The 70,915-nt window shown below is 56.7% G+C and overlaps 1 protein-coding gene across 1 annotated transcript; it reads left to right on the forward strand.

The window, feature by feature from the left end:
- Positions 1-446: 446 nt before the first annotated feature.
- On the forward strand, positions 447-54,191 carry MUC2 (mucin 2, oligomeric mucus/gel-forming; the record flags this gene model as incomplete). The annotated part of the gene is made up of 65 exons (XM_079709450.1): positions 447-522; positions 1,536-1,806; positions 2,600-2,714; positions 3,047-3,137; positions 3,223-3,332; positions 3,489-3,699; positions 3,888-4,013; positions 4,502-4,619; positions 4,760-4,898; positions 4,987-5,097; positions 5,186-5,255; positions 5,399-5,536; positions 5,631-5,795; positions 6,264-6,358; positions 6,586-6,712; positions 7,100-7,355; positions 7,482-7,534; positions 7,653-7,753; positions 8,141-8,292; positions 8,585-8,723; positions 9,041-9,151; positions 9,237-9,416; positions 9,547-9,786; positions 10,213-10,369; positions 10,519-10,650; positions 11,127-11,274; positions 11,627-11,670; positions 12,049-12,234; positions 13,205-13,641; positions 13,755-18,325; positions 18,401-18,678; positions 18,857-19,639; positions 19,687-20,271; positions 20,351-20,689; positions 20,865-21,005; positions 21,549-21,722; positions 22,007-22,218; positions 22,588-22,762; positions 23,231-23,478; positions 24,051-24,234; positions 24,526-24,751; positions 25,419-25,597; positions 25,887-25,966; positions 26,087-26,177; positions 26,290-26,321; positions 26,796-27,024; positions 27,185-27,289; positions 27,518-27,558; positions 27,777-27,899; positions 27,995-28,099; positions 28,516-28,644; positions 28,849-28,888; positions 29,216-29,342; positions 29,444-29,662; positions 30,083-30,166; positions 30,355-30,410; positions 32,053-32,344; positions 32,457-32,556; positions 32,812-33,035; positions 33,263-33,347; positions 33,463-33,549; positions 33,624-33,748; positions 53,443-53,649; positions 53,896-53,963; positions 54,112-54,191. The coding sequence occupies 65 exons, from the start codon at positions 447-449 to the stop codon at positions 54,189-54,191; spliced, it is 15,123 nt and encodes a 5,040-aa protein (XP_079565576.1).
- Between the last annotated feature and the right edge of the window lie 16,724 nt (positions 54,192-70,915).

The following is a 70,915-nucleotide window of genomic DNA, read 5'->3' on the forward strand; positions in this document are numbered from 1 at the left end:
GAGTAGACCCCGCTCGCCGCAATTAGAGAAAGCCCGCATGTAGCAACAAAGACCCAACGTAGCCAAACAAACAAACAAAATTAGATCCCACATAAAAAAAATGGGGGACCAGGTCATGCCTGCCCCGGGCCTGGTACTGCTAGTGGCTGGGACGGACGGAGGTCCGCCTTGGGTGTGTGTTGGAATCGGGTAATTGGGGCTGCCGCATCCTGGGCAGAGCCAGCTCTACCCCGGGAGCAATAAAAAATAAACCTCAGATAACCTGAATCAATATTTCCCCACCAGGGCCCTCGGAGCCCCCGCAGCTGCTTTCCTGACAATCTGGCAGGTGCCCCACCCACCCCTCAACCCTCCCTTGCCCTCCCCACCCTCTGACGGCTCCGCGGGGCCATATAAGGCCTAGACCCCTGCCCCGGTCGCTCTCCCACACCACGCTTCTGGCCACCATGGGGCTGCCACTAGCCCTCCTGGTGGCCCTCTGCCTGACTCTGACCTGGGTCAGGGGCTCAGAGCTCCAGAGAGGTGAGAGGGTGCGGGCAGGAAGGCTGGGCGGCCCAGGGTACATGGTCCTGCCTGGGGTAGAGGTGTCTCCCTCAGCCGGGGCTTTGGGGTGGACAGCCTGGGCCAGGCCTCCTGCACCCCCACGCCTGCTGACTCTGGGTGGAGGGATGGAAGGAAGGAAGGGAGGCAGGGAGGGAGGGGGTCTTGGGTTCCCACATGCTTCTGAAGGTGATCGCTTGGCCAGAGTGTGTATCCAGAGGACAGTCCCAGGGGGAAGCACCGGTCTGGGTGGCTGTCTGGGCCTGGGGGAGGCAGGGGCCTGCCAGGAGGGGCCAGGCCAGGGGAGGCCCCCAGTCCCGGTATCAGGGATCCTGATACCGGGACTGGGGGTCAAGACCAAGCTGGGCCCTTCAGCAGAGCCAGCTGTTTGGGTCTCTGCTCAAGGGGTGGCTTCAGACAGAGAAGACCATGCAGACATAGGATGGGGACATCTCTGTCCCAGCAGGGCATTTGGGGACAGGGCGGTGGCGGGGCTGGGGGACAGGGGAGCTGGCCCCATATGGATGAACACGCCGCAGGCTCCCTCTGAGGGGTCTGGCACAGACCTTCTGCGGGGTGAGGGGCGGCTGGGGCGGGGCTGGGGTGCTGGCTGGGGCGTCGATGGACGGAGTGTGGTGGAGACCGGGGTGGGGAGTGGGCCAGGCTGACAGGGCTCCAGGGAGCCCGACAGCCCCTCTGACCCTGCTCCCCGCTCGGCACACGGCCGCATCCCCTGCAGGGTCAGGGTGGGAGGGCGCGGCAGCTGGAGACGCCCTTTCAGGGGGCTGAGACCGCGTGGGTGGGGTGGCCAGTGTCCAGCAGAGCCCCCCCGCAGGACGACCCTCCGTGGGGCCTGGGCCGAGACCCCGACGGGCTCTGAGCTGCTGCGGGGCGCCTCTGGAGGGTCCTCACAGGGCCGCTGCCAGGCCGGAGCCTCGGACGGACAGGCTTCCTGGCGACGTGGGCTGCTCACGCGCCCACCCGCTGCTCCCCAGAAGGCAGGACCCGGAACCACGGCCACAGTGTCTGCAGCACATGGGGCGACTCCCACTACAAGACCTTCGACGGAGACATCTTCCGCTTCCCCGGGCTGTGCGACTACAACTTCGCCTCTGACTGCCGGGACACCTACCAGGAGTTTGCTGTGCACCTGAAACGGGGCCCCGGCCGCAGTGGGGGCCACCCCCAGGTCGAGTACATCCTGCTGACCATCAAGGGTGACGCCATCTACCTCACCAGCCAGCTCGTTGTGGTGAATGGCGCCGTGTGAGTGGTCAGGCAGTGTCCCTTCCCACGTCCCGTGAGCAAGTGCGACCCGGCTGGTGCCCCCGTTTGCCCTCCCTTCCCCCACCACCTCCCCCCACTGCCCCGCCGGCTAAGAAGGAGAGTGTTGGGGAGGGAGCTTTATTAAACCAGTGAGTCTCCTCCAGCCCCGCTGCTGGCAGCCCACCAGGCTCTGGGCTGGACCGTGCTGGTCAGGGTGGCCTGGCAGCCCAGGCCAGGGTTACAGGAGCCCACGGGAGGCCCGTTCCTCCTCCCCCTCACGCTGTCCCGCATTGTCTCAGGAACGGTGGGGCTCTGAGCTCATTCCTGCCCCGGGTGGGCAGGGGGTGGGGTGCAGGGGGGTCCCCACCTGCAGGGTTTGCCCTTCCCCTGCTGCAAGGGATTTTGATTCCCTGAAACCCAGGTTCAGAGTAGGGGGTGGGAACAGGGCCCACAGGGGCAGTGTGGGGTGGGCACAGCGCCTGCCCTGGGCGATGGGGTGGGTGGGGCTTCTCCAGCCTGGTCCTCCCTCCTCCCAGGGCTTTTACGGGCTCCCTGGGGGTCCTGCCCAGAGCAGAGCCCAGGGAGGGGGTGTGGAGAGGGCGTTGGGCAGGCGGGTGTGGCTTGGCCCAGAGGACCTAGCCAGGCAGGTGGACAGGGGCTCGGCCACGGCTCGAGTGCCCCCAGAGGGTGGCTCCCGGACGGGAGCTGGCCACTCCACCCACGCCCACAGCCTCAGCCCCTCTGCCACGTGGGTGCTGCGTGGGCCGGCGTGACCCTGGTGCCCATCCCGCAGGGTCAGCAGCCCGCACTACAGCCCGGGGCTGCTCATCGAGAAGACTGACGCCTACACCAAGGTCTATTCCCGTGTGGGCCTCACGCTCATGTGGAACCGGGAAGACTCAGTCATGGTGTGTCACGGGCCTCGGGGACCCCGGGGGGGCCAAGAGGGGGTCCGGGCGGGCTGGGGCGCTGTGTGGCCTTTGGGCGGGCGGAGAGGTTGGAGGCGGAGCGGGGGATCAGGCGGTCCACCCCGTGAGGGGACCCTCTGGTCCAGGGTGGTGGGCTGGCCCCGCCCCTTCCCCAAAGCCCTCCTGGTCCTCGGCGCGGCCAGGGCTCCCCCCGCCCCCCCGCCCCCCCGCTAACCCCAGCTCTCCCACCACGGCTGAGACCCGTTCACACAGGTTCTGAGGCTGACCTGGCCGCCCCACGGCCTGCTCACTTGTCCCCCTTCCCCGGATAGCTGGAGCTGGACAGTAAGTTCCGGAACCACACGTGTGGCCTCTGCGGTGACTACAACGGTCTGCAGACCTACTCTGAGTTCCTCTCCGATGGTGAGGGCCTCCTCGGGCCTTGGTGGCTGGGCTATGGGCAGGCTCCCCGCCTGGTCCCGCTGAACGGCTGTGCCCCCCACCCCAGGCGTGCTCTTCAGTCCCATCGAGTTTGGGAACATGCAGAAGATCGACAAGCCTGAGGAGGTGTGCGATGGCCCCCAGGAGGTGCCGACCCCCGAGTCCTGCTCTGAGCATGTGAGTCGCTGGCCATTCGGTGGGGAGGGGGCTGTGGGAGCAGAGCCTGCACCTCCCCCCAGAGCTGCGCCCGCTGGCCTCTGTTGGGGACCCCGCCCCCACCCTGGTGGCGCGGAGGGGAGGAGACGGTGAGCAGCCCCACCCACTGCCCGCCAGCGCGCCGAGTGCGAGAGGCTGCTGACAGACGCGGCCTTCGAGGACTGCCGGGACCTGGTGCCTCTGGAGCTGCACGTGCAGGCCTGCATGCAGGACCGTTGCCAGTGCCCGCATGGCACCTCCTGCGTCTGCAGCACCATCGCCGAGTTCTCCCGCCAATGCTCCCACGCAGGTGGCAGGCCTCGGAACTGGAGGACCGCCTCGCTCTGCCGTAAGCACCGTGCGGCCAGGAGCCGGGGGCGCGTGGGGCATTATCCACGGGGAGCGCGGTGCCCTTTGTGCCCTGGATTGGGAGCCACGCTGTGCCCACCTCAGCCGGGGCGCGAGGTCGGCACGGACCCTTCGTGGCGCCGGCTGCGCTCTGCTCCTCGGCTCAGGGGCCTGCCTTTGCCTGTCTAGCTAAGAGCTGCCCTGGGACCATGGTTTACCTGGAGAGCGGCTCACCCTGCATGGACACCTGCTCACACCTGGAGGTCAGCAGCCTGTGTGAGGAACATCGCATGGACGGCTGTTTCTGCCCAGAAGGTGAGTGCTGAGGACGCAGGCAGGCAGCCAGGGTGGAGTGCGCTGCCCTGAAGCACCACCCCGCCGCCTGTGTGTGGCGGGACGGCCGCCTCGCTGCCTGGGCCTCGGCTCTCAGCCGAGCTGAGGGAGAGTGACAGCTCGGGGCCCTGCAGGGACATCAGGGGACAAGGTCCAGGTAGAAGGAATACAAGGGCTGAAGACCCCCCAACATACACACAGCGGTGTCACCTTCCTGCTCATCACCCCGTGGATAGACGTCCTCCTGCCTGGCCCGTGGCTCTGAGCCTGGAAGCAGGTCCCTCAGATACAGTGTGGGGACCACAGTTGTCCCCCAAAGGACCATAGGTGTCTGTGGCTGGGAGGCCTGGCTGGCAGCGCCCCTTCAGGGAGGCCAGCCCCTGGCTGTGGCCCTGGGAACGGCAGCCCCGCCGGGGGCACTCTGGCACTGTTCGGGCCGGCTGAACGGAACATGTCCCACGCTGTCCCAGGCACTGTGTACGATGACATCAAGGGTGGCGGCTGCATCCCTGTGAACCAGTGTCACTGCAAGCTGCACGGACACCTGTATGCGCCTGGCCAACAGATCACCAACAACTGCGAGCAGTGGTGGGTCCCGGGGCTGGGGTCCCAATGGGCTGGGGTCCAGGTGGGCTGAGGGTCCCAGCGGGAGGGGGGTCCAGGTGGGCTGAGGGTCCCAGCGGGTTGGGGTGGCAGTCGAACCTGACCCTGGCCCTGTTGCCCGATAGTGTTTGCAACGCCAGCCGCTGGGTGTGCCAGGACCTGCAGTGCCCCAAGACCTGTGCCCTGGAGGGCGGTGCCCATATCACCACCTTCGACGGGAGGAAGTACACGTTCCACGGGGACTGCTACTACGTGCTGACCAAGGTGGCCGGCACCCGGCTGGGCATGTGGGTGGAGCTGGACCCCCGCCCCACACGCTGTGTGGCTGCAACGCCCTCTGCCCTCCCTGCAGGGCACCCACAACGACTCCTATGCCATCCTGGGCGAGCTGACCCCCTGCGGCTCCACCGGCAAGCAGACCTGCCTGAAGACAGTGGTGCTGCTGGCTGACAACAAGAAGAACGTGGGTGCCCCTGCCCCCTGCCCTCCCAGCAACCCCGGGGGCCCCAAGGCCCTTCTCAGCCCCCGTGTACACTTGGCCTTGCCCACAGGTGGTGGCCTTCAAGTTGGACGGCAGCGTCCTGCTGAATGAGCTGCAGGTGAATCTGCCCCACGTGACGGGTGAGTCCAGCTCCAGGGCGCCCATGCCGGGGAGGGGGCAGGGCGGGGGGAGGAGGGGGGCGGGGGACGGGGGAGGGGGACGGGGAAGGAGGGCGGCCCTCCCCACGAGCCCTCCACGGCCCTCCCCCTCCCCTGCCTTGCAGCGAGCTTCTCCATCTTTCAACTGTCCTCCCACCACCTCGTCATGACCACCGCCTTCGGCCTCAGGCTGCAGGTCCAGCTGGTGCCAGTCATGCAGCTCTTCCTGACGCTGGAACATGCTGCCCAGGGGCAGGTGCAGGGTGAGCGGCCCCGCCCAGCTCTCCCCACGCGGGCCACCCTCGGGCCTGCGCACTCTGACCCCCGACCCTTCCCCACCCTGTCCTGGCCCCTCAGGCCTCTGCGGGAACTTCAACGGCCTTGAAGGTGACGACTTCAAGACGGCTGGTGGGCTGGTGGAGGCCACAGGCGCCGGCTTCGCCAACACCTGGAAGGCCCAGTTGAGCTGCCACGACAAGCTGGACTGGCTGGATGACCCCTGCTCCCTCAACATCGAGAGCGGTGAGGCTCGGCCGCTGGGGAGGTGGCCCTGCGCGGACAGGGCTCCTCGTGGGACGTGGCGGGCGGGGGTAGCGCGGAGACAACAGAGCCAGCCGTCCACCTGCTGCTGTCTGCCTTGCGGCTGGTTTATGGTGGCCCACGGTGGCAGCCTGCCCAGTGACATGGCAGAGGGGCCAGGGCTACTAATCGCAGGCTGGTGACCCTCGTCCGGGGGCTGGCCTGGTGCCTTGACAGGACACCCTAACACCTGCCAGGTCACCTGCCACGTCCACGAGGTGGAGAGAGGAGAGGGGTGGGAACCCTTGCCTTACAAAGGGGCACAGTCCTGTGCTGACCTGCCCTGAAGGGAGGGGCCTGGGTTCGGTCCACCGAGGGGAGAGTGTCTGCTCCAGCCGGGGCGGCTGGGCAGCCTGACCTGGGGGACTTGTTGGAGGGGCCATCCCCACTGAGGGGCTAAATGCTCTCCAGCCAACTACGCTGAGCACTGGTGCTCCCTGCTGAAGAAGACAGAGACCCCGTTCAGCAGGTGCCACTCTGCCGTGGACCCAGCCGAGTATTACAAGGTGGGTGGGCCCACCCAGGCACTCCCTCCCTGCTGCCTGCGAGGCTCCTGGGGGAAACTGCTGCGTGTGTGTGCACAGCACATGTGTATAGCTGGGTGTGTGTGCACAGCACGTGTATAGCCGGGTGTGTGTGTGCACGTGCGTAAGTGCCGCGTGTCTGAGTGCTCACACGGGCATGATGTCCCCCAGCCAGCTCTCCCCATTCACTACCCTGTTTGCCCCCACAGAGGTGCAAGTACGACACGTGCAACTGCCAGAGCACGGAGGACTGCATGTGCGCGGCCCTGTCCTCCTACGCCCGCGCCTGCGCCATCAAGGGCGTCATGCTGTGGGGCTGGCGGGAGCGCGTCTGCAGTGAGTGCCAGGTGTCCTGGGCCTGGGCCGGCCTTCAGGTCGCCGCTGTCCCAGGTGGCAGCTCGCCCTGGCCGTCGAGGGTCGAAGGTGCAGGGGGGCGACATCACTCCCAGCTTCCTTGGCCAGGAAGCAGCAGGAAACCAGCCCTGGGCCACTCTGCTTGCAGGGGCGGGGGGCCTGGAACTGTGGCCACGATGCCTTAGCTCAGAAGGGGAGGTGCGTGGGGCTGGGGCACCTGTGTGGCCAGGGTGGTCCCGGGGTGACTGCCCCCGTTGGTCCCTTGGCTGGGTGGGTGTCCTGGCCAGAGGTGGGGCTCGGGGCTGGCTTTCGGGGAAGGGAGTTGGGGGCCGTCCTCCCGCCCCTCAGGCCGGCCCCTCCCCTCTGCAGACAAGGACGTGGGCTCCTGCCCCAGGTCGCAGGTCTTCCTGTACAACCTGACCACCTGCCAGCCGACCTGCCGCTCGCTGTCCGAGTCTGACACCCACTGTATCAAGGGCTTCGCGCCCGTGGACGGCTGCGGCTGCCCCGACCACACCTTCCTGGACGAGAAGGGCCGCTGCGTGCCCCTGGCCAAGTGCTCCTGCTACCAGCGTGGCCTCTACCTGGAGGCGGGGCAGGTCATCCTGAAGCAGGAGGAGCGATGGTGTGTGACCTGGGGCCGGGGAGGGGGGGCCAGCTCTGCTGGGGGGCCCACACCGCGCCCAGGCCCACAGAGCCACTGGGCCCGCCCCCCGGAGGGCCCCATTCACCCCCCACCTCTCCCTCACAGCGTTTGCCGGAACGGGAGGCTGCACTGCCGGCACATCAAGCTGCTCGGCCAGCGTAAGTGGCTGCTGCCCTGTGCATGGCCTGCCGCCCCCCAACCTGCTCCCCCTCCATCGCCTGCACGAGCCCCCCACCCAACTTCACCGGAGCTGAGGCGGCCCCTTCCGTCCCGCAGGCTGTACGGCCCCGAAGATCCACGTCGACTGCAACAACCTGACGGCGCTGGCCATCTGGAACCCCAGGCCCGTCAGCTGCCAGACGCTGGCTGCCGGCTACGTGCGTGCTGGGTGGGGGCGCTGTGGACGGGGGTGCAGGCAGGCTCCCGTTCGGTCGGTCCTGTGGCTCTGGGCCCTAGGTCCTCTGGACACATGCGCTTCGCTGGCCCTCCCCGTTCCTCGGGGGAGGTGGCCGCCTGTGGGTCCCCACCCAGCCCGCTCAGGGCACAGGGACCAGTGTAGGGGCCCCTGGCAGGCTGCTCTCCCCCGTCTCCCAGCCCAGTGGTGAGCCCGAGGGCAGGGCTCCGGAGGCTGGACCAGGGAGAGACGTCAAGCGTCAGAGGGTGGGGGGTCGGGGCATGAGGGGTGTCTGCAACATCAGAAGAGGGGCCAGCTGCCCTGGGCCTGGCACCTGATCCCCGAACCCTGCTCTCCAACCGCCCGTCAGTACCAGACGGAGTGCCTCAGTGGTTGCGTGTGCCCCGAGGGGCTGATTGACGATGGCCGGGGTGGCTGCGTGGTGGAGGAGGCGTGCCCATGTGTGCACAACAAGGACCTGTACTCCCCCGGGGACAAGATCAGGGTGGACTGCAACACCTGGTAAGCACCCTGGCCTCCGACCCCCAAGCGCTCCGTGGGGAGCCGGCCCTGGACCACAGGCCTCCTCCATGGGGGTCTCCTCCACGGGGCCGGCCGGGGTCTGCAGGGCCACGTGGCCTCCCACCTGGCTGGCAGGGCCCTGGCCTGGGTGGGCGCTGGGATAGGAGGTCCTGGAGGTGTGCTCTCTGAGCTGCTGGGGGCCTTTCCGCACAGCGCCAGGGTACACGCTGAGCAGGGGTGGGGGACCTGGGCCCCTGTAGCCCCTCCAGGCCCCCCATCTCGCTCTCCTCAGCACCTGCCAGAAAGGGCGCTGGGCATGCACCCAGTCCGTGTGCTACGGTACCTGTGCCATCTACGGGAACAGCCACTACATCACCTTCGATGGGAAGTACTATGACTTCGATGGACACTGCTCCTACGTGGCCGTTCAGGTGAGGCCGAGGGCACGGCCAGAGTCTGCCTCTGCTTCGTGGTCCCTGCCCTGCCATCCCAGGGCTGCTCCCAGACCAGTTAGGAGGCTCTGAGTGGAGGGAGTCTGGGGTGGGAGGGGAGCCCTTCCTTGGCCCTCCCATTCCATGACCCTCCCGTGGGTTTCGGGGGTGTGGGGTGCACAGGGGCATGTGTGTTTGGGGGGTTAAGGCCCCTCTCAACAGATGAGGGGCTGAGGCTTGACCAGGCCCAGCTGGGGTGGGGTGCCCAGGGCCCTCACGGCCGGGCCGGCCTGGCTCACGTGCCCGTGGGCCCCCAGGACTACTGTGGCCAGAACTCCTCACTGGGCTCCTTCAGCATCCTCACCGAGAAGGTCCCCTGTGGCACCACGGGCGTCACCTGCTCCAAGGCCATCAAGATCTTCATGGGGGTGAGTGCTGCCTGCCCCTGGGCACACAAGGTCCCTTGGGGACCCTCAGACCCGGCCAGTGACGGAGCCTCTCCCCTGGGTACAGAGGACGGAGCTAAAGCTGGAGGACAAGCACCGCCTGGTGATACAGCGCGACGTGGGCCACGCTGTGGACTACACCACGAGGGAAGTGGGCCAGTACCTGGTGGTGGAGGCCAGCATCGGCATCATCGTCATCTGGGACAAGAGAACCACCATCTTCGTCAAGCTTGCCCCCTCCTACAAGGTGCGCAGCCGCCTTGCCTGTCAGCTAGTCCATGCCCGTGCACCCACCTGGGCCTCCCAGGCTCATGAGCGGCCAGCCCCTCCCTCCTGCGAGCCCTCCCGCAAAGCCCCTGGCCGGCTTGTCTCTGTAGGGCACTGTGTGTGGCCTGTGTGGGAACTTTGACCAGCGATCCAGCAACGACTTCACCACTCGGGACCACATGGTGGTGGACAGCGAGCTGGACTTCGGGAACAGCTGGAAGGAGGCCCCCAGCTGTCCGGACGTGAGCACCACCCCCGAGCCGTGCACCGAGAGGCCTCACCGCCGCTCCTGGGCCGAGAAGCAGTGCAGCATCATCAAGAGCCCGGTCTTCGCGGTCTGCCACAGCAAGGTGGGCGGGGAGTGGGCGCGGGCAGGGCCGAGGGCGGGGCAGTCTCCCGGCTGCGTCCCCTTGTGCCATCTGTTCTCCAGCTTCAGCTGCATCTTCTGTGTCCTTTGGACACGTGACCAGAGGTCCAGCCTTCCCTCTGAGACCACTGGGTGGACCCCCCGCCTCTGTACCTTCCAGGGAGGGAGAGAGGACACACCCCCTAAGGCCCAGATGGCCCTTAGCTCCCGGCAGCGGTGGCGGGGGGGCAGCCGTCGCGGGACCTCCCCTGCCAGCCCCACTGGAGCCCTGGGGGCCGAGGACTGGGTGACCACACCCTGTCCCGGGCGCAGAGTCGTCCTCGGGGTCCTGAGCTTCCTGGGCCACAGGGGAAGGCCTGTCCACATGAGGGCGGTGTGGACGGTGGGCTCATGGAGGCTCCTCCCCTAGGTGGACCCCAAACCCTTCTACGATGCCTGTGTCCACGACTCGTGCTCCTGCGACACGGGCGGGGACTGTGAGTGTTTCTGCTCTGCCGTGGCCTCCTACGCCCAGGAGTGCACCAAAGAGGGGGCCTGCGTGTTCTGGAGGACGCCTGAGCTGTGCCGTGAGTGCCCACCTGTCCTGGACCTGGGGTGCCAGCGTGGCGGGCTGGAGGCTGCTGCACCGGGGTCTGGGGTGCTTGTGGCCCCCTCCCTGCCTCCCCCGCCCGGCCCCGGCCCTCCCCGAGCCTGACCCCCATGCCCCCTCCCCCAGCCATATTCTGTGACTACTACAACCCCCCGAACGAGTGCCAGTGGCATTACGAACCCTGCGGGAACCGCAGCTTCGAGACGTGCAGGACCATCAGCGGCCTTCACTCCAACATCTCTGTGTCCTACCTGGAGGGTGAGGCGCCCCGTGGGGCCCGGGACCCTGCGCTCCAGGGTGGGCCAGGCTCGCTGCGCTGCAGCTTGTTCACTAGACAGGGGCCTTGGAACCTGAGCCGAGACCCCGCCCTAGAGGAGAGAGGCAGGAAAGGGGCAGCTTAACACGCCACGTCAGGACAGGAGACCATGTGCGGTCAGAAGCGAAGCGGCTGTGGGGAAGGAGCAGAAGAGGGCGAGGTGGGCGCTCTGCAGTGTCTGTGAGCCAAGGACACGCAAGAGACCCGAGGAGGGGGCAGTGGGCGGGGCCCCCAGGAGGCTGGGCGGGGCCTGGCTGTCCCTTTGGCCGCAGGGTCAAAGGAAGGAGGGGTGTCCACGCCCCCGCCTTCCCAGAGGACATCCGGAGAAGAGGACCTGCCAGGGTGGGGAGGATGGGTAGGGTCTGGTGGATGTGGGGTCCTCCGTGCCGGTCCAAGCCCAGCGCCCTGTGCCCACCAGGCTGCTACCCACGGTGCCCTAAGGAAAGTCCCATCTACAACGAGGACCTGAAGACGTGTGTCACACAGGACAAATGTGGTTGCTACGTCAAGGACACTCACTACCGACCTGGACAGTCTGTGCCCACGGACCAGATTTGCTACTCTTGGTATCTAAGCTCACATCGCAGGGGCCCGGGGGAGATCAGCACACACATACACACGCACCCACATCCACGCACACACACTGGCACACGGTGTTCACGTACACACATGTGGACACATGGCCGCACGCACACAGGACCCAGGGGGAGGGGAGAAGTGGGACCTCCTTCCTTCTGCTGCCCTCGCCTCGTCCCCTCTCTGCCCACAGTGGGAACCCAGGCGGGGGCTCCTGGGCCCAGCCTTCGGGGTAGCGCCCAGAGGCTTTGGGCGGGTAGCAGAGGCGCGGGCTGGAGGGCAGAGGCCGGCTGGGAGAGGCCAGCGTTTCCTTGGGCCTGCAGCCTTGCCCTTGCTTTTCAGTGTGTGTAACAACTCCTCGCAAGTTGTCTGCCAGCCAGAAGAAGGTAAGCTGCCCGCCCCTGACTGTCCTCCTGGGCTGTGGTGAGCTCCTTCTCCCCCTCCCCCTGCCTCCTCCCCCTTTTCTTCTGTGTGGCTTCCCTGGGGCCCTCCCAGCTCAGATGAGCCTCTGATTTGCAGCAGCCCCTAGGGCTCACCTGAAATCTTTGTATTTCTCCTGATGGGGAGCAGGCGCCCCGTCTGTGATGTAGCTTCTGTGTTCTGATGGGCACCCCTTAGGATTCTGGGAATGGGGTCCTGACGGGTGCTGGTTTGCCATTGGTTGGAGGTGGGGGAAACCAGTCTTCCCCTTATTGGGACAGGCTGAGGAGGGCCTTGTGAGTCTCTGTCTCGTTCCTGACCTGTTGACGTCGGCCTCCCCCCAGGGAAGATTGTCACCTCTAACCAGGACAGCTCCTTCTGCTACTGGGAGATCTGTGGCCCCAACGGGATGGTGGAGAAGCACTTCGACATCTGCCCGCACACCCCACCACCATCGTCCCCCTCAACACCCGCCACCACCACCTCTGTCACCCGCATCACCCCCTCCACCACCACGAGCACCAGTACAGGTAAGGTCTTCCCCTGATCCCAGCAGGGCGGCCTTTCTAGGTAGATGGGGGTGATGCTGACATGCCTCTCAACTCAGGGAGTGTCCCCTGCCTCCCAGCATCTTGACCACATCCCTGAGCCCAGATTGCAGTGATGGCGACTCGGGGCCATCTCCCCAGACCCGCAGGAAACTACGCCTAAGGGTTAGAGGAGGCAGAGAGACACCCTCAAGTCCCTGTGCGTCTGCTCGGGCTGAAATTGCAGCTACTGCTGAACGAGCCTCCAGGCGTATGACAGCAACCGGGAAAAGAAACTGGTAAAATTAAAAGGTTTGAAAAACGTGAAAGCTATAGAATGACATTCTCTTTTTTCCCCCATTTTACCGCAGTGCCATCTTCCTCTTCAAAAACTCCGAGTAAGTCACGTTGACGGCGTTCCCAATGATACAGGGCGGGGAGCTGCAGAAAGCTGCTGGGCGCCTCCCTCGAGACCCAGACAGGGGGCTGGGCTGGGAGGGCGGGACCACTGGCTCAGGGACCGAAGATGGTGTATTTTGGTGACTTGATTCCCGATTTGCTGAGCCCAGGGACTCGTGCAGGGGACTTGACCAGCTCAGGGTGAAAACATTGGTCAAGAGTCCAGACCAAGTCCCTGCCGGCGTGCTTCTTCACGGGACTGGGTGGCCCTTTCCTTATTTATTTGTTTGGCCTAAGGATTTGAAAGGATCTGAGGAAGGGTGCTAGGCTGGCGCTCCGAGGCCTAGGTCTGTCACTGGCATGGCATATGGGGGTCTTGGGTGTTTAGCTGCAGAAGGAGGGGAGAAGCGGAGGGTGGAAGTTAGGGCTCAGCTTAGAGTCTCAGAGCCAACACTGGGCCCTTTGGTGATGATGGGGACAGCAGCTCACAGGGATCTCAGTTCTCTGAGTCCCACTGATCTCCCGAAAGGCGCGCCCCAGCCTGGCTGACCACCGCTGGGTCTTGCTCGCCTAGGGCTATGCTGCTTCTGGTCCGAGTGGATCAACGATGACCATCCCAGAATCGGCAGTGATGGTGGAGACCGAGAGACATTCGACCGTGTCTGCAGGGCCCCCAAGGATATCGAGTGCAGGGTGGCCGTAGAGCCCCATCTCAGCTGGGAAAAGCTGGGCCAGGAGGCTCAGTGCAATGTCTCCTTCGGGTTCATCTGCAAGAACGAAGACCAGTTTCGAAACGGACCTTTTGGACTCTGCTATGATTACGAGATACGAGTCTATTGTTGCCTGCTGATGGATGAGTGTCCCACGACCCCGATAACGATCCCCACCACCACCCCATCAACCACCACCCCCACCCCGCCACCCCCAACTCCCCCCACTACCACCCCGTCAACCACCACCCCACCCACCCCCACCACCCCCACCCCCACTGCTCCCACCACCACGTCAACTGTGACTCCAACTCCGACCACCAGGACAACCACAAAAGAGACTCCCACCACTACAGAGACCCCAACCACAACACCCACCACCACTTCAACTGGGACTCCAACTCTGACTGCCAGCACCACCTCAACAGAGACTCCAACTCCCACCACCCCAGAGACCCCAACCACAACACCCGCCACCACTTCAACTGGAACTCCACCTCCGACCACCAGCACAACCACAACAGAGACTCCAACCACTACAGAGACCCCAACCACAACACCCACCACCACTTCAACTGGGACTCCAACTCTGACTCCCAGCACCACCTCAACAGAGACTCCTACTCCGACCACTGCAGAGACCCCAAGCACAACACCCACCACCATTTCAACTGGGACTCCAACTCCGACCCCCACCACAACTACAACAGAGACTCCAACTCCCACCACCCCAGAGACCCCAACCACAACACCCACCGCCACTTCAACTGGAACTCCACCTCCGACCACCAGCACACCCACAACAGAGACACCAACCACTACAGAGACCCCAACCACAACACCCACCACCACTTCAACTGGGACTCCAACTCTGACCCCCAGCACCACCTCAACAGAGACTCCTGCTCCGACCACTGCAGAGACCCCAACCACAACACCGAGCACCATTTCAACTGGGACTCCAACTCCGACCCCCACCACAACCGCAACAGAGACGCCAAATCCGACCACTACAGAGACCCCAACTCCGACCACTACAGAGACCCCAACCACAACAGCCACCACCACCACAACAGGGACTCCAACTCCAGCCACTACAGAGACCCTAACCACAACACCCACCACCATTTCAACTGGGACTCCAACTCCGACACCCACCACAACTACAAGGGAGACTCCAACCACTACAGAGACCCCAACCACAACAGCCACCACCACCGCAACAGAGACTCCAACTCTGACCACGACAGAGACCCCAAGCACAACACCCACCACCACTTCAACTGGGACTCCAACTCCAACCGCCAGCACAACCACAACAGAGACTCCAACCACTACGGAGACCCCAACCACAACACCCACCACCACTTTAACTGGGACTCCAACTCTGACTCCCAGCACCACCTCAACAGAGACTCCTACTCCGACCACTGCAGAGACCCCAAGCACAACACCCACCACCACTTCAACTGGGACTCCACCTCCGACCCCCACCACAACTACAACAGAGACTACAACTCCCACCACCCCAGAGACCCCAACAACAGCACCCACTACCACTTCAACTGGGACTCCACCTCCGACCACCAGCACAACCACAACAGAGACTCCAACCACTACAGAGACCCCAACCACAACCCCCACCACCACTTCAAGTGGGACTCCAACTCCGACCCCCACCACAACCGCAACAGAGACTCCAACTCCGACCACTACAGAGACCCCAACCACAACAGCCACCACCACCACAACAGGGACTCCAACTCCAGCCACTACAGAGACCCTAACCACAACACCTACCACCATTTCAACTGGGACTCCAACTCCGACACCCACCACAACTACAAGGGAGACTCCAACCACTACAGAGACCCCAACCACAACAGCCACCACCACCGCAACAGAGACTCCAACTCTGACCACGACAGAGACCCCAAGCACAACACCCACCACCACTTCAACTGGGACTCCAACTCCAACCGCCAGCACAACCACAACAGAGACTCCAACCACTACGGAGACCCCAACCACAACACCCACCACCACTTTAACTGGGACTCCAACTCTGACTCCCAGCACCACCTCAACAGAGACTCCTACTCCGACCACTGCAGAGACCCCAAGCACAACACCCACCACCACTTCAACTGGGACTCCACCTCCGACCCCCACCACAACTACAACAGAGACTACAACTCCCACCACCCCAGAGACCCCAACAACAGCACCCACTACCACTTCAACTGGGACTCCACCTCCGACCACCAGCACAACCACAACAGAGACTCCAACCACTACGGAGACCCCAACCACAACACCCACCACCACTTCAACTGGGACTCCAACTCTGACCCCCAGCACCCCCTCAACAGAGACTCCTACTCCGACCACTGCAGAGACCCCAACCACAACACCCACCACCATTTCAACTGGGACTCCAACTCCGACCCCCACCACAACTACAACAGAAACTCCAACTCCCACCACTCCAGAGACCGCAACCACAACACCCACCACCACTTCAACTGGAACTCCACCTTGGACCTCCAGCACAACCACAACAGAGACTCCAACCACTACGGAGACCCCAACCACAACACCCACCACCACTTCAAGTGGGACTCCATCTCTGACCCCCAGCACCACCTCAACAGAGACTCCTACTCCGACCACTGCAGAGACCCCAAGCACAACACCCAGCACCACTTCAACTGGGACTCCACCTCCCACCCCCACCACAACTACAACAGAGACTCCAACTCCCACCATCCCAGAGACCCCAACAACAGCACCCACCACCACTTCAACTGGGACTCCACCTCCGACCACCAGCACAACCACAACAGAGACTCCAACCACTACGGAGACCCCAACCACAACACCCACCACCACTTCAACTGGGACTCCAACTCTGACCCCCAGCACCACCTCAACAGAGACTCCTACTCCGACCATTGCAGAGACCCCAACCACAACACCCACCGCCATTTCAACTGGGACTCCAACTCCGACCCCCACCACAACTGCAACAGAGACTCCAACTCCCACCACCCCAGAGACCCCAACCACAACACCCACCGCCACTTCAAGTGGGACTCCAACTCCGACCCCCACCACAACCGCAACAGAGACTCCAACTCCGACCACTACAGAGACCCCAACCACAACAGCCACCACCACCACAACAGGGACTCCAACTCCAGCCACTACAGAGACCCTAACCACAACACCCACCACCATTTCAACTGGGACTCCAACTCCGACACCCACCACAACTACAAGGGAGACTCCAACCACAACAGCCACCACCACCGCAACAGAGACTCCAACTCTGACCACGACAGAGACCCCAAGCACAACACCCACCACCACTTCAACTGGGACTCCAACTCCAACCGCCAGCACAACCACAACAGAGACTCCTACTCCGACCACCGCAGAGACCCCAAGCACAACACCCAGCACCACTTCAACTGGGACTCCACTTCCGACCCCCACCACAACTACAACAGAGACTCCAACTCCCACCATCCCAGAGACCCCAACAACAGCACCCACCACCACTTCAACTGGGACTCCACCTCCGACCACCAGCACAACCACAACAGAGACTCCAACCACTACAGAGACCCCAACCACAACACCCACCACCACTTCAACTGGGACTCCAACTCTGACCCCCAGCACCACCTCAACAGAGACTCCTACTCCGACCATTGCAGAGACCCCAACCACAACACCCACCACCATTTCAACTGGGACTCCAACTCCGACCCCCACCACAACTACAACAGAGACTCCTACTCCCACCACCCCAGAGACCCCAACCACAACACCCACCGCCACTTCAACTGGAACTCCACCTCCGACCGCCAGCACAACCACAACAGAGACTGCAACCACTACAGAGACCCCAACCACAACCCCCACCACCACTTCAAGTGGGACTCCAACTCCGACCCCCACCACAACCGCAACAGAGGCTCCAACTCCGACCACTACAGAGACCCCAACCACAACAGCCACCACCACCACAACAGGGACTCCAACTCCAGCCACTACAGAGACCCTAACCACAACACCTACCACCATTTCAACTGGGACTCCAACTCCGACACCCACCACAACTACAAGGGAGACTCCAACCACTACAGAGACCCCAACCACAACAGCCACCACCACCGCAACAGAGACTCCAACTCTGACCACGACAGAGACCCCAAGCACAACACCCACCACCACTTCAACTGGGACTCCACCTCCGACCACCAGCACAACCACAACAGAAACTCCAACTACTACAGAGACCCCAACCACAACACCCACCACCATTTCAACTGGGACTCCAACTCCGACCCCCACCACAACTACAACAGAGACTCCAACTCCCACCACCCCAGAGACCCCAACCACAACACCCACCGCCACTTCAACTGGAACTCCACCTCCGACCGCCAGCACAACCACAACAGAGACTGCAACCACTACAGAGACCCCAACCACAACCCCCACCACCACTTCAAGTGGGACTCCAACTCCGACCCCCACCACAACCGCAACAGAGACTCCAACTCTGACCACGACAGAGACCCCAAGCACAACACCCACCACCACTTCAACTGGGACTCCAACTCCAACCGCCAGCACAACCACAACAGAGACTCCAACCACTACAGAAACCCCAACCACAACACCCACCACCACCACAACAGGGACTCCTACTCCAACCACTACAGAGACCCCAGGCACAACACTCACCACCACTTCAACTGGGACTCCAACTCTGACCCCCAGCACCACCTTAACAGAGACTCCTACTCTGACCACTACAGAGACTCCAACCACAACACCCACCACCACTTCAACTGGGACTCCAACTCCGAGTGCCACCACAACCACTACAGAGACCCCAACCACAACAGCCACCACCACCACAACAGGGCCTCCAACTCCAACCACTACAGAGACCCCAACCACAACACCCAGCACCATTTCAACTGGGACTCCAACTCTGACCCCCAGCACCACCTTAACAGAGACTGAAACTCCGACCACTACAGAGACCCCAACCACAACACCCACCACCACTTCAACTGGGACTCCAACTCCGACCCCTACCACAACTACAACAGAGACTCTGGCTCCGACCACTACAGAGACCCCAACCACAACACCCAGCACCACTTCAACTGGGACTGCAACTCCGACCCCCACCACAACCACAACAAGGACTCCAACTCTGACCACTACAGAGACCCCAACCACAACAGCCACCACCACCCCACCCACCACCCCACCCACCACCACCCTTCCCACCACCCCACTGACAACCTCCACAGTGCCAACATCCCCTGAGTGTTTGCCAGAGTGCCAATGGACTGGTTGGGTGGATTCTGGAAAACCAGACTTTTCCAGAGAAGGTGGAGATGTTGAATCCCTTGAGAACTTCTGTAATTTGGGCAGGGTAAGCAACATCTCCTGCAGAGCCACCATGTATCCCGACGTTCCCCTCCAAGAGCTTGGACAAAATGTGGTGTGTAACACCTCTGTTGGGCTCATGTGTAAAAACCAAGACCAGAAGCCAGGGGGAGCCATCCCCCAAAGTTACTGTCTCAACTATGAGATCAAAGTCTACTGCTGTGCGATTCCATTTAATTGTGTCCCCAGAACTTCGACCACCACCACAGAGATCCCAACAACGACCCATACTGCTACTTCAACAGAGACTCCAACCACAACCCCCACCACCACAGAGACCACAACCCGCACCACTACCACACCGACAACCACAGAGACCCCAATACCAACACACACCACCACAGTGACCCCAACTCCGCCACCGACCACGACCTCAACAGAGACTCCAACCACGACCCCTACCACCACTTCAGCAGAGTTCCAAACCCCAACACCCACCTCCATTTCAACTGGCACTCCAACTCTGACACCCACCACAACCACAACAGAGACTCCAACTCCGACCACTACAGAGACCCCAACCACAACACTCACCACCATTTCAACTGGAACTCCAACTCCGACCCCCACCTCAACTACAACAGAGACTCCAACTCCGACCACTCCAGAGACCCCAACCACAACACCCACCACCATTTCAACTGGAACTCCACCTCCGACCCCCACCTCAACTACAACAGAGACTCCAACTCCCACCACTCCAGAGACCCCAACCACAACACCCACCACCACTCCAACTGGGACTCCAACTCCGACCCCCACCAGGACCACAACAGAGACTCCAACCACTCCAGAGACCCCCATCACAACACCCACCACCAGTTCAACTGGGACTCCAACTCTGACCGCCAGCACAACCACAACAGAGATTCCAACTCCGACCACTACAGAGACCCCAGGCACAACACTCACCACCACTTCAACTGGGACTCCAACTCTGACCCCTGGCACCACCTCAACAGAGACTCCAACTCCAACCACTACAGAGACCCCAGGCACACCACCCACCACCACTTCAACTGGAACTCCAACTCCGACCCCCACCTCAACTACAACAGAGACTCCAACTCCCACCACTCCAGAGACCCCAACCACAGCACCCACCACCACTCCAACTGGGACTCCAACTCCGACCCCCACCACGACCACAACAGAGACTCCAACCACTCCAGAGACCCCAACCACAACACCCACCACCAGTTCAACTGGGACCCCAACTCCGACCGCCAGCACAACCACAACAGAGATTCCAACTCCGACCACTACAGAGACCCCAGGCACAGCACCCACCACCACTTCAACTGGAACTCCAACTCCGACCTCCACCACAACCACAACAGAGACTCCCACTCCGACCACTACAGAGACCCCAACCACAACACCCACCACCACAGAGACAATCCCCACCACTATCACAACCACAGAGACTCCAACACCAATAACCACCACCACAGTGACCCCAACACCACCACTGACCACCACCTCCACAGCGACTCCAACTCCGACCCTCACCATTAGCACCACCTCCACAGAGACTCCAACACCTACACCCACCATAACAGAGACCCCAACTCCAGCATCCACCACCACAGAAACCCCCTCCCCGACCACTGCCACATCCACAGAGACTCCAACCCCACCTCCCAATATTAGCACTACCAGCAGCACATCAGAATCTCTTCCTACGTCCTCCCCTCCAACCTCCCAGTCCACCTATCCCTCTTCCACGGAATCTACCACGCTTGTGACCACCGCCCCAACAATTGTGGAGACATACAGCACACCACAGACCCCAGCGTCGACAGAACCAGCCATCACTACAACAGGAGGAACCACGCCCTCTCCACCTACACCTGGCACCACCCCTCCAGGTACACAGAGACCATGGAACTTGCGTGGTTATTGGTGATGCGCTTACGGTTCCTTCTCACTCCAGGGGAGCTTTACAGCTCTTGGGACTTGAGACAGGTGCCCCCCGCCCTACCCAGTGAGACCGGTCCCCAAGAAGGCTCCAGGAGGGCTCGCCTACCTCTCCTGCCCCCCAAGTCCCGCTGCTGAGTGTTCAGGGAGCTGCTGACCCCACAGTACGTCTCTCCTTGGGCATGGCTGCCTGTGTCCCGCATCCCTCAGCCCATGGCTGTAAGATGGGCTACATGGGCAAAGCCATCCTGCTGGGAGACCACCGAGGCATGTGTGGCCTCATGGGGGAGTAGAGGCTGCCAGTCAGGTGCCCTGGGAGACCCTCCCTCTGTCCCCCCTCTTCCAGCTGCACTTCCCCTCTGGGGCTTTGGAGGACAGCTGGTCAGCCTCTCTTGATGGACCAGTGTCCTGTGGCTCTGGTGCTGCCTGGAGCTGGTGCCTCACCCCCGTGGCCTCCCTGTTACATACACCATAGACTGTGGGCCCTGACACTCGGCCCAACCCTGAGACTGAGGGCTGGGGAAATGGATGTGGGGCCTCCCACGCCAGGTACCACGTACCTCGAGTGAGCTGCCCACACGTGTTTGCCGCCAGGCCGCCTGTGCATCTACGATGGGTGGACGCCCTCAGCCCTCACTGCACCCTCCATTCTTACAGGCTCGCCAACCTCAGGTCCCACCTCCTCGAAGACCACTCCCACCCATGGAACCACGACTGGGCCCCCTTCATCCACCACAGGCCCCCCTTCCACACCCACACCCACTCCTGCAACTGTGTCAATGACTTCCACGGGAACTTCCACACCAATAGGACACTCGTCGACCATGCCACCCACGCCACAGACCACCAGCACCTTGACCTCCAGTGTGACCACCCCCACGGTGATCCAATTAACCTCACCCAACATCACCACGAGCACCGTCTCACTCATCACCTCAACCCAGAGGATATGCTGCTATTTCAATGACACGTACTATGCCCCAGGTACCCAAGCTTTTCATTCTGATTCAGGCAATGCAGGCTGGCGGGACTTTGCTTTCCCAGTGCCTAGGGGTCAGTTGAAGGTCTAAACTGGGGGCTTGCTTGGGAAGCTGGATGCCAGCACGGGTGGATGTCTCCATGGCCAGCCCCATGTACTGCCACCACAAATCAGGGGTAAGTGAGGGTGGTGTGGATTTCTCTCTCGTGGCCTCTGTGGGGACCTGCCTGGGTACTCTGGTGGCCAGCCCTGTGTGGACAGGGTAAGGACTGGGTCTTTCCCCTTGCAGGTGAGCTGGTGTACAACAGCACACATGGAGACACCTGCTATTACGTGAACTGCTCGCTGGAGTGCACCCTAGAGATCTTCAACTGGTCCTGCCCATCCATACCCTCCCCAACTCCCAGCCCATCCACACCCACCACCCGGTCATCCATGGCATCCAGTGTGCCGCCCACCACCAAGCCCCCTGCGTGCCTGGACTTCGATCCTCCCAGACAGGTCTGTGTCTGTGGGTGGCTTTTGTCCCCTCGGGCACACACACCCACTACCTGGGCATCCAAAGCCCCAGGTGCTACCTTTCTGCTGGTCATGCCCCTGCCCCTATGCCCCACATCCCCAGTCGGGCCAAGGCTTCAGGCAGCTTCCTGGGCTCAGGGTCTGCTGCGGCCCTCCTACCTTCTCTCTCACGCACCCCTTGCTGTAGTGAGGCGGCTGGCTGCCCTCCTGGACAGGGTTGCCCTTTGTCTTCAGCCTCCTGGGCAGGGCTCTTAGGTGCTCACCTGGGGCCTCGCCTGCACGGCCCACCCCTCCTGTGTGACCCTGGGTGCCAGGCTGGTGCCGCTGACCCTGTGCCCTCCCCGCCTGCAGGAGAATGAGACCTGGTGGCTGTGTAACTGCACCATGGCCATCTGCAAGTACAACAACACCGTGGAGCTCGTGGAGGTGAAGTGCGACCCCCCACCCATGCCCACCTGCTCCAACGGCCTCGTGCCTGTGCGCGTCGAGGACCCCGACAAGTGCTGCTGGCACTGGGAGTGTGACTGTAAGCCCGACGCCGCAGAGACCCTCCCCACCTGCCCCCCACTGTGTGTGGGGGTGCTGCAGACCCCAGGCTGTCATGATGGCTTTGATGGCTGAGCACCCGCGGAGAGTCAGGCCCACGTTTGGAGCAATTTCTCACGCCTCCTGCTTATTCCCCATCTCAGGCCAGGGGTTTGTGGGGAGGCGGGGCTTGCCTGGTGGATCATGGCCACAGCCGAGGGGCCTGGGGTGGGGGGTGGGCACAGAGCTGGAGTTGGAACCGGGGCCTGGCCGCTGCGGGCTGAGTGTGGAAGGCACTCTTGGGGCCCAGATGTCCCACATGCCCCAGGAACCAGACTTCGGGGCTTCCCTCAGTTTCTGCTTGCCCTTCCCACCTGATCCTTGACCCCTGGTCCCTGTCCTTGACCCTGTCCCTGTCCCAGCCCCCAGCCCATGGCTCAGCACTGGCTCACCCCAGCTCCCTCTGCAGGCTACTGCACGGGCTGGGGGGACCCGCACTACGTCACCTTTGATGGGCTCTACTACAGCTACCAGGGCAACTGCACGTACGTGCTGGTGGAGGAGATCACCCCCACCGTGGACAACTTCGGGGTCTACATCGACAACCAGCACTGTGACATCAACAGCCAAGTGCCCTGCCCCCGCACGCTCATCGTGCGCCATGAGACCCAGGAGGTGCTGATCAAGACCGTGCACACGATGCCCGTGAGGGTGCAGGTATGTTGGCTGGGGAAGGGTGTCCACGGCGGGGCACACTGATGCGGGCTCCCTTAGCCGGTGGGAGGCTGGGCTTCCTCCCCCAGAGCCAGGCTTGGAGAAGGCAGGGTGGCACTCAGCGGACACATTTCTGTGTCTGGCCCTCTGGAGGCATTCAGGGACCTCTTGACCTCCCCCTCTCATGCCCCTGCCACCCACCCTGGGCACAGGTCTCTGTGGCAGAAGCCCCCTCCCTGAGGACAGGGGTGAGTAGGGAGGGGCCCTGAACACACTGCATGGAGTTGTTGGTTCCCGTGGCCTGAGGAGTCCTACCCCCTGCACGGGGTCCCCCAGGTCTCCGGGGGACTCTGAGGACAGCGGCCCTGCCACCTTGTCCCTGAGACGAGTCAGGACAAGGATCTGGCCCAGCGCGATGGAAAGGAAGAGGGGGAGAGGGAGAGGGATGGGCAGAGATCCCCCCACTGGGCACTCAGCCTGAGGACAGGTGGGGGTGGGGTGACCCCAGGTGCCTCCGGAGGCACAGGTCGTCCCGCCCTGCTGGCCTCCCCTGACCCCAGATGTCTCGGCCACAGGTGCAGATCAACAGGCAGGCCGTGGCACTGCCCTATAAGAAGTACGGGCTGCAGGTGTACCAGTCAGGCATCAACTATGTGGTGGACATCCCTGAGCTGGGTGCCCTCATCTCCTACGACAGCCTTTCCTTCTCCATCCGGCTGCCCTACCACCGGTTCGGCAACAACACGAAGGGCCGCTGTGGTGAGCCTCTCGCCCCCTGTGCGCTGCCCCAGGGAGGGTGTCCGGGCTGCGGCTGGCTGTGGGCGCCTTCCCCCGCGGCTGTGGTTCTCAGCGCTGTGCAGGCCCCCCACCGCCTTATCTGGGTCTGGCTCCTGCGGGAAGCCAAGAGGAGCCTAGTCTAGTCTGTGCCCTCGGCCCTGGCCAGCCAGCCACCAGGGACCTGGGCTGCGAGGGGGTGGGTCCTGGGGGCTTGCCCAGCCTGCTGGACGGCTGGGCTTGGCTCAGGGACACGTGGCCTTCCTGCCGACACAGGCACGTGCACCAACAACACCTCGGACGACTGCATACTGCCCGGTGGGGAGGTCGTCGCCCACTGCGAGGTCGCGGCTGGCCACTGGGTGGTGGACGACCCCTCGGAGCCGCACTGTGCCCACAGGGGCTTCACCAGCGAGCGCCCGGCCACCTGGCCGTCGGTGGGCAGCAGCCCAACCACCGGGGCGGGCTCTCCATCTCCACTCTGCGAGCTCATCAAGGACAGGTGATCCTGCCCTGGGCCCAGCTGTACCCTTACTGGTCTGCGGAGAAGAGGCCACAGGGGCTGAGCCTGGGGCTGGGAATGCAGAAGGAGGTCACAGTGGGGCCCAGGACTCGGGCCCCTGATTTCCATGGGGCTGAGTGGCCCGCAAGCTGTCCCTGTGCCCTTTGTGACCCCCCATCTCTCCTGCCTCCTGGGCTGGTGCAGGGGCGGTTGAGCGTGAATCCTGGGTAGACTAGTTGACCCGGGACAGAGTTCGCATCCAGGACTGATGTTGGAGGGGTATTTGGGCTTAGACAGAGAGGGGGCGCCCCCAAAGCTGGCATCCCTGGGAGCGAGCAGCTCGTCCCCAGAGGTGGGTGAGTCGGGCTGGGAGGCCCCCTGCTGGCGTTGCTGGAGAGGGGATCTTGGCACCCCGTGGCTGTTTAGACACGAAGCTTCCATCTCTGGGCCCGAGCACAGCGCCTCATCCTCGGGCCACAGTGCTGGTCCCCCTACCCCAAGGCCAGCCCCGCCGCTCTGTTCCCACCCTCAGCCCACGGGCACCTGTCTGGTGGTGCAGGCTGAGCCGGGCCCGGGGGGACAGCCCAGGTGGAGGTGCTGGGCAGGGGGTATTGTGAGACAGGCTGGGGCACCGGCCAGACCGTGACCTGCAGCCCTCCACCCGCAGCTTGTTCGCCCCGTGCCACACTGTGGCATCCCCCAAGCACTACTACGAAGCCTGCATATTCGACAGCTTCACTGTGCCCAACTCAAGCCTGGAGTGTGCCAGCCTGCAGACCTACGCAGCCCGCTGTGCCCAGGAGGGCATCTGCGTCGACTGGCGGAGCCACACCGGCGGGGCCTGCCGTGAGTGTCTGCCTGCCCCGCCCCGGGCTCTGCTGGGCGCTGTGCCGGAAGCCGGACTGGGGTCGGGGGACAGGCCACCAGAAGAGCAGCCTTGCTCAGCACTCGGCGGGCTGGGCCCCCTCCTCCTGGCTCGGGACAGCATGAGGGGCTGAGGCCACGCTCAGCCCGTGTGGGAGTGTGGGGTCCCGTTTGGGAGGGGTTGGGCACGATGTCACTTGGGGGTTAGGGTGGGGGACACAGGCTTCCCCCCTCTGACTCTGGGCCCTCGGTTCCTGCCCCCTCCCCACAGTGGTGACGTGCCCGGCGCGCCGAGAGTACCGGGCCTGTGGTCCCATGGAGGAGCCCACCTGCAAGTCCAGGTCAGTCACTGTGGATGTGTCGGGGTGGCGGGCTGGCCCTCTGACCGTGCTCCTGGCCAGTGTGTCGGGGCTGGTCGTCTAGTCTGTCCCCTCGCCGTCTCATGATGCTCTCCCCACCAGCCCCACCCAGGCAAAGAGCCCACGCCTGGTGGAAGGTTGCTTCTGTCCCGAGGGCACCACCAACTACGCGCCCGGCTTCGACGTCTGCGTGGATCTGTGCGGTAGGCTGCCTGCCAGAGGCCGCTCCTCCTCCCTGGGGCTGAGGCCAGCTCCCACGTGCTGGGGCTGTGCTCACGGGGCTGTGCTCACGGGGCCTGTCTCCTTCCTTCCTAGGCTGCGTGGGGCCCGACAACACACCCAGAGAGGTAGGCCAGCACCCTTGGTGCTGGGACTGGACACTCCCACGAGCCCTGCATTTTGGGAGGTGGGATGGGTTGGAATGAGAACCTGGGACCCTTGGAGGCTATAATGAGTAACGAGTGATTTAAGTCCTGGAAGGCTGGGCTAGCAGGGGATCCACCCACCAGCCATTTGATACTCTGTCTACACCTGCGGCGGCATCTGCAGTGTAGAGCGTGTCTCCTGCGCGTGGTTGGTTCTTTAGCTCCACGCTATGTGAGCCCCACAGAGACATGTGGTGCATCTGCCCCGCGCCAGGTCTGTGTGTGCACACGCTGGTGAGCAGGTCTCGGTTGTGATGTGAGTGTCCCGGCCCAGAACCTGCCCTGTGTGCTCAGAGCGGGGAGGGCGCGGGCTTTCCCCAGGCCACCCGGTGCAGTGCTGCCTCGGGCTGACTGGCGCCCGCTCTCCCCCTCCCTGTTCCCCCCTCCTCCCTGCAGTTTGGGGAGCACTTCGAGTTCGACTGCAAGGACTGCATCTGCCTGGAGGGGGGCAGCGGCATCACCTGCAGGCCCAAGACATGCCACCCGGGGCCCCTCGTGGAGTGCAAGGAGGAGGGCACCTACGCTGTCACAGAGGCCGACCCCGCCAACACCTGCTGCAACATCACCTCTTGCAGTAAGGCGCCCGCAGGGCAGGGAGCGCCCTGCTGCCGCATGGTTTCTGGAGGTGGGGGCCTCAGGGCGTGTCCGCAGGAGAGTGGGCGTCAATGGGGCCATGGGGGTCCAGGCCCCGGGTCCCTCTGCTTCAGGACCCAGCCCTGCGTGGGGTGGCGTCGGGGCTCGGCCAGCTAGCGGCCGTGCTCATGGGGCGTCTCTCCCGCCTTCAGAGTGCAACGCCAGCCTGTGCAGCGGGAAGCCCCCACTGTGCTCGCTGGGCTTCGAGGTGAAGAGCGAGATGGTCCCTGGGAGGTGCTGCCCCTTCTACTCGTGCGGTAGGTGGGCCGGGGTGGGGGAGGAAGGAGGTCCAGGCCAGGCAGCCGGGCTGGGGCTGGGCGGCGGGGTGACGGGGGAGTGGGGAGGTGGGGGCGTGGGGCTGCAGTGGCCCCTGCCTGGGGGCTCACGTTCTGCCCGGTGGACGCACCCAGCCCAGCCCGCGGGCTCTGCGTCCACATGGGCTCAGGCAGGACAGTCTGACCTTTGTTCCTGTTCTGCCTCCCAAGTGCCCAAGGGCGTGTGTGTTCTCGGGAAAGCTGAGTACCAGGTGAGCCCTGACGGGCTGCGGGGAGCGGGGCGGGGTGCACAGGGGGGCTTCGGGGCGTGGGGTTTGGCAGGCTCTTGGCTGGCCCGGTGAGGGACCCTGCTCTGGGGGCTCTCGGCACCCGGGGCACCCAGCTCCCCTGCTGGTGATGGGGGGCGGTGCCCTGGAGGAGGGGAGGTGCCTTGGAGGCCCCGCCTCACCTGCCCTCCCCGTTCCCGAAGCCCGGTTCTCCAGTCTTGTCCTCCAAGTGCCAGAACTGCATATGCACCAAACGCAGGGACAACGCCACGCAGCTCAACAACATCTCCTGCACCCACGTGCCTTGCAACACCTACTGCAACCGCGTAAGCAGCCCCTGCCCAGTCAAGTGCGGCCCACCCACCGCTGTCCCCGCGCAGCCCTTCCTCTTTCGATGCTAGCCCGCCCGGTTGTCCTGCAGGGCTTTGAGCTGGTGGACGCCCCCGGCGAGTGTTGCAAGAAGTGCCAGCAGACCCAGTGCATCATCAGCATCAACAAGCCCGGCAGCCAGAGCCTGGTCCTGAAGGTGCACACGCCTGTCCTTCCCTGCCTGGGGCAAGGCTGAGTCTCCCCCGGGGCCGCAAGGCTGTACACGTCCTGTCTCTTATCAGGACACCTGTCATGGGATTTTGACTCCCTGTCCCTCCCCCACGCCCCGGGTAATCCAGGATGGTCTCACCTTGAGATCTTTAACTCACCTCCCTCTGAAAGACACCCTTTCCAGATCAGGTCACCTCTGTGGGATGCAGGGGTTAGGATGTGGTCCCGTCTGTGGACTACAGGCCGGTAGTCCTTGGGCCCCTCCTGGGTGCCGCCGGCCTGGTGGGCCCGGGCCTGTGGCCTGCACTTGACAGGGTGTTCGGGGAGCTGCCAGGTGTCTCCAGTTGCCTTTCTGGGTGGGACTCCCGCTAGGCCTCCCACAGACCCTTCTCTGCCCCACAGCCTGGGGACATGAAGAGAGACCCCCTGAACAACTGTACCTTCTTCAGCTGCATGAAGATACATGACCAGTTCATCTCATCCATCTCCAACATCACCTGCCCCGACTTTGACCCCAGCACCTGTCTCCCGGTGAGCGGGCCCATCACTGCTGGGAGTGGGGGTCCCCGATGTTCCTGAGTGGCTGGACCTCCAGCACCAGGACAGCAGCCTTCAGCCTGGAGGGTCTGCTGTGGGCCCTTATGCAGGAACGGCTGCTTCCACCCCCATGGCAAGAGGGGGGCTGTCACTACTCGGGGAGACCTGAGAGTCCCAGCTCTTTCTCCTTCCTGCCAGGGCTCCATCACACTCATGCCCAATGGCTGCTGCAGGAAATGTGAGTTTGGGCGGGCGGCTCCTGGGGCACGGGGCGTGGCGGCCTGGCAGTGGGCTCCACCGGGCCCCTTGAAGGGAGGAGAGCACAAGGGGATGGTGCCCCGGGAATCCTGTCCCCTCTGTGCCACTCTCGGCCGGACGCTGAGTTCGAGGGCGTCACCCAGGGTGCCCAGGAAGCCTGAATCCCTTCCTGAGGAGAAGCAGGACAGAGCCCAGCTTGCTTGAAGGCGGCCGAGGCGGGTGCTTGGGGAGGGGAGAGGAAGCAGTGATGGGGAGGGGGGTGCCCTGGGTGGTGGAGACCCCCCGAGCCTCTGCCCCCTCTCCCCAGGCCTCCCTCGCAATGAGACCAGGGCCCGCTGCTCCACTGTCCCCGTCGTCAGGGAAATTTCACACAACGGCTGCACCAAGCTGGTCACCATGAACGACTGCTCCGGGTCCTGTGAGACCTTCTCCAGGTGAGCCCAGGCCGCGAGTGGCCCTGGTGGGGGCAGCGGGGGGCGGGGGAGGCTGCGTCCGTGCCAGCAGGCAGTGGCCCCTCACCCCGGCCGCTCTGCAGGTACTCGGTCGAGGCCCAGTCCCTGGACCACAGGTGCTCCTGCTGCAAGGTACAGCGCACCAGCCAGCGGGAGGTGATGCTGCAGTGCCCGGGCGGGCACTGGCTCCGCCACACCTACACCCACATTGACAGCTGTCTGTGCCAGGACACCGTGTGCGAGCTGCCCCCCCAGCACAGGGCCCGGCGCTCTGGCCCCAGGGACCCGGGCCCGGGGTGGGGGTGAGCGGGGAGCGCTCGGCCACCCGGGCCCCGCCTCCACCGTCCGTACACCCCCTCTATTGACCCTCTGAGCTTCCTCGCCTCCTAAGCTGACCTTCCCTCTGCGGATATTTATTTTCCAAGCCTTTGTTCAATTCTTTGTTTTCCTAAATAAACTCAGGCAGAGACACCGTGCTGCTGTGCTTCAGTAGAGGCCGGGCGTCTGGGTGGGCCGCCGTGCACAGCCGAGGTCTGGCTGATCCCTGGGGAGCGAGTGGGCTCCGGCCACCAGGCTCTGCACACAGGATCAGGGGGACACAGTGCACAGGTGCCTGGCCTGGCTTTGGCAAACCCCGGAAGGCACTGTCCTGCCCTATCCTGTCCTTGGCGTGCACGAAGCCCTGGCTGGGCCACCAAGGTGCAGGTGGCCCCCCCCTGCAGAAAGCCCTCTGAGCCCGAATTTGTGAAAAAGGACTCAGTCCCTTTCGCAGCCATTAAGCTGCATGTGCACCTGTTTGTGTGCATGTGAGTGTGTGTTTGCATATGTGACCTGTGTGTGAATGTGCACACGTTTGCATGTGTGTGTGAAATGCGCCACCCCCTGGGGAAAATAGAGAAGGCCCTGGTCCACAGATGGGGGCAGCATGCCGACGCCTGCTGCAAAAAATGACAAAAAGTGACCTTATGGGTCCTTCCGGGCTGCTGTAAAGCAGCTGGCAGGGCCGTCAGACCCTTCAGGCAGACTCGCAGGGCCTCCGGCTGGCTCTGGGTACCAGGCCGGGAAGTGGTCCTGTGTGCATGCGTGTGTCCATGTGTCCACATGCCCACGTGTGTCTGGGGAGCTGCTTTGTGCGCTGGCTGAGATACCAGAATGGGAATTCTAGGGAAGGGACCCTCTGGTCCTTTTACCATAGAGCGAGGCTGGCGGCCGTGGAGACCCACGAGGTTGGGAGGGGAGCCGTTGCTTCTCTCTGACCAGGTGGTGGGGGAGTGGGGGCCCTGGGTTCCTGGGCTGAGGACCCCCAGGTGTAGTAAGCCAACCTGTGAACGTCCTTGGAGACCTAAGGGGAGGGCACTCTCCCCCCGGGGCCCAGTCTGCTGTCACATTTACACCTGATACCTGTCTGCCATATTTACACCTGGCTGATGGGTGCTGGATGAAGCTGCCCAGGGCCCAGCCGGGCTTGCACAGGGCGGACCCAGGCCCCCTACCTACCCTCCACCCACTGCCTCCTGCCAAGCTGGGCTGAGGCCACTGCCCTCCCCTCAGCCACCTGAATCCCTCCCCGACCTGACCCCCGCCGACACCAGGTCAGGACACCCCAGCACAGCAGTACCACCCTGGATCCCGGGCTCCTGGTGACTTCAGGAGCTCACACTGCCCCTGGCCCAGCCCTTGGACTCCTCAGGGGTCAGTTGGCCTGGGCTGGCCTTGGAGTCACCAAGTCCCCTCCTAAAGCAGAAGGTTTGTTAAGGGGACAGAGGGGTTGCCCACCCCTGCTTTGTGGCCACGTGGGGTCCTGGGTGCCTCAGAACCAGCCCTGCCGGTAAGAGGTCACTGAGCCCACCGCAGGCTCTCAGCTGTTCCTCTGTCCCGCCTGGGCCATGAAGGCTGTGAGCTCCGTTCGCTCAGTGTGTGGACTGTTGCCTGGACCTGGACCCGAGCCCCAGGCCCGGCAGCTCCAGCCCCGGCTGCGGGACCTGTAGGACAGGACCGGGGGGAGGGCGCTGGGGCCGGCGCCGGGGCTGGCGCCGGGTCACGGGGAGGTGTCAGGCTCTGGCCAGCATCCTCCTCGGCCTCCCAGGTCCACAGCTGTGAAATGGGGGCTCCCGGGTGACCAGCGGTGGGCAAGGGTGGGTTGCGCCCCCAGATCCGCTGATTTAAGCAGAACAACCCTGGCTTTTTTCTCTTGGACACGGGGTTTCCATGAGGTTTTGCTTGGAAAGAGGTTTTTGGCTTAAAAATGGCTTGACAGGGACTTCCCTGGTGGTCCAGTGGTGGCTAAGACTCTGCGTTCCCAGTTCAGGGGGCCCGGGTCCCATCCCTGGTCAGGGAACTAGATCCCGCACATGGCAGCTGAGTCCGAATGTTGCAGCTAAGACCTGCTGCAGCCAAATAAATAAATAAATATTAAAAAAATAGTTTGACAATCATCGGCAGGTGGCGGGGGGCCGCGGCCCTGTTCCCCGAGAGGAACCCGCGGGCGCCTCCCGCGCACCCCGCACGTCGAGCGCTCACGGACGAATGGACCAGGGAGCGCGTGAGCGGAGGAACCATCCGCCCGCCAGCCTCCACGCGCGACCCCAGGCCCACGAAGACCCAGGCGGGCGGGGGGTTGTGGGGGAGGAGGTACTGATTCATTGTTTCGCTTCCGTCAGGCCAACCGTTCCTGCCCCACCCCACTGTTTAGATGCGGGCTCTGAGGGCTCTGCTGTCTGCCGGGACACCAGTGCGGTGGGTGGCAACCCAGCCCTCTGCTCAGAGAGCAACCGCCTGGGCCCTGCCCCTCCCTCCGCGCTCCCAGCCCAGTCCCTCTCCCACTTCAGCTTTCCGATCCTGAGGAGTTCCCCACCTGCCCCAGACCTGGTTTCTAGCTGGGGAGGGGTCCCCATGGAGACCCCAGGCCGGGCCCACACCGCCGATGGATGCAAAGCCCGGATGACAGGTGGTTTCCTGCTCCCCAGCCCGGGGCCCCTCCCCCGGTCTGGGTCTCTGGGCTGAGCTCCCCCAGCCACTGACGCCTCTGGGGCCGAGCTTTCCTCTGACCAGAAGCAAAGAGGCCTCCACCTGCCTCCACCGCCTCTGCCCCCCCAGGCTCTCAGGCACAGCTGTGCCAGGGCAGAGGCGGCAGATGTTGCCAACCCCCTGGGCGGCCCGGGGGACACCTTCTGTAAATGGGGACTTGGCAGGACAGGTGCGTCCCTGTCCCGACAGCCCGCCCCCTCCCCCTGCACACAGCCCACCCAGGTCGCAGAGGTGTTGGAGGGAGGGGGTGGGGGGCAGCCTGCAGCCCCCTCCTCTCTCCAGATGCTCCGTCTTCTTCCTCACCTGGCTCACCACCCAGAGCTGTGTCCTCCTAGGGCTCCCTCGGGGTACGCACCTGGAGCCACGGCCATCTGCTTCTCCCGCGGCCCATGGTGGGCTGTCCCCTGTCTGGGGTGCCCCCCAGGGCACAGGAGACAAGGACCAGTTCGGCCAGGTGGGCGGCCCTGCCCCGGGGACCTGGAAGCTGGGCTACAAGGTCTCCGCCACTGCCTTGGGTGCCGCGGGAACAGGGCCAGGCTTGGGACAAAGCAACTGCCCCTCCCCATGCTGCCCCACCAGCCCTGGGTCGTCACAGCTCCTCCCCCCTCCCCCCAGCCTGCCCACCTCTGCCCCTGGCCAGGAGGCTACGTAAGGATAAAACACCCCACTGTTGGCTAAGTGCCTGTTTCTCTTGCTGCCCCCGTGGACCCTTACCCTACAAGGGCCCTGACACAGGGTTCACTCCAACCCCGTTTTCAGTGGGAAAACTGAGGCCTGGAGGGCAAGGGGCTCCCAAGGCCACCAAGTAGACCCCAAGGCAGAGTTGGCCAGGCCGTGGGTCCTTCTGCTCCATGCCGTCTTCCCCACCCCAGCAGGTGCCCCCCCCACACCGTTCCCTCGAGCTCACTGATTCTGGACCTGCCCCAGGGCAGGGCCCACGAGTTCCCACCAGGTCTCATGGTACTGCAGCTCAGCTATGCTTGACCCCTGGGGATGCCGGCTGGCCCAAGCTGTCCAGGGTGGCGGGCCTGCAGCGTGGCCTTCAGGATTGCCCATGGCCATGGTGCCCACTCAGGCTCCAGCTGTGCAGGCCACCTCCGTGCCTGCTGTGCCCCTCCAGGTCCTCACTTCGCAGCGGGATTGTGACCATAACAACCAACAGGTAGTGCCTGGCTTGCTGCCGCCCAGGCCTTCTAGAGGCTACGCTCACCCCCAGGCACTTGCCCCCCACCACAGGGGAAGGCGGCAGAGCCAAGACCCCTGCCTGGGCCCCGGGAGGGATGGGGTCTCCCAGGCACCCTGCAGGACTGCAGGTCGTCAACCCTGGTGCAACACTTCTCGGGCTCTGTGGGGCTCCACCAGTGAGGGGATCCCTGGGCCCACAGCCTGGCCCTCGATCGCAGGGCTGTGGTGGAGACCCCAGTGGTGAGAACACAGCCCCATTCTGAGATGCTGCCCAGGCCTCCCACGGTGTGATAGCCCTGCCCACACCCAGAGCCTGGACATTAGATAAGGACCGGGCTTAGGATTCCCATCACGAGTTCCCACCTTGCTTTTCCCGGGGCACCTTTTATTTTATTTATTTATTTTTAAATATTTATTTATTTATTTGGCTGCATTGGGTCTTAGTTGAGGCATGCGGGATCTTTCCTTGTGATGCTCGGGCTTCTCTCTAGTTGTGGTATGCAGGGCTTTCTCTCTCTAGTTGTGGTGCATGGGTTCCAGAGCGCATGGGCTCTGTACTTTGCGGCACGCAGCCTCTCTCGTGGCATGCGGGCTTAGTTGCCCCATGGCATGTGGAATCTTAGTTCCCCAACCAGGGATCGAACCCACGTCCCCTGCTTTGGAAGGTGGATTCTTTACCACTGGACCACCAGGGAAGTCCCTCCCGGGGCACCTTTTATTTATTTATTTATTTATTTATTTATTTATTTATTTATTTATTTATCTCTCTAACACGGCCTCTTTATCACAACAACGCTAGCTGAATCAAACATCACAAAGTAAAACCCAAAGGCCTCTCAAAAATCATATTTACACAATATTTTACAATATACAGAAATGCTTATTCTACAGTAAGTTTTTAAATACTAAATTTGATCTGATGTCATATGCAAAAAAGTATGCATAGAAAAAATATTTTAACATATGTATATATGTTCATAGAAAAAAAAAACAGAAGAAAATACACAGAAATGCTAGCAGTGGTTGTCTGGGTGGTGGGATGCTGCCAGGCAGGGGGGCAGCCTCTATCTGGGAGCTGCATGGAGGGGACCCTGTGACATCCTGCCCTGGATTTCTCTGCACAATCCAAGTGTTCTACCATGAGTATGCATTCTAACAGCAGAAATTCTTTTCAAAAATCACTGAAGATGTGGGAATTCCCTGGTGGTCCAGCGGTTAGGACTCCTCGCTTTCACTGCCCAGGGCCCGGGTTCAGTCCCTGGTCGGGGAACTAAGATCTCGAAGCTGCACAGGGCGACCAAAAAAAAAAAAAAAAAAAAAATCACTGAAGATAGAAATCTTTTATGTTTACCTCTGCCTTGGTTGGGATGGTTACATATGTGTTGACATCGGTCATGACCCCTCAAGCCACACACTTAAAGTCTGTGCATTTATTATGTCAAGTATGCCTCAATTTTAAACTGTAGCAGGACAAAACCAGTCACTGTGGAGCAGGGCTGCTTCGCACCCACTCACTGCTGGAGCAGAAGCCTTCCCCAGCTGCGCCTGTTTCCCCTCCATCCCAACTTCAGGAAGCATCCTTGTTCTGAATAGGATTCCAGGTAACTTAGGAAACTGCTCTCAATACAGTATTTTAAAGTTGAAGAAATTGACAGGAAAGGAAATCAGTGGGAATATCGAGGTAGTAATGGGAAAAGTTAGCACACAAAGGAGGCACAGTCATGTCACCACGGCCAAAGTGGGGGCAGAGTGGGGGTCTTGTGGCCGCAGGCCATCACAGGCTGTGTGTCCCTTTCGGGATCCAGGCACAGGGTCACAATACCCTGGGGAGGAGCAGCCCAGCCTCCTCCGTCCTCCCCAACAGGTGTCTGGGCTGCAGAGATTCTGGCCCCTGAGCTCTCCGGAGTTGGAAGTTCACTGGGCCCCTGGGTGGGCATGGCAGGGGCAGTACTGGCAGGAGTGGGGTTTTCCTTAGACAAGGGTCATGGAATGAAGAAAATGAACAAACGAACCAAGGTGCCTTGCACCAGACACGTGGGCCTTGTCCCAGGCAGAGCCATTGCCTTTGAGACGCCATCAAGGCCACCTGCCAACAGCCAAGAGCTGAGTCTCCTGGCTGATTCTGGTCCTCTCCAGGCCTCCCTGCTCATTCTGGGGCACCTTTTCAAAAGACCACTCAGAGCTGAGCCTGTGAAAGTTAGTGACCTCTGCCCCAACAGCCTTATAAGTACTAGATGCTCAACTGTGACCTGGGACAGACGACCCTGCGCACCAGCCGCCCCTTGTTTCTGGGGTCTGTAGGTAATAAATCTTGTGACTTTACTTCCTTTGTGGGAGTGTGTTGAAACTACGCCTGCAATCAAAATGGCCCCGGGGTTTTCCCTTCCCCAAAGCGGGAGTTCAGTGCTGAGGGGGAGGGGAGGCCCCCTCCTTCAGCCAATAATGCTCTGCATATCCTTAATACACCAGTTCCTGGCTTTCCAGCTGGAACTCCAGAAAAGAACCTTCTCTGAGAAGCAGCTCTGGACAAGTAGGGAGGGGGTCCGGGGAGGGCTGCTCCCTTTTCAGGGGACCCCAAGTCCCTCCACGGCTGTCTCTTCGCTTCTCTTTCCAGGGAAACACTTCCCGGTGCCTTAAATTGGAAACGAGCCTGATTGACATAGAATATTCCACCTGACACAGCAGAAAGCACATTCTTCTTAAGTGCACGTGGACCGTTCACAAAGATGGGCCACACACCAGTCACAAAACAAAAGGAAACATGTTTAAAACAGTAAAAAATCATACAAAGTATGTTACACACATGGAACACATGGAATTAAACTAAAAATCAACAACAGAGAGATAGATACCTGGAAAATTCCAAACATTTAGAAATTAAGACACACTTCTAACTAACTCATGAATGACAGAGGAGGCCACAAGAACTCAGGAAATATTTTAAATAGAATACAGATGAAAACAAAACCTATCAAAAATTGTGAAATGTAGCTAAAGCATGTCTTAGATGGACTTTGATGCATTTAATGTTTGTATTAGTGAAAAGGAAGCTCAAAGCAAATAGAAAGAAGCAGATAATAAAGAGCATAAATAAACAAAATTTAAAACAAAACAAACAACAAAACCAAAAATCCAATGGAGATTGTCAATGAAAAAAAAAACTGGCTCTTTGAAGAGATTAAAAATAAAAGTGACAAATCTCTAGTGCATCATGAAAAAAAGAGCAAAAACATGAATGATTAATATCAAGATAAAAAAGGGACATAACTACAAATCCTACAGACATTAAAAGGATAGTAAGGGCATATTATGAGCTACTTTATGCTAATACATTTGATAATTTAGATTAAGTAGACAAATGTCTTGAAGGAAACAAGTTAACAAAGTTTGTTCAAGAAGAAATTGAAAACTTGAACAGCCCTATGTTGATTCTAGAAACTTAAAACTCAAAAACTTTTCCACAAAGTTCAGGTTCAGGTGGTTTCACTGGTGAGTTCTATCAGATATTTAAAGAAAAAGCAATATTGATCTTACATAAATTCTTTCAGGAACTAAAGAAGGAGGGGACACTTCTCAACTCATTTTATAGGGCTAGTATTTATGTTGATTCCAGAACCAAAGATATCATAAGTAAAGCGAATGACAGATCAATTCGTCTCATGAAAATAGGTGCAAAAATCCATAACAAAATATTAGCAAGTCAAATCCAACAATACATACACAGGCTAATACCAAGTGAGGTTTACCCCAAGAATGCAAGATTGGTATAACATATGAAAATCAATCGGTGTGCTTTCCCATGTTCATAAAACAAAGGAGAAAAACAAATGATCATATTATATGCAGAAAGAGTGTTTGAAAAAAATCACAACACTTTAATGATAAAAACTCTCAGAGAACTAGGAAAAAAAGAGAACATCTTCAACCTGATTGGGGACATTTACAAAAATCTGAAGCTAACATCACACTCAGAGATTAAAGCCTATTCCAAGATCAGGTAGGAGAGTAGGATGTGTGCTCTCACCACTTCTGTTTAGCATTGTACTAGAGGCCCTTGCCAATGCACTAAGACAAGTAAAAGAAATGAAAGATGTTCAGGTTGGAAAGATCTGAATGGTATATTTTATAAAGATGTCTATACTTGCAGATGATATATTTATGTATGGCGATAACCCTAAAGAACCTACAAAATATCTACTAGAAAGAATAAATGAATTTATCAACATTGCAGGATATAAGGCAATGTACAAAAACCAATGGCATTTCTATATAGTATAAATGCACAATTAGAAATGAAATTAAAGAAAACAGCTCAATTTACAATAGCATCATAAATAAAATACTTAGGAATAGATTTAACAAAAGTTGTATGAGATATGTACAGTGAAAACTACAAAATAGTACAAAGCAAAGCATAAAGGCTGAAGTAAATGGAAAACTATACCATGCTCATGGTGGAGGATTTAATATTGGGAACATGGCTGCCCTTCCTAAATTTATCTAAAGATTCAGTGCAATACCAATCAAATCCTTAATAGGCTTTGTTGAAGAAATTGACAAGATGATTTAAAATTCATATGGAAAGACAATCTGGTATAGTCAAAACAATTCTGAAGAACAAAGTTGGAGGGCTAGCATTACCTGATTGCAGGAAAATGTTATATAAATATAGTTTTATATTATTTATTATTTATATTATATTAATTATATTATTATAAAGATATAGCCTATATAATTAATAGTGTTCTATTGGCATAAATATAGGCATACAGATCAATGCAGCAAGATAGAGAGTCCAAGAATACACAAAGGTAATTAATAGGATAAAGGTAGTCTTTTTTAACAAATAATGCCGAATGTCTATCTGTGGGGAAAAGAAATAAACCTTGACCATTAGCTAACACCATATACAAATATAACCTAAGTGCAAGAGCAAAAACTATTAAATTTATAGAAGAAATACAGAAGAAAATATTTATGACATTGGAATAGGCAAAGATTTCTCAAACCAGACATTAAAAACACAAAATATAGAAGAAAAAACCCAATAAAATAGATTTTATTAAGAAATCAAAGAGGAAATCAAAGAATACCTAGAAACAAATGACAATGGAGACACGACGACCCAAAACCTATGGGATGCAGCAAAAGCAGTTCTAAGAGGGAAGTTTATAGCAATACAATCCCACCTTAAGAAACAGGAAATATCTCGACTAAACAACCTAACCTTGCACCTAAAGCAATTAGAGAAAGAAGAACAAAAACATCCCAAAGTTAGCAGAAGGAAAGAAATCATAAAAATCAGATCAGAAATAAATGAAAAAGAAATGAAGGAAACAATAGCAAAGATCAATAAAACTAAAAGCTGGTTCTTTGAGAAGATAAACAAAATTGATAAACCATTAGCCAGACTCATCAAGAAAAAAAGGGAGAAGACTCAAATCAATAGAATTAGAAATGAAAAAGGAGAAGTAACAACTGACACTGCAGAAATACAAAAGATCGTGAGAGATTACTATAAGCAACTCTATGCCAATAAAATGGACAACCTGGAAGAAATGGACAAATTCTTAGAAATGCACAACCTGCCAAGACTGAATCAGGAAGAAATAGAACATATGAACAGACCAATCACAAGCACTGAAATTGAAACTGTGATAAAAAATCTTCCAACAAACAAAAACCCAGGACCAGATGGCTTCACAGGCGAATTCTATCAAGCATTTAGAGAAGAGCTAACGCCTATCCTTCTCAAACTCTTCCAAAATATAGCAGAGGGAGGAACACTCCCAAACTCATTCTACGAGGCCACCATCACCTTGATACCAAAACCAGACAAGGATGTCACAAAGAAAGAAAACTACAGGCCAATATCACTGATGAACATAGATGCAAAAATCCTCAACAAAATACTAGCAAACAGAATCCAACAGCACATTAAAAGGATCATACACCATGATCAAGTGGGGTTTATCCCAGGAATGCAAGGATTCTTCAATATACGCAAATCAATCAACGTGATACACCATATTAACAAATTGAAGGAGAAAAACCATATGATCATCTCAATAGATGCAGAGAAAGCTTTCGACAAAATTCAACACCCATTCATGATAAAAACCCTGCAGAAAGTAGGCATAGAGGGAACTTTCCTCAACATAATAAAGGCCATATATGACAAACCCACAGCCAGCATCGTCCTCAATGGTGAAAAACTGAAACCATTTCCACTAAGATCAGGAACAAGACAAGGTTGCCCACTCTCACCACTCTTATTCAACATAGTTTTGGAAGTTTTAGCCACAGCAATCAGAGAAGAAAAGCAAATAAAAGGAATCCAAATTGGAAAAGAAGAAGTAAAGCTGTCACTGTTTGCAGATGACATGATACTATACGTAGAGAATCCTAAAGATGCTACCAGAAAACTACTAGAGCTAATCAATGAATTTGGTAAAGTTGCAGGATACAAAATTAATGCACAGAAATCTCTGGCATTCCTATATACTAATGATGAAAAATCTGAAAGTGAAATCAAGGAAACACTCCCATTTACCATTGCAACAAAAAGAATAAAATATCTAGGAATAAACCTACCTAAGGAGACAAAAGACCTGTATGCAGAAAATTATAAGACACTGATGAAAGAAATTAAAGATGATACAAATAGATGGAGAGATGTACCATGTTCTTGGATTGGAAGAATCAACATTGTGAAAATGACTCTACTACCCAAAGCAATCTACAGATTCAATGCAATCCCTATCAAAATACCACTGGCATTTTTCACAGAACTAGAACAAAAAATTTCACAATTTGTATGGAAACACAAAAGACCCCGAATAGCCAAAGCAATCTTGAGAACGAAAAATGGAGCTGGAGGAATCAGGCTCCCTGACTTCAGACTATACTACAAAGCTGCAGTAATCAAGACAGTATGGTACTGGCACAGAAACAGAAAGATAGATCAATGGAACAGGATAGAAAGCCCAGAGATAAACCCACGGACATATGGTCACCTTATCTTTGATAAAGGAGGCAGGAATGTACAGTGGAGAAAGGACAGTCTCTTCAATAAGTGGTGTTGGGAAAACTGGACAGGGACATGTAAAAGTATGAGATTCGATCACTCCCTAACACCATACACAAAAATAAGCTCAAAATGGATTAAAGACCTAAATGTAAGGCCAGACACTATCAAACTCTTAGAGGACAACATAGGCAGAACACTCTATGACATAAATCACAGCAAGATCCTTTTTGACCCACCTCCTAGAGAAATGGAAATAAAGACAAAAATAAACACATGGGACCTAATGAAACTTAAAAGCTTTTGCACAGCAAAGGAAACCATAAACAAGACCAAAAGACAACCCTCAGAATGGGAGAAAATATTTGCAAATGAAGCAACTGACAAAGGATTAATCTCCAAAATTTATAAGCAGCTCATGCAGCTCAATAACAAAAAAACAAACAACCCAATCCAAAAATGGGCAGAAGACCTAAATAGACATTTCTCCACAGAAGATATACAGACTGCCAACAAACACATGAAAGGATGCTCAACATCTTTACTAATTAGAGAAATGCAAATCAAAACTACAATGAGATATCATCTCACACCAGTCAGAATGGCCATCATCAAAAAATCTAGAAACAATAAATGCTGGAGAGGGTGTGGAAAAAAGGGAACACTCTTGCACTGCTGGTGGGAATGTGAATTGGTACAGCCACTATGGAGAACGGTATGGAGGTTCCTTAAAAAACTACAAATAGAACTACCATATGACCCTGCAATCCCACTACTGGGCATATACCCTGAGAAAACCATAATTCAAAAAGAGACATGTACCAAAATGTTCATAGCAGCCCTATTTACAATAGCCCGGAGATGGAAACAACCTAAGTGTCCATCATCGGATGAATGGGTAAAGAAGATGTGGCACATACATACAATGGAATATTACTCAGCCATAAAAAGAAATGAAATTGAACTATTTGTAATGAGGTGGATGGACCTAGAGTCTGTCATACAGAGTGAAGTAAGTCAGAAAGAGAAAGACAAATACTGTATGCTGACACATATATATGGAATTTAAGAAAAAAAAAGGTCATGAAGAACATAGGGGTAAGACAGGAATAAAGACACAGACCTACTAGAGAATGGACTTGAGGATATGGGGAGGGGGAAGGGTAAGCTGTGACAAAGTGAAAGAGCGGCATGGACATATATACACTACCAAACGTAAGGTAGATAGCTAGTGGGAAGCAGCCGCATAGCACGGGGAGATCAGCTCGGTGCTTTGTGACCGCCTGGAGTGGTGGGATAGGGAGGGTGGGAGGGAGACACAAAAGGGAGGGGATATGGGAACATATGTATACATATAACTGATTAAATTTGTGATAAAGCAAAAAATAAAAATAAAAAAAAAAAAAAAAAAAAAAAAAAAAAGATTTAAAACTTTTGCTTTTTGAAAGACATGGTTACCAAATTTTTGCAAAACATATGTCTGAAAAGGAACTTACATCCAGAATATATAAAAAAACTCTTACAACTCAATAAAAATAAGTTAACTCAATTAAAAATAGGCAAAAGATTTATAGGATCCCTCACAAAATATGATATAGGATTGACCAGTAGGCATATGAAAGGATGTTCAACGTTACCGGTCCTCCAATAAATGCACAAACTACACAGATGTGTCCGTCTCCACACACAGACAATACAAAATGTTGGCAAGAACGTGGAGTAACTGGAACTCTCAGATGTTGCTGGAAGGAATGTGACATTGTACAGCCTTTTGGAGAACAAAACGTTACCAAGTTAAATGCATACTTACTACGTGACTCGCCAGTCCCACTCGTAGATGTTTACCCAGGACAAAAGGAACCACACGGTCGCAAGAAGACGTATGGGAATGTTTGAGGCCCCATCGTTCAAGCTTTCTGAAAACGAGAAGTGATGTACTTGCCCGCCCACTGGTGAATGGATAGACAAATGGAAATATTGGGTTGGCCAAAAAGTTCGTCCGGGTGTTTCTAGAACATGAAAAGCCCGAACAAACTTTTGGGCCAACCCAATATATCCGTATGTTGAGATACTGCTCTCCAATAAAAATGGACAAATATCGTTGGATGCAACTGGGATAAGTATCTAAAGCATTGTGTTCATTGAAAGGAGTCAGGTATAAAAGACTGCAGGATTTGGTACCACAGAATTCTAAAAATGACAAAACTGGGGGAATGGAGAGCACAGCGGTGGTTTCCTGGGACCAAGGATGTGGAAAGGCACCAGCCGCAAAATGGCACAAATAAGCTTTTTGAGTTCCTCCATCTTGATTTTGGTGGTGAGTACATGATTGCACATAGTTACTAAAAGTTATCAGGCTGCTTGTCACGTGTCTGCTGTCAGCTGGTGGGTCTGCAGGACTGGACATGGCCGGAGTAGCTTGGGTCACTGGCGCCTGTATCCATAAGTCCCTCCTTCTCCAGAAGAAGGTGGCTATTCCCATGGCGGTCACTGTTCTCAAGAGCCACGAGAGACCCCAGGGCACAAGCTCTTTTCATGCCTCCACGTGTGTTGGATTTACTGCTGTTCCAGTGGCCAAAACTATCCATGGACACAGCAAGCCCAGATCAGTGAGGATGGGATACAGGGGTGTGAACAGCTGGGCCTTTGACCACATCTTGTCACACAGACTTTCCCAGAAGGCAGAAAAAGTGGGAAGCTTAGGCCTCTCATTTCTGAAACTAGGATAACGGTGATACCAAAATCTCTCAAAAGCAGCCCAAGGAAAGGAAATTGCAGACACCCTGAAGAATTTATTAGTCCTTGTGGGGCTTGCCTTTTTCTCTGCGGCCACATCTCTTTCCATGAGGAGCTGGTCCTTCTGTTCCCGCCCCCTTTGTCCTTTACGTCCTCCAACTCGGGGAGAGCGCAGTGGCTTAAAGGCTTAATCCATACCCGAAAAGAGAAACAGGGCGTGGGCATCCCTTCTCTCTTCTCTTCCTTCCTCCCTGGCCTGACCTGTTCTCCTTTGCTTCTCCAAGGAGGGGGCTTGTCTGGGCCAGCGCTGCCGGCCATTGGAGGGTTGTCTGCTTAATTCGAGGGGTCAGAGTAAGGAAGCCGACTTACCCACAAGCACGATCCATGGTCTCCGGCCAAGAAGTTATAATTTACGCAACTAGGCTTGGTCCTGCACGCGCCACCTCCCCTTCCTTCCTTTTCAACTGGTTCAAGCCTTCAGGTGGGGAGGGCTGTGTATGAAGCTCCCCTAAGATCCCCAAAACCGTGAGCAGGGAGGCTTATCCAGCAAGTCAAGTATTGTTCAACAGCAGAAAATCTACTAACGTAATGTCTCAGTCACGATAGCTCTGCTGTGTTGCAGTAACAAGAGCCCCCAGATCTTGGTGGCCTGTGACAACAGAGGTTTCCAGGCACCCTGGACTCGTGCTCCGCTCCCATTTCTCTCCAGGACCTCAAGTGATGGAGCAGCTGTCATCTCAGAGATCACGTCTGTCACGTGGAGCATCCTGCCCGGTGTCTAAACCCTCAGAATGAAGGGTCACCTGGTTGCTGGCAGCTGCCAGGGCTGGGACGTGAGATATGGCTTTGCCAACAGGAGGGGAGCCAGCAACGTTTGGCGATTTCCATGGACAGATGAAAGGAGAAAAACCCTTAAGAGATGCAGAAAAAGCACCCCATGAAAGTAAACAGCTTGTCTTCATTTTTTTTTAAAAGCAAACTAAGACTAGAAGGAAACATTCCTCATCTGTTAGTGGGTATCAGTCAAAAAATGGCAGCAAACATCAGATTAAGTGCTAGAGCTTTAGAATCATTCCATGAAAGTCAGGGAACGTGGAGGTTGTCTACAATGACTACTTTCTTTTTCTAAAAAGATTTTATTGATGTATAGTTGATTTACAATGTTGTGTTAATTTATGCTATACAGTAAAGTGACCCAGTTATACATATATATTCTTCTTCATATTCTTTTACCATCAATCTATGGGGTCTAGAAGTTCTTGCCAAAGCAACAAAACAAGAAAAAAAAAAGAAGTATCAGGATTGGAAAAAAATAAAACTGTCCTGATTTAAAGATACTGTGATTATCAAGATGGAAAAGCCAATTAGAACTCAGTAACATTGTTGGATACAAGGTTAATGAAAACAAGTACACAAAACCAGTAGCATTTATTTATGCCAGTAAAAACCAAGTAGAAAAAAAAAATAATTAACACAGCCACAAACCCACACAGATTCCTAAGAATAAATCAAACAGAATATTCCCAGGCTATTAAGAGAAAATTACTAAAGTTACTGGAAGGCAAATAGGAAGACCTTATTAAATGGAGAGAGATGCCCTGCTCACGAATGATAAGATTCAATTTAGAAAAATAAAACCAATTCTTGGCAAACAGCTGTGTAAACCTAACAAAATGCCTTTCACAATCCCGGTAGAGTTTTTCATGGACTTGTCAGGCTGCTCAAACAGCCCAGGAGAGAGCAAAGAGACAAGAAGAGCCAAGAGTTTTCAGAGAAGCACGAGGTGGGAAGGCTGGTCTTTTCTCACGAAGCAGCGTGGGCTTGCTCAGGGCTAGGCAAGTGGGCAGGTGGAACAGACCACATGCCAGGACAATGACTGAGGTGGGAGGGACTCCTCCTATGCAGGGAGGGGGGACCTTCAGTAGAAGCTGCTGGGACAGCGTTCTCTCAGTGGGGAAGTAGGAATGAGGTCTCCACCTCACGCCCCAAACTAAGATCAGATACCAAGTGGCTTAAATAGCTAGATGTGGAAAGCAAAACTTTTAAACTTTCAGGAGAAATTAAAGGCGTAATGTTTATGACCTCAGGGAGGGGAGGATTTCTTAACCAAGTCAGTAAAATCACAAGCCATTGATGTGGCAATGGAGACACTTGATAATCCTGTTTGAAAAAAGACAACCCGACAAAGTGAAAATAGAGGCCAAAGGGTGAAGGAAACTTCCATGAGGATGACTCATGAGGACCAGTGTCCGAAGAGCTAAGGAATGCCCGTGATGTCCACCACCTGCAGGACCCTCAGGGGGTCAGGGGAGGAGGAGGAAAGGGGGAGGGGAGGACGGGGGGGGAGGGAGAAGGAAGGGGGAGGGGGAGGAGGGGGAGGCTGAGCCCACCCACGGCCTAGACGGAGAGTCCAGGGCGCCCACCTGCTGCCTTGGGGCAGAGGGCAGCTCACCTCCTTTCAGGCACAGATGACAAAAATAAGCAACAAGCCAAGAAGCTTGACCACAGGGATCCAGGAAACGCAAGACAAACCCCCTTGGGACCCGCATTAGCCCACCGGTGCTTCTGCCTGGGCCGTCCCGCCACTAGCCGAGCCAGGTGTGCACAGCCCTCTCGCAGGAGTGAGACCCCCACCCTTCCCCGGAATGCAACATGGCAGTTAAACCTGCAGGAACCAGAACCACAGCAGGCTCACGCAGACCCTGATTCCATCACTGCGGATTCACGCGTTATCCCTGCTTTATAACTTGCACATTTACAAACGTGGTAAAACTATAAAAACTTTTGAGAACCATGGAATTCAGGATTGTGGCCACTCCTGGGGAGGGGGTGGGTGGGGAGAGGCACCCGGTTCTATCCGTAATATTTTATTTCTCAATGGAAAACATATCTGAAGCACAAAGGTCAAGGTGCTAACGTTAGTTGAAGCTGGATGGCGGGTACACAGTGCCCACGTGTCAGTCTGTTCTCGATGGTGAGTTTGAAATCTTTCCTGGTGAGGAGGATGGGAGCTGGTGAGTGGGCCCTGCAATGTCCAGTGCAGCCCCTGGGGCCATGGCAGGAGCACAGGGAACATGCCGCGGTGGGGGGAGGGCATCTCAGGTCTCAGGCTGCTGAGGGCATCAGAGGTGTGGTCAGTCCCTCCCTGCCCAAGCCAGCCAGGCTGAGCCCACAGCCTGCGACCAGGAGGCCAGAGCAGGGCCCCACAGACGTCACCGGGCTCTGAGAACCTCATGGCGCCCTCGGACCCTCAGGAGAAGCTCCGCCAGGGTTTGCCGATGGCATCAAATCAGATCCTGTCTGTTTAGGGCTCTGCTGGCCGCTCCCTGAACCCCACCTGCCTGCCGGTCCCTGAAAGGAGCCGGGGATTTTCTCCCTGTGCAGTGAGTTTTGACTCACTCTCTCCCCTTTTGTTCTTATAGGTTGTCGTGGGCTGAACTGTGTCCCCCAAATTCATACATAGGGGTCCTGACCCCCAGCACCCCAGAATGTGACTATTTGGAGATGAGGTCTTTAAAGAGGTGGAAAGTGAAATGCGGTCACGAGGGTGGGCCCTGGCCCAGTGTGACTGGGGTCCTTATAAGAAGAGGAGGTCAGGACACAGACACACACAGAGGGACGACCCCGTGAGGACACAGGGAGGAGACGGCCGTCTACACGTCTACATGCCGGGGAGAGAGGCCTCGGGAGGACCAGCCCCGCCCACGCCTGGGTCTGGGATTCCAGCCTCAGGACTGGGGACAAAAAACAACGAGCAGGGCTTCCCTGGTGGCGCAGTGGTTGAGAGTCTGCCTGCCAATGCAGGGGAAGCGGGTTCGTGCCCCGGTCCGGGAAGATCCCACATGCCGCGGAGCGGCTGGGCCCGTGAGCCATGGCCGCTGAGCCTGCGCGTCCGGAGCCTGTGCTCCGCAACGGGAGGGGCCACAGCAGTGAGAGGCCTGCGTACCGCAAAACAAAACAAAACAAAACAAAAACAACAAACAACGTTGTTCCAGTCACCCCAGCAAACACACCCTGATCAACCCTGCGGCTACACAGAGGGAGGACCCGAGTGGACAGGATGGGCTCAGAGAGGACACAGGGCTCTCGGGCCGTCACCTGTCGGCGTCCCCCTAAGAGGCCACCCCCTGCCAAGCTGGGGGAGTGACAGGGGAGGTGCCATTGGCTCAGTGCTCCTGGCCGAGGGCAAAGCAGCTTCATCTAGGGGACAATCTTGGTGGGCGGGGGGTTAACTACAACTTCATTTAACAGACGGCAAAACCGGCCGAGGTGGACCAGCAGCCCTGGGGGTCACGCAGCTGGGGTAGACAGCACCTCACCACGCTGATCCCCCAGAGACCCTGGTTGGGCTGGGCGAGGGAGGCGGCCCTGGGGACAAGGCCAGGGCCTCCCCAGCTCCCCTCCTGGCCCGGTCATGCCGCAGAAAGCGCCTGCTCTATCCTGGCTGGAGGTGCTTTTGAGCCTCGAATTCCCACTCTTCCCGTGGTTGGGATGCCACCCGCCCACCGCAGAGCTGGGACCCGCGGCCGTCCTTGCACCACGTGGCTGAGAAACGGGTACCCGGGCCTTGCAGCCAGGCCACCACCTCCTGTGCTATGGGGTGGGGGGTAGCTGGGCATTTTCCATCCCTGACATCCTCGGCGTCAGCGGGCCTGTTAACAAGGCCCCAGGGAGATCGGGGACGTTGCCACCTGGCATCAGAGGCCTGCACCCCACCGGTGGCATGGGGCCAGCGGTGTCCTCTCTTCTTGGCTGTCCCTGCGCTGCCCCGAGGACCAGGAAGCGGCCCTTCCCTGTGACTCAGCATCTCCAGGGCAGTGAGCGAGCCGGTCATCTTACCACTTCCTGCTCGGGGGACAGCGGCTCTGGGCCAGGCTGCAGGGCAAGCCGTGGCTCCAGTGCCCGGCCAGATCCCACCCCAGGAAGCCTGGATGCCGCCCGCCCCCCAGCACTGCCTGGGCTGCCCTCTACTGCCTCTGCTTGAAGATGGGGCCCCACACGGAGAACTTGCAGGGGGAACCCCACAAAGTGGGCCCCGGGTGCTCCCTACTTAGTGTCAGCTTTCAGGACCCTTCCTGCGAACGACGCCTGGACAGGGGTCTTGGGGGAGGCATCCTGTAAGGACACCAGCGTTCACAGCGGCCTCCCATCTGTGAAATCAGGGCTCACACAAGCCCAGCCCCCAAACAGCAGCTCTTGGCCAAACCGCAGGCATTTCAGAGCCCTTTGGCCTGTTGGTCAGAGATGGGCCAAGCGCCAGGCCACGGAAGTTTACCCAGGGGCGGGGAGTCTTCTGCCTCTCCTTCTGGCGGTGAAGCGTTGCCATATTTTACTGATAGGCCCGACAGAGGCTCGCCGGGAGGGCCAGTGCCGATTGCACCTTTGAACCTGAGGGCCGGCGCTCGGTTGGGTGGGGGACTGCTGTCTCCTCTGTCGCTTCCCCCGGGTGGCTGTGCCGGGGGCATCTCCAGCCACTGCCCAGAGCCCGTCAGGTGTCCAGGGGTGGTGATGAGTGAGGGCCCCTAGGACAGCACAGCCCAGCCACGGGTGGAGGTGCCCCAAGCGGCCCGCTGGCCACGAAGCTCAAGTGTCTGGAGTTCCAATTGCAGCTCACGTGAGTCTAGCTCTTCCTTGCATTTGGCTGCGGTGTCCAGGATGGTGGTGAGCGCTTCCAGGGTGTCACAGCCCCCACTCCTCACACTGGCTCTCAGCACCCACACATCTGTGGCGACCTCTCCCAGGACCCCCGAACCCGAGGGTCCTTTAATGCCCTCGAGTTGGAGCAACAATTGGCTCAAATATCAAATAAAGTTCAGAGTTCTTTTCTTTCAGCATTTAAACATATCACTCCTTGGTCCCATAACCAGTGCGCGTGGAGAAGTTGAAGGTCGACCCCATCTCTTTCAGAATCCTACCGTCTTCTTCCCCCCGCACCCTGGTAGTTGAGGTGTGACGGAGGCTTGGTAACAAGAGGCCTGAGGAATTTGCCGTCCCCCGACCCAGGACCCAGAGCCCCTCGGGTGCCCTTCAGGGTCCTTCTGGTTTCTCTCACTGTCTCCCCTGTTCTTATGATTCACACCAACAGAATTGTAAGTAAGTACCCTTTGTCCGTGAGATTTATGTGTGTTGTGAGTAGCAGAAATTCATTCTTTTTATTACTGAGTGGTGGTGTTGCAGCTTTACCACAATTATTTATTCACCCTACAATTGGTGGATATCTGGTTACTCCCAGTGTCATGGGGTGAACTGCATTCCCCCCAAATTCATATGTCAGCGTCCGAACACCAAGTACATTGGAATGTGACTTGTTTGGAAATAGGGTCTTTCTGGAGGTGATTGAGTTAAAATGAGGTCATTTGGCTGGACCCTAATCCTGTATGGTTGGTGTTTCTTAAAAGGGGAGATTTGTAGACAGACATACACCAGGGAGGATGGATGCCACGTGAAGATGAAGGCAGAGATCGGGGTGATGCTTCCAAACGCCAAGCATACCAAAGATTGGAGCAAACACCCCAGAGCTGAGGGGGAGAGCTCGACAGAACCCCTCAGAGCCTCGGGACGGGGGCCAGCCCTGCACGCCCCTTAATCTGGGACTTCTCGCCTCCAGGACAGAGTGAATGAACTTCTGTTGATCAAGTCACTTGTGCGCAGTGCCCTGTCCTGGCAGTCAGGGGTCACGGCCATACCCAGTTTTTGGCTACTGTTAATAAAGTTGCAATAATCATTCACGCGGTGTTTTGGGTGGTGCAGCCACCATCTCTCTTGGAACTGCTTCGTCCTACGTCAGGCAAACAGTTTCCTGAGTGATCCTGGCGATGGGCATCCTCTCAGCCTGGATGGGGGCTCCACCAGCTCGGTGCTGGGCCAGCACCTGGAATGGTCCATCTCCACCAGCAGCCCTCCTGCGGGAGTTCATCTTGTCCTGACGTTTCTCTGTGTCGTGTCCAGGGACTGTTTTCCATTTCTCTCTTGTTGGGCTGCCTTTGAATCCCTTCCTTCTGAGGCCTTTTGCTTTCCACTGTGGGAAAAATGTTCCATTATTACTTTAACACTTTTCCTCTCCATAAAAAAAATCTTTTAAAATTATTTATTTATGGCTGCATTGGGTCTTCGTTGCTGCGTGTGGACTTTCTCTAGTTGTGGCGAGCGGGGGCTGCTCTTCGTTGCGGTGTGCGGGCTTCTCATTGCGGTGGCTTCTCTTGTTGCAGAGCACAGGCTCCAGGTGCGCGGGCTTCAGTAGTTGTGGCGCACGGGCTTAGTTGCTCCACGGCATGGGGGATCTTCCCGGACCAGGGCTTGAACTCATGTCCCCTGCATTGGCAGGTGAATTCTTAACCACTGCGCCCCCAGGGAAGCCCTCTCCATTAAAATTTAAAAAAAAATTTATTTGTGGTAAGAAACATATGATATAGAATTTACCATCTTGCCACGTCTAAGTGCACAGCTCAGGGGCATGAAGCACAGTCGCATTGTTGTGCAACCTTCACCACCATCCACCTCCAGAACTTCTTCATCCTCCCAAACCGAAACCCTGTCCCCATGAAACACTCACACCCCTCCCCTCCCCCAGCCCCGCGCCCACCGTCTACTTTTCTGTCTCTATGGATGTGACTCCTCCAGGGACCTCATGTGGGTGGAATCAGACAGGATTTGTCCTTCTGTGTCTGGATTATTTCACCAAGTGTCATGTCCTCAAGGTTCACCCAGGATGTAGCCTGTGGCAGGATATCCCTCCTTTTTAAGGCTGACATCTATTTATGGATAGACCACATTTTGTGTATCTATCCACTCACCCTTCGACGGGCACTTGGCTTACCTCTATCTCTGGGCTGCTGTGAACATGGTGTATGAGTGCTTGGGTGCCTGCTGTCAGTTGCTTTGGGATCCTCCAGCGTCTTCTTGAGGAGAAAGTAGGGACGGTCCCAGACCCTCAGATGCACCTTGACGCGATCCCCTTGAGCAGACCCCTCCTGGTCAGACCCTCACCTGAACCCTCTGGGGGAGGAGCCTTTACAGGCTTGACCGGCCAGCCCAGGTGCTTGGAGGAGAGATTCTGGGTGGGCTGGTCCACGGGCCTGCCCACCATTGCCATTACGATACCCATCTCTCCCCTAGGCCGACTGGGACACTGCTGCCAGCCTCTGACTCCGACCTCATGGCCCAGGAGCCTGCTGAGGGCTGAGACCAGCGAGCGGCCAGAAGGCCTTCATCCAGTCCGCCTCCCCACGGGCTCCCACTGCCCCGTCCCTGCCCACCCAACCCCCCACCTAGCAAGGCAGCCTCGAGCTCTCCCTTCAGCATCTCTGTGTCTCTCTCACTCTCTCCGTCTCCCACTCTGGGTGCTGACCAGTGACTGCGTCATTAGATAGGGCTTAATTAAAACCTCATAGATCTCAAAGCTAAATAAGGCAGCTGGGCCAGCCCTGTGTGCAAACAAGAAGCATCCGTGTGGCCTCCGCCCCACTGCTGAGGAGGGCGGGACAGACCCCATCGTTCTGACACTTTCCCTCCAAACCTGCCAACACCTCCTGGCTCAGAGGCCTTGCGAAGCAGAAGGGGGTAGCGGCTGTGCGGTGCTTCACAAAGAGGAGGGGCCAACCCTGGGCTGGGGAGCCCCGAGAAGGAGTGAGTCTTGGGGAGTCACTGGGGTCACATGCTGGGAGGCAGAGTGGCCGGGCTCTCAGGGGCAGCTTCTGCATCTCTGTCCCGGATTCTGAGTCCGTTTTTTTCTTTTTTTTTTTTTGGCGGTACGCGGGCCTCTCACTGTTGTGGCCTCTCCCCGTTGCGGAGCACAGGCTCCGGACGCGCAGGCTCAGCGGCCATGGCTCACGGGCCCAGCCGCTCCGCGGCATGTGGGATCCTCCCGGACCGGGGCACGAACCCGTGTCCCCTGCATCGGCAGGCGGACTCTCAACCACTGCGCCACCAGGGAAGCCCTCTGAGTCAGTTTTGAACCTGGGCCCTGGCCATCCTGCTCCTGCCAGGCTGTGCAGCGCCTGCTCGGGACACCGGCTGGTGGTTGCAACAGAGTCATCGTGTGGCAGCTGCGTGGGTTGCAGACGAGCAGGACGAGGATCAGATGCCTGGAAATCATCCCCCACACCCAGCATCCACGTGGGATTCCAAGTCCAGGGTCTCGCATGCAGGGGGGCTGGTGACCGAGCGCTTAGCCACCCTGCTCCCCCAGAAGGGCCATGAGGCCTGTCCCGCTGGCCTGCCCCTGGCATGGCCGGGTGTGGAGACTTGGGGGACAGTGGCCTCGTGGCCCACGCTGACCCTCAGGGAGCACGTCCTTGAGGTTTCCGAGCTTCCCTTTATGATGATGCCTTTTTCAGAAAAGCACAGACACTTATCAGAGCCAGGGAGCTACCACATTTCTGTCCACCATGAGCTGCCCGCTGCCCACTGGGGTGTTCGGCCATGGGCATGGCCATTGTCCGTCCACGTGCACCCTCCTTCCTTGATACTTGGGCGGGAACGTGTTCAGGGCCGCTGGGGACAATGCGCCTTGCCCTGACCTTCATCTGTCCCTGCACGTCTCCTTCCCTCCCAGAGGTGGGCCAGGCAGGGCCAACCCCACCACATTCCAGGGGCCGCTCAGCCTCACGGCTTGCTGGGAAGGGCCGGGCGCCAGGAGGAAGGGTCACAGTGCCACGTCACCCCGTCGGCTGACCTGTGGAGCCCTCCTGCAAGGCCGCAAGGCAGGGAGGGTGCAGACTGGAGGGGCCATTCCTCTGAGAGGACCTCCCGGCCTCAGCAGGTCTGCTCGCACCCCCCTCCCCTGGGACCCTGAGGAGGTGACCTGACCTCAGAGGGCACGCAGCTTTTGGGCCTGCCGTGACCCGCGGCGCTCCCAGTGGGGCGCAGGCACAGCCGGCTGGGCGTACAAACCCTTCCCTCAGCCCTCTTGCAAACCACACAGCCAGATCTTGTAACCTCCGGCGTCCCTGCCTCCGGCTGTCCTGCCTGCTGCGTCCTTGAGGGTGATGGGGGGCTGGAGAGGTCCTGCCCTCTGAGGCCCTACCTGCGGGCCTTGTCATAGGAGGCCCTGGGAGGGCAGGCGTGTTGCCTGCGGGGTGGACTGATGGCCACCCTCCTGCCCCACAGGTGCCTCGAAGGCAAAGAGAGAGCAAAGCCGCGGGGGGCCGATCCCCAATTCACAGGCACCCACTCCGGGTGGGCCAGCCAGACGGCTGTTGGAAGTGCTTGGGGGCTGCAGGACCACTGCCCTGAGCCCAGCGTCCCACCGGCACTGGGCGGCTGTAATCTGAGACTCTGTGCTGACCGCTCTGGTCACCACCTGTTTGCCGTGAGGTCTGGGAGGGCAGGCCGTGCCCATCTCATGGCCCCTGAGCCCCACCCGCAGGCATGTGCTGTGGGACAAGAAGAAGGTGTCCCCATGGGGCAGCGGGCCAGGCACAGGGTCTCCGAGGCCCTCAGAAGTGGGGACCTCAGGCAGCTGGAGGAGGCCGCGTCCCCAGCTTGCAGGTGGCTGCCACCCTGTCCTCTGGTGCCTGGGCCGGCATCGCTAACTGATAGGGCTCCCTCCTGCCCACACAGGCCTGGAAGTGGCCTTGGAACCCTGATGAACACCCTGCGCCGGGCAGCCCCGCGCCCAGGGCTGGTGCGTAAGGAGAACCCCTACCGTCTGGGAAGCCTGGCCTCCTCGCTTGACGTGGGAGCTGCTGCCCAGAGAGCCTGGTTTGCCAGGAGGGCTCTTTAAGAGTGGGGCACCTAGAGGCCCCCAACCCAGTTGCTCCTCCCCCTCGCCACCAGCACCCCCTTACGGGGGGGAGCAGTGGCTGCAGAGACGTCTGGTTGACCCGCAGGCCGCCTGGTGCTTGGCTGCGTTCTGAGCCGTGTTTCCCTCTTTCCTCTCCTGCCTAGGGCCTTTGATTTACCTGGGAGGAGGGGACCCAAATGGATCTCTTCTTTTCCTGTGAACTGACTGGCCTTTCACTGCCACCGAGCCAAGTGCATGGCTCCCTGGCCCGCGAACCCCATGGGAGGCTGCCTGACTCAGGCTCCCCAGACGGGAACTGCCGCCCCTTGGCTGAGAGATCCTGGATTAGTCCCAGAGGGCAGGCAGCTGCCTTTGTCAGGGCTGTTCTCAAATTCTCCTTCAGGGAAACAACACCCCACTAATCCCCGGGGCAGGTCCTCTCCTCCCAGAGCGCTCGCCTGGGCCCCTCCCTGTGCGGCCCTGGGTTGGTCAGCAGGTTTCTGGCAGACAGCGGTATCCTGCACACAGTGGGACTTAATAAATGTTTGCTGCAGGAGAAAAGGAAAGAATGGTTCTACCCCCGGTCAGCTGGACGTGTGTCCACTGCAGCCCCCAGGAAGGCTTCAGTCCTCCTGGTCTAGAGCCACACGGTCAAGTCCTTCGGTGTGGACGGGGCAAGGTCTGTGCCAGGAGCAGGGCGCCGGGACACAGTTCCTTCCTTCCCTTCCTCCCTCCTTCCCTTGCGGGATATTAGTTCCCCGGCCAGGGACTGAATCTGGCTACCGCAGTGAAAGTGCAGAGTCCTAACCACTGGGCCACCAGGGAATTCCCCGCTTTCGATAGGTTATGCTGCTCGGGGTGGGGCGGGGGGTTTGATTTATTTTTAAAATTATTTTTTTGAATTGTGGCAAAATACACACAACATAAAACCTACCACCTTAACCGCTTGTAAGTGAGACTTCAGCAGTGCTAAGTCCATTCACATTGTTGTGCGACCATCACCCCCATCCACCTCCAGAACTTCTCACCCTCCCACACGGACACTCTGTCCCCGTGAAACACTCACTCCCCTCCCCTCCCCCAGCCCTGGGACCCCACCGTCTACTTCCTGTCTCTGTGGATGTGACTCCTCCAGGGACCTCACGTGGGTGGAATCAGACAGGATTTGTCCTTCTGTGTCTGGCTTATTTCACTGAGTGTGGTGTCCCCAGGGGCCATCCTGCTGTGGCCTGTGTCAGGGTCTCCTTCCTTTTTAAGGCTGAGTAACGTTCTACCATGGGGACGGACCACACTTTGGGAACGCCCTCAACCACGGACGGATACTGAGTTGCCTCCACCTCTTGGTGACAGTAGCACTGCCGCGAACCCAGGTGTGCAAGGGGCCGACGTTCTGTAACGAGCAGGCCGGCGTGATCTAAGGTCACGCGAGAAACACGGAGGGTCCCAGCAGCAGGCTTGCAGCCCCCAGTGTGGGCCCAGCTGGAGCTTCTGGGGCTCAGCCTGCAAGGGTTGCGTGGGTGTCGGAGACCCCGGCCCCCGATGTGCTCAGCCCTGCTGGAAGCGCCTTGCCAGATGTTGCTAGGCACCCCAGGAAAGTGGGAGCACAGCCACTGGCAGAGGGTCAGGTCCCTCAGGTGGGGCCACGGCCTGAGACATCTTGCCAGTTTTGGAAGAGTCCCTGGGGACCCCTGCCTTGTGAAGGCGCTGCCAGCGGGCTCGGGGCGGGCAGCCAGGCGGGGCAGCGTCTGCCACCTACGGTCTTGGGACAGGCTTTAGGGTCCCTGAAAACCCCAGGTTCTGCTCTCAGATCAGCAGTGGACCTTGGCCTGACCCTGGGGCTGAAGGCGGCTGAGGCCGAGAGCTGACCAGTGTGTGAGGGGCTGTGTACAGCCCTGTGTGTCCTCAGAGCTGCCGCAGGCCCCGCTGCTCTCCGCGCCAGGCTGGGCTGGGCTGGCCAGGGGAGACGGCACCGCTTTCTCTCCTACGAGGCCCAGCATCCTCCAGCCCCCCGCGACCCACCCCCCACTCCTAGAGCTCTGATTTCCGCTCTAACCCTCCAGGGCAACCTTCCTCAGTTCCCACGAGCCCAGTCAGCGGGGAGGGGCGGGGGGGTCGAGTTCTCCCGCTGGGCGCTTGTCCTCGGGTTGGAATTTCTAAACTCTCTGAGCAGTGATGCTGAGGGGAGCGGGCGGAGGGGCCGGCGAGGCCTGCAGGGGCTTCTCAGTGCAGACAGGGTGACCTGGCCCCATCCCCTCTGGTCCCGGCGTCGGGCCACCCCCACCGGGCTGGGCTGGTGTAGTCCTCACAGCTTCCTGGAGGGCAACCGGGACATACGTGTCCCAGGGGTGGGGGACACCCTTGCCCCAGGGACAGAGGACTTCCCGTCCCTGGAGACCCAAAGTAGTGGTGTCCAAGCAGAGGTGTGAGCCCCCTGCTCTCTGACCCGGTGGGGGTCTAGAACTTGGGCTCAAGCCTCTCAAGGACTCACCTGAGGCAGGGTCCCTGCGGCCCCCCCGTTCTGACCCCGCATCTCCCCTTCCCACTGCTGTGTTACGACCTGTGAACGGTCTGTCCCCCAAATCGCAGTGTGCTCTGGAGGGAGGGGACCCATAAACACTGTGCAATAAATGGGTGAGAGAAGGTGAACGAGTGAAGGTGAGCACAGGTGAGCGCGGGGGAGCGAGTGGTGTCTGACGAGCAGATGAACAGCCGCGAGCACGCAGCCTTGGCTTCTCTGCAGAGCCTCCTGGTTCCAGTGGGCCTGTCAGCCACGGAACCTACAGCAGGAGTGTCTCCCGGCCAGGTCTGCCCACCCTGGGTGATGGGGACCTCCCGGCACTGACCTGTGGTAGCACAGGTTGGCAGAGGTGATGGGGATAGCAAGGGGGGTTGCACAGTAGCCAGCTCCCTTGCTGTGTGGCCTTCCATGACCTGTCCCCCGTTAGGGTGCCTACAGCTGCTTTGCATGGGACCACCCCCTCCCAGCCTGTGCACCTGGAGGACGGTGTGCATCCCTGAGGGTTCTGGGCCTGGGAGAGCCCGTGGAGGCCCTCAGGGTCAGAGGTCAGGGAGCTGGAGCCCCCGAGGATGTCGCTCCAGGCCTCTCTCCCAGTCCCGGGGGCTCCGGTGCTGCTGGGCTCGTGGCCACATCCCTCCCGTCTCTGCTCCCGTCTTCCTGGCCACGTCCCCTGCGTGGTCTGTTTCTCAGATCTCACTGGGACCCTTGCCATTAGAGTTGGAGCCCAGGATGAAGGCCCCTCAAGGTCCTTAACTTAATTACACCTGTGAAGATCCTTTTCCCAAATACACATACTCACAGCTTCTGGGGGCTGGGGTGTGGGGCATGTATTTTGGGGACCACCATTCACCTGGCTTCACCTCAGGACTCACAGCCCAGACAGCACGGTCCCCGGGGCAGGCAGGGCAGGTAGTCCATCCAATCCAACCACCAGGCAGGATGGGAGAGAATCCCACTCTGGGGGGCTCGGCCCCTCGGGTAGTGAAGCTTCACACTCTGAGGACCTGCAGGCTCTGCTCCGAGCAGCTCAGAGTATCGCCCACCGGTGCCCTGGCCCATGGACGCCCCTGAGCCCGGGCCAGGCGGGGTGCACCTGACTCCCAGGTGGGGGATCCTGGCAGCTCCCCGAGGCTGGCACGTGGTGAGCACAGAGATCCACCCCAAGCCGGGCCCTGAGCTGAGTCTGACTCAGGAGGATCCACCCTCTAGGAGAACATCCCACACAGCCTGGTGTGAATAGAGGCCCCCGCTGCCCCAAGGCCTGACCCCACCAGGTCACCATCACAGCTCCCCTGGGCCGCTGGGCACTTTCCGCAAAGTCCCCAGGCCCCACCCCATTGGGACAAAGACCCTGGGCCGTTGTGCTGTGACAGGTCACTAAGGTCCTTCAAGCACTGGAGACGGAGCCACGTCCCCCACTCAGCCCCGGCCCCCCTTCATTTCCGCATCTGCAGAGTAAATCCCCGACGGGCGTACCCACAGCCTCTGGGAGCCAGCAGGCCCTGCTCTGGAGAGGGAAGAAGCACCGTCCCCGGAGACCCTCAGATGCCCGTTCTCCAGCCCCCTCTCTGTCCCCCAGACCAGACCCAGGGGCTGAGCATCCCTGGGACTTCCTGGCCATCCAGGGAGGACACTGTCCATGCCTGGTGGCTCTGCCTGTCTAAGCCCTCCCAGACAGGTGTCTCAGGCCCCACAGTGCAACAAAGGCTCTGTGCACGGCCCACCTTCCCACCCGGCCCACGTGCTGACCCGGAGCCCCCCCTGCCCCCCCTGTCAGTTGTGCTAGGGGGAGGGGCGACTGTGGGGACCAGTGCTCATGCCTGGCACCTGCCCTCTGAACACATGTCCCCTCCCAGAGGCCCTGTGACTGTGCTTCTGAAATTGCCGACCTGACCCACACCACCTGGTCCAAATTCTTCATAGAGTTTGTCACCAGCCGACACTGTCCTGTGCACTCACCGGTTTGTGGGCTGTCCCCTGCTCCCAGCATCAGAGCCACGAGAGCGAGGTCTGCTTTGCTCTGTGCTGTGTCCCCAGTGCGGGAACACGCCGGGCCCAGAGCACGCCCTTGGCTGAAATCCTGAATGAAGGAAACAGAGGCTCATCCACACGCCCTCCCGGCTTGAGCCTCGAAGTAGCCCCCAGGGGTGGCTGTCGGTGTCCTCACGATGTAGGACAGAGTCTGCGCCCCCGGGCAGCCCTGAGCGGGGCTGACTGCTGGCACTCCCAGCCCTGCATCCTGCCATCTGGGGAAACCTCGGCTGTGCTCGGGGCACCTCTGTGGGCTGTCTGTGCCCGGGGTGGGGGTGTTTCGGCCTTGGGCTGGGAGGGTCTCCGGGGGGGGCAGTTCCCGGGGACGGACGGCTGAGTCCTTGCAGCCAGCATTCCTAGTGGCCAGGGGCAGGGGGAGAGGGCGTGGTCCTTGAGGGGCCCAGGTGGCACCCCGCAGGCCACCACGCAGTCCTACTGCGGCCACGGGGGTCCAGCTTCTCGGGACCTCTATCCACTTGCACGTAGCCCTCAAGTGCGGCCCTGCTGCCCCCTCGACAGCTTCCCCCAGGACCCTTCCAGCTGCCCTTTCAAACCGCTTCCGGCCCACCATTCTGCTGGCGCCCACGGGAGGGGCTGGCCCTCCGTCTCCCAGCCCCCCCCCCCCCATGTGGCGGGCAGCCTTCACTTCTCTGCCTCTGGGTGGCCAGTGCCCATGCCAGCTGGACCCGGCCCCGGGTGGGGGCACCTCAGGTGCACCTGCCCCGATGCTCTGTGTGCACCCGGGGCCTGAGGCCAAGTCACCCATGAGCACGCCCTGCCCAGAGCTGCCCAATGGGGAGGGGCACAAGCCCCTGCTGTGCAAACACCGTCCAGCCATACAGGAGGGGGTTAGGACTTCCCTCCCACAAATAGGCACTCCCTGGCCCGGATTCTGGCCACTACCATGGACAGCGGTCACTTCCTGGCCCAGCTGTCCTGCAGGTGGACATGGCTGCAGGTGTGGGGCGCAGGGAAGGGGGGAGGGGAACATGCTGGACCCTTGGCTCTGGGCTTTGCTGCACAGGATAGCCAGGCTGGGGCAGCGGAGAGGGCCCCTCCTCCTTCCCCTATCAGGCCCAGGGGGCTCCTCTCAGGTGCGGCCTGGCGACCCACAGATAAGCAGGTTAGCACTGTGTGCGCCAGTGCGTGAAATCAGTGAAGTCAGCCTTATCAAACGGGGATGTTGTCTCAGGTGGAGCTGGACGGGCCCAGGTGAGGAGGGCGTTCCCTACCCCACCCCATGGCTGGGAGATGGCGGGGGCCAGGAGCCTGGGGCAGGGTCCGCTCCACTGGGCTCCTGGCCGACACGGACCCGGGTGGGCCAGGGTGTGGAGGCCGCAGGGAGCCCGCTGCTGGGTGTTCCAGCCTCTGGTGTCCATCGGGCCTGCCCTCCCCGGATTGTCCTCACAGAACAGCCACTCATGCGTCTCCTGAGCTCCTGTGTCAGGGGCACCAACAAAGAGACCGGGAGGGGGATGCCGGGGTTTGGGGGGGGCCCGGCCTGCTCGGGGCACCCAGTGGGGTGGGGCCTCGGGCATCAGCTGGGCAGTGTCTGCAGTGGTGTTGGGGGCACCTGGGGGGACCGAGAGCACCCACATGACATCTGGATGGATTCTCAAGAGGGGACCACCACCAGCAAATGAGGAAACAGTCTCGGGAATTCGGCTGCTTGGCCTGAGGTCACTGACTGGTGGTTTGAACCTCACCTCATCCCTACCGAGCTGGGAGAATATAATAAACCCAGTGAGGAAACTGGGGGAAAGAAACGCAGACCCGGGGACTCGGATAGAGCCAGGCCGGTGGCCGAACAGTTGGTGCTGCTCAGGCGGGCCCTGCTCGCAAGCGGCAGGGTGTTGGCACCCAGTCTTCCTGTCATTCCTGGCTGGATGTGAGGAGAAGGGCCATGGAGGGGGAGTGGGGAGCCAGGGTGGCTTGGGGGGCCTTGGGGAGGGGCCGAGTCCTGGGGGGCTTGCAGAAGAGGAGGGAAGAGGAGGCTGGTGTGGGCGCAGACCTGTAGCCGTTGGGGCCCTCCTCGTCTGCCCACCCGGCCAGGCTGAGCCCCGTCCCCCACTTCTTCTCCCTGAAAGTCCTGTTCTGGATCTGCCCCCGGGACCCCTGCCCGCTCCCAGCCCCATGTCCACCTAATGAAGTCTCACCCTGCAACCAAGCCTTGACAGACGCACCCTCCACGAAGCCCTTCCATGTACCCTGTCTGTCCTCACCCCACCCGCCCCTCGTCCACAGATGGGCAACAGGCTCTGAGGACAAGCTCCCAGGCCAGGTCCTCCAGCCAAGCCCCGCATTTGCATGTGCATCCCGGGAGACTGCCGCAGCCCTGTATCACTCTGGGAGGGGGGGCCGAGGAGCCTGCAGTCTAGACCGCCCACCCACAGGGGAGGGCAGAGACACAGAGACTGTGGGAGCCTGGAACCCACTGAGGGGCCAGAGGAGGGAGATCCGAGGCCGTGGTCCCACCCTGCCGCCTTCCTCCTGCCCCTGCTTGGCCCTTCCTCCTCTCACAGTCACCTCCTCCAGGAAGCCAGCAGGATGTGGCCCCCCTCCTGTCTCTTCCCACCCCCCACTAGCCTCAGAGCTCCTCCAGTGGGGCCACGACGGGGGAGCCGTCTGCGGGGCCTGATAAGGGCTTGTGAGGTGATGCAGTCGCTGTGCCCCAGTGGTGCCCAGCCTCTGCCACAGGCAATTCAGACCCTCTGGTATGGGAACCGGCGCGCACCACACCAGCTTCTGATCTCCCCTCCTCGCGTGCCCTCACTTCCTCACGGCATCCCAGCCCACCCGGTCCTCACCGTGCCGGTATCTGCTTGGCGTTGCACAAGGAACACCTTCCATGCTTTCCTCGCCCAGCTGTGCACGAACCGTTGGAAATTCTCTGCAGCCCTCTTGGCCAGGTCTGCCTTGTCCGCAGAGCATCGTTTCCCTTGCATCTCGACCGTGCTGGCTACGTACCTCTAGACTTTCTGGAGACCCCACGTCATTATCACCCACATTCTTACTCCATCAGGTCCCACCTCAGCCCCCTCAGGATTTAACCCTTCGAAGGCCATTTCCTCCCTGGCACCCCAGCCTTCTCATTCATGCACAGATCTCCACTTACTCAGGATTACTTTATCCCTCTGGGCGATGAAGATATGGAAAAAGGAACATCTTTAGCAAAACTGTTGGACCAGGCTTTGCCCTCTGCCACAGCACATGGCAATGCTCCACCAGCCTGGGTCCTGCAGCGAGGACACTGAGCCCACAGCAGACATGCCACGTGGGTCCCGAGTAAAGCTTGGCTAGTTTAAGCCTCAGACTTTTAAGTAACTGACTGATACACTAACCAACTGGTGAGCCCAGGGACCAGCAGAACCTGCGGTCCCCTCAGCAGGAAAGAACCAGGGGCCTGGAGAAGCCGCTTCATAGCAAGCAAACAACAAACAAATAAAACCAACTGAAGCGGGGCCCTTGGAAAGAGTCATTAGTTAGTATGAAAGAAACATTTCTGCTGAGAGACAGGAGAGACACATAGTTTTGTAAGAAAAAAAATTACGACAGGGAAATAAAGTATATTTTAGAAAGTATCTATTAATTCAAGAAACCATTGACTCTGAAACAAGAAGGGAAAGATGCACGATTAAAGATGGCTAAAAAGGGGACTTCCCTGGTGGCGGAGTGGTTAAGAATCCGTCTGCCAATGCACGGGACACGGGTTCGAACGCTGGTCTGGGAAGATCCCACATGCCGTGGAGGAACTAAGCCCGTGCGCCACAACTACAGAGTCTGCACTCTAGAGCCCGCAGGCTACAACTACTGAGTCCGTGTGCCACAACTACTGAAGCCTAGAGCCCACGCTCCACAACAAGAGAAGCCACCACAATGAGAAGCCCACGCACTGCAACGAAGAGTAGCCCCCGCTCACCGCAACTAGAGAAAGCCAGTGCTCAGCAACGAAGACCCGAAGCAGCCAAAAGTAAATAAATAAATAAATTTATTAAAAAAAAAAAAAAAGACGGCTGAAAAGAATCCTCCTAAAGATCAAGTGAGCCACCAATGATTTAACTCCCTGCTGACCCGGAACAGAACCCTCTCCTGAGGATGAGAACAGAACCTAGATTCTCAACCATGTTTCTTGCACAAGGTTCTGTGTGCAATAAAAGCCACTGGGCCTGATAACGTGACCTCCACCAAAGGAAGAAGACAGCTAAAGAATTGCACTCACAGAGACCCATGTGATGGAAGTAGCACAGAAACATTTTAAAGTAACCATTAGAGGGACTTCTCTGGTGGTCCAGTGGCTAAAACTTTGCCTTCGAATGCAGGGGGTGTGGATTTGATCCCTGGTCAGGGAGCTAAGATCCCACACGCTGCAGGGCAAATAAGCCCACACACTACAACTAGAGAGAAACCTGAGCGCCACAAGGAAGAGATTGCATGCCATAACAAGAAGATCCTGTGTGCTGCAACTAAGACCCAATGCAGCCAAAAAAAAAAAAAAAAAAAAAAGGAAAATAAATAAATAAAACTAAAACTAAAAAAAAAAAGCTCTGCATTAAGAAAACACAATAATTTAAAAATCTATTTAAAAAAACTATGTCTACAAAAAGGCTTGCACAAAAATGTTAATGGCAGCATTATTGATAACTATAAAAGACTGGAAATGACTAAAATATTCATCAAGAGGTGGGTGAAATAAACAAATTGTAATTTATCTGTGCAACATGATATCATGCAAGACTGAAAAGAGGGCTTCCCTGGTGGCGCAGTGGTTAAGAATCTGCCTGCCAATGCAGGGGACATGGGTTCAAGCCCTGGTCCAGGAAGATCCCACGTGTCGCGGAGCAACCAAGCCCGTGCACCACAACTACTGAGCCTGCGCTCTAGAGCCCACAAGCCATAATTAGTGAGCCCGCGTGCCACAACTACTGAAGCCTGTGTGCCCAGAGCCCGTGCTCCGCAACAAGAGAAGCTACCGCAGTGAGAAGCCCACATACCGCAACAAAGAGTTGCCCCCCACTCAACGCAACTAAAGAAAGCCCACTTGCAGCAACGGAGACCCAATGCAGCCAAAAATAAATAAGTCAATAAGTTAAAAAAAAAAAAAGACTGAAAAGAAACGATCTATGGGTACACACCACAGCACAGGTGAGTCTCAGAAATATCTAGACACAAGGAGTTATCCTTATGATTCCATCTGTATGACATTCCAGACCAGACATGAATAAGGTACAGGGACAAAACTCAGACCAGTGGTTGCCTGGGTCAGGAATAAGGGTGGGGTTGACTGGAAAGAGGCACGAAGTAATTTTTTGAGGTTATGGAAATGTATCTTGATCATGATGCTGGTTCTGTGAGTGTAAACATTTGCTAAAACTCACTGACAATTGACTTGAAGTGAATTAATCTTATAGTGTGTGAATTATATCTCAATAAAGTTTACTCTAAAAGAAAAGAAAAAACTGATTAACTGAAAAGAAATCAGGAAAGAGGGACAAAGAACAGGTGGGTAAAACACGAAACAAATTGCAAGATGATAGACTTAAACCCAACTGTGCCAATCACATAACTGGATTGAAGATATGATAAAAGGAAACATTTTTGAGCTGAAGGAAGACGTCAGGTTTTTTTTGGTTTTTTTTTTGTGGTACGCGGGCCTCTCACTGTTGTGGCCTCTCCCATTGCGGAGCACAGGCTCTGGATGCGCAGGCTCAGCGGCCATGGCTCACAGGCCCAGCCGCTCCGTGGCATGTGGGATCTTCCCAGACCGGGCACGAGCCTGTGTCCCCTGCATCGGCAGGCGGACTCTCAACCACTGTGCCACCAGGGAAGCCCGCAAGACGTCAGTTTTGTTCATTTATTTAGCTATTTGAGAACCTCTCCTTTTCATTGAACAAAGGTCACAAAAACAGACAAAATCCTTGTTCTCATGGGAATTAAAGTTTAGCAGGACCATCATTTTCTGTTTCTATAGCCTCATTAATCAGTGTATAATTGCAAAAGGAACATAGTTCTGTGGGAATATTCATCCTGGGGAGGTGAGCCTGCCTAGAGCAGAGAATAGCCAGAGACAGCGCCCCTAAACAGGTGATGGAGGTCAGCGGGGAATGGATGGGGGTCCAGAAACAGGTGTCAGACACAGGCGTTCAGAAGCATATGCAGCCTGAGTGGGAGGGAACGGGCCTTCTGAACACTGTTAAGCCTAAGGATTAGAAAGAATATTTCCCACATACTTTTCCTGGAAACTAAAAGGACTTGAAGACATACTTTGAGATTGTACAATCAAGATACAATCTCAGGCCTCCCTGGTGGCGCAGTGGTTGGTTGAGAGTCCGCCTGCCGATGCAGGGGATACGGGTTCGTGCCCCGGTCTGGGAGGATCCCATATGCCGCGGAGCGGCTGGGCCCGTGAGCCATGGCTGCTGAGCCTGCGCATCCGGAGCCTGTGCTCCACAACGGGAGAGGCCACAACAGTGAGAGGCCCGCGTACCACAAAAAAAAAAAAAAAAAAAAAAAAAAAAAAGATACAATCTCAGTAGCATGCTCAAGAACGGGAAAGTCTTGACCTAAGAAGCCTGGTGAGAGCCCTTGAACTGTCTGGTTTAGGGGCTGCTCCAGGTGACTGTGTGCTGTGGCAATAGCCCTGAGTGCAAAGATCAGAAGTAGCTCTTGCAGGACAGACACAGGGGTAAAGTTGTTATTACAACCCAGAGTGAACATTCCAGAACAAGCCCTGGAAGAATGGAAGGGTGGTGGTTTCTCTGCCATCCACAGTGGTGACTCAATATTGCTGATAGAAGAAGATAGCCGCTATGGTAACATTACTCAGTGAATATCCACAGGGCAAAAATGGCAAAGTAAACATGAGCCAAACGGCATGAGAAGGGCAGGCCAAAGAAAGAGGCAGGGATGCATCCAACAGGGGGCTGGAGAGCCCACTCTTATCTATGAGAATAAAGGCACATCCAACTTCCCCTGAACACAAAGCTGGAGGTGGGGTGAAAAAGGAAGAAAAATACTTACAGGCTGACTACATATTTATAAGAGGCATATCTAAAAATCATGCCACAGAAGAGTTAGAGGGGAAAGGCCACACCTTCCCCCAGGGTATCAGGGTAGGTTGTGCAGGGGACCACTAATGCAAAACACCTGCTCCCCCAGCCGGGGAGGCCTCATGGGGAGCCAGGACTCCCACCCCACCCAGCAGTAATGAGAAGGCCTCTTGGGTGTCAACAGAGGGTTGGACCCCCGTCTGGTGCTCCCCTTCCCTTGGTAAATCTGCGCTAGAGAAAGCCAACTAAACAGGCTTAAATAAGGTCCAGAATCTCATGACAATACCAAAAATGTCCAAGTTTCAATAAAAATATTGCTCATCATGACAAGAAGCAGGAAGATCTCGAACTGAATGAAAAAGGACAATCAACAGAGGCCAACACTGATGACACAGCTGTTAGATTATCCAGCAAAGACTTTAAAGCAGTTGCCAAAAAATGTTTCAGTTATGAACACTTTGAAATGAATAAAAAATATAAAGTGCCAGCAAAGAAAGAGAAAATATAAAGGAGAGCCCATGCAAACTTTGGAACTGAAAATGACAATAAATGAAATAAAAACCAAACCAACAAAGAAAAACCTCTCAATGAATGTGCTCACCAGCAAAATGGAGGGAAAGAATCACGGTACTGGATTGTAGAACAATGGAAGTTATCCAATCCGATAAACAGAAAATAAATGGGGAAAAAAAAGAACAGAGGCTCAGAAACCTGTGGGATTATAACAAAATATTTAACATCTGTGCCACTGGGGACCTGGAAAAAGTACTCAAAGAAATAATGTTTTAAAACGTCCCAAATTTGGCAAAAGACCCACAGATTGAAAAAGCTGAGTGAATCCTAAACAGGTTAAACCCAAAGAAAGCCATACCGAGACATATCATAGTTAAACTTCTGAAACCTAAAGGCAAGAAAATTTAAAAAATGAAAGCAATGAGAGAAACAGCACTTTACCTTTAGGGGTAAACCAATTTGAATGACAGCCGATTTCTCATTAGAAATCATGAAGGCCAAAAAAGCATGACATCTTCCACGTGTTGAAAGAAAAGGACTGCCAGCCCAGAATGCTTAACCCAGTGGAAATATCCTCCAGAAAGGAAGGGGAAGACAAACCATTCTCAGATGAAGGAAAAGTTAGAGAATCTGTCACCATAAGATATACCCTAAAAGCTGCAAAATATGTGAACTGAAAACTGATATAACTGAAAGGGGAAATATATAAATTTACAATTACAGCTGGAGATGTCAACCCCTGTTTCTCAACAACTGATAGAACAACTAGACAGAAAATCAACAAGGATGTAGAAGAACTTAATACTATAAACCAGCAGGATCTAATCAACATTTACAGAACACTCCACACAACAGTAGCAGAATACACACACTTTTCAAGTGCCCACAGAAAATATACAAAGACGGACCATATCCTGGGACACAAAACAAATCTCAACAGATTTAACATAACTGAAACCACACAGAGTTTGTTCTCTGACAACAATAGAATGAAATTAGAAACCAGTAACCGAAAGTTAACAAGAAGATCTCCAAATACTCAGAAACACATTTCTAAATAACCCATGGACCAGTGAGGAAGTCTTGAGGGAAACACAAAGATACACTGAACTGAATAGAAATGAAAACTCAACATATCAAAAATTGAGGGACAAAGCTAAAGCAGTGCTGGGGAAATTTTATATCAGTAAAGGCATATACTAGGAAAGAGGAAAAGTCTCGTATCAGTACACTAAGCTCCCACCTCAAGAACCTAGGAAAAGAAGAGAAAAAGGGACTCAAAGCAGAAGGAAGGAAAAAGCAAAGACAACAGCAGAAACCAGCGAAATTGAGAACAGGAAAATGGGAAAGAAATGAATGAATTTTAACTCATTCAAATGAAAGAAATGAAATGAAAGAAAGAAAAATATCAATAAAATTGACAGAACACTAGAAAGGCTGAAAAGAAAAAAGAGAGAAGACCCAAGTAACCAATATCAGGAATGAAACAAGGGATATCACTACAGAACCCACAGTTGTCAAAAGGGTAATGAGCAAATGCTAGGAACAACTCTACACACAGGAACTTGACAACTTAGATGAAATAAACCAATTCCTCAAAAAGCACAGACTACCACAACTCACTCAATATAGATAATTTGTGTAGCCTTATAACTATTAAGGAAATTAGATTCATAATTTTAAACTCCAAACAGAGAATCCAGGCTCAGATGGTTTCAGTGAAGAATTCTATCAAACTTTTAAAGAAGAATTAACACCAAGTCTGCACAATTTCTTCCAGAAAAGAGAAGAGGAGGGGACACTTCCCAATTCATTTTATGAAGCTAGTATTACCCAGATACCATAATTATAGAGATAGTCTAAAAAACTTAAAAGCCAAAACCAACAACTACAGATTAACATCTTTCATAAATATAGATACAAAAATGTTTTACAAAGTAACGGCACACAGAGTTCAGCAGTACATAAAAGAGAATTATACATTTTCACCAAGTGGGGTCCATTCCAGGGATGCAGGCTGCTTCAATATTCAAAAATGAATGAAATCAACTATATTAACAGGCCAAAGAGGAAAAATCACATGAGCATATCAATTAATGCAGAAAAAGCACTTCACATGACAAAGTTCAACATCCATTCATGATAAAAGCTCTCAGAGAAACAGGAATAGAGGGAACTTCCTCAGCTGGATGAAGACTATCTACAAAAAATCCTACTGCTAACATCGAACTTCTTGGGGAGAGATGAGTGCTGGAAACCAGGCAAGGATGCCCACTCTCACCACTCTTATCCAACAGGCCTGGAAGTTCTAGTCAGTGCAGTAAGGTAAGAAGAGGAAATAAAGAGCTTCCAGTTTGGAAGAAATGAAGCTGTCCCTATTTGCAAATGACACAATTGTCTACACAGAAAATTCCAAATAATCTATTAAACAAATCTAAGAATGAGCCAATTCTGCAAGCTTCAAGGATACGAGATAAACGTACACCCATGAGCTGTATTTCTATATCTTACCAATGGCCACGTGGTCACTGACCATTGTATTAAGAATATAATACTATTTGCGATTGCTCAAATAAATTGAAAAACTTAGGTGTAGATCTAACAAGGCATATATAGGACTTGTGTGCCAAAAACTGCAAAGCACTGATGAAAGGAATCAGAGAAGATCTGGACAGATGGAAGTGTCACCGACCTCAGGTTTGGCTGCTCATCAGCTCAAGAATCCAAGTACTGAGAGACAAGTGTTGGCTAAAAAGAAGGTAGCTTTATTGAGGAAGCCAGCAATCCTGGGGAGAAAGTGGACTCATGTCCCAAAGAACCAACTTCTCAGCTGCTGCTCAGAGGGCAAGAGCTTTTTTTTTTTTTTTTTTTTTTTTTTTTTTTTTTTTTTTTTTTTGTTTTTTGCGGTACATGGGCCTCTCACTGTTGTGGCCTCTCCCGTTGTGGAGCACAGGCTCCAGACACACAGGCTCAGCGGCCATGGCTCACGGGCCCAGCCGCTCCACGGCATGTGGGCTCCTCCCAGACCGGGGCACGAACCCGTGTCCCCTGCATCGGCAGGCGGACGCTCAACCACTGCGCCACCAGGGAAGCCCAGGGCAAGAGCTTTTAAAGGGGAGTTTCAGGGTTGTATAGGCGGAGGGAGGGGCTAAGTGCAGAAACAGCGGAGTCAGCTCTGGCAGTCATTTGAAACTGGTCTGCAGTGGTCTGATCAGCGTCATCTTGATTGTTTTAAGTACAGTTAATCTTCAACTCCAGGGTCGGTTTGTTCCCATTTCCTTGAGGCCAGTTCTTGGAATTGAGCAAGATGGAGCAGCTTATGTCATGGCTACAGTCTGGTCACCATGCAGTCAGCTTTTTCCATTCAGTGCCAGTTTCTGTATCTGCAAAACAGCTCAAAGGATATGGCTCAGGATATTATCTATAGCCCTGGAGGAGGAACTAAAGGTCCTTGACTTTGTTTAATGGCTAAACTATTATTATTTCATCTTGTGTGACTGTTTTCCTTTGTTTTTTCATTTTCTCACTTCTCTGATTAAATTTATTCTTTGGAACTAAGGGAAGGCCTAGGAAACTAGTTTTCTATAAACAAGAGGCAGACGGAGGACAGGGCAGGGTCCATCCCAGGAAGGCCCCACAGGGTCCCACTCGCTTAAAGACATACCATGCTCATGCACTGGAGGACCTGACATAGTAAAAATGTCAATTGTCCTCAAATTAACATACAAGTGCAATACAATTCCTATCAAAATCCCAGCAAGAATTTTTGTAGATATAGACAAGATTATTCTAAAATTCATATGGAAACATGAAGGAACTAGAGTAGACAAAGCAACTGTGAATAAGAAGAAATTGGGAGACATGAATGTACCTGATTCCAGGACTTCTTATGTAGCTGGATAACCAAAACTACGTGGTATAGGTAGAGGGGTAGAGATAGATCAGTGGGACAGAAAAGAGACCCCAGAAACAGACCCACACAAATATGCCCAAAGGTGCCGGAGCAATTCAGTGGATGAAGGGTTGTTTTTTCCACAAGTTGCTGGAGGCATTGGACATCCACAGACAAAAAAAAAAAAAAAAAAAAAGAATGTGGATCTAACTCACATGTTATGCAAAAATTAGCTCAAGATGGATCACACACTTAAAGGTAAAATGCAAAACTCTAAAACTTTTAGGAAAAGTGGGAGAAAATCTTCAGAATTTAGTATTAGGCAAAGAGTTCTTAGTCTTGACACTAAAAGCATGATCCATAGAAGGAAATAAAAGGTAAATCTGACTTTATCAAAATTAAAAACTTCTGCTCTGTGAAAGACCCTGTTGCAGGATAAAACGAGAAGGTACTGACTGGGAGAACATATTTGCAAACCACACATTCACCAAAGGATTAATATCTAGAATATATAACAAACTCTCAACATAACAACATTAAAAACCAAACAATCCAAATAGAAAATGGGTAAAAGACATGAAGAGTCACTTCTCTGAAGAGGACATAGAGAAGGCAAATAAGCACATGAGAAGATGCTCAACATCATTAGCCTGGAGGGAAACGTAAATTAAAACCACAAGGAGGGCTTCCCTGGTGGCGCAGTGGTTGGGAGTCTGCTTGCCGATGCAGGGGACACGGGTTCGTGCCCCGGTCTGGGAAGATCCCACATGCCGCGGAGCGGCTGGGCCCGTGAGCCATGGCCGCTGAGCCTGCGCGTCCAGAGCCTGTGCTCCGCAACGGGAGAGGCCACAACAGTG

Source organism: Hyperoodon ampullatus (genome assembly GCF_949752795.1).
Source record: "Hyperoodon ampullatus genome assembly, chromosome: 7".
NCBI lineage: Eukaryota > Metazoa > Chordata > Mammalia > Artiodactyla > Ziphiidae > Hyperoodon > Hyperoodon ampullatus.